The sequence below is a fragment of the Raphanus sativus genome, chromosome 2 (assembly GCF_000801105.2).
Source record: "Raphanus sativus cultivar WK10039 chromosome 2, ASM80110v3, whole genome shotgun sequence".
Classification (NCBI taxonomy): Eukaryota; Viridiplantae; Streptophyta; class Magnoliopsida; order Brassicales; family Brassicaceae; genus Raphanus; species Raphanus sativus.
In genome coordinates this window covers 1,339,308-1,408,595 of record NC_079512.1, presented here as the reverse complement: position 1 = coordinate 1,408,595, position 69,288 = coordinate 1,339,308, and the positions used below count along the sequence as shown (strand labels likewise).

The 69,288-nt window shown below is 32.0% G+C and overlaps 12 protein-coding genes and 1 long non-coding RNA gene across 13 annotated transcripts in view; 10 read left to right on the top strand and 3 right to left on the bottom strand.

Annotated features, from left to right (window-relative positions):
- LOC108841886 (pentatricopeptide repeat-containing protein At1g77360, mitochondrial) overlaps positions 1 to 1,439 on the bottom strand; it is a 1,950-nt gene extending 511 nt beyond the window's left edge. Inside the window, exons 1-2 of the mRNA XM_018614668.2 lie at positions 1,353 to 1,439; positions 1 to 1,199 (exon numbers count right to left, since the gene is read on the bottom strand). The exon at positions 1 to 1,199 is cut by the window's left edge and continues 511 nt beyond it. Coding sequence (XP_018470170.2) covers positions 1 to 1,168 — 1,168 coding nt within the window. The 5' untranslated portion in view covers positions 1,169 to 1,199; positions 1,353 to 1,439. The remainder of the gene's footprint in view (positions 1,200 to 1,352) is intronic.
- Positions 1,440 to 2,273: 834 nt separating this feature from the next.
- On the top strand, positions 2,274 to 3,298 carry LOC108840826 (uncharacterized). Its single transcript, XM_056992437.1, has one exon. The coding sequence runs from the start codon at positions 2,361 to 2,363 to the stop codon at positions 3,042 to 3,044; it is 684 nt and encodes a 227-aa protein (XP_056848417.1). The 5' UTR covers positions 2,274 to 2,360; the 3' UTR covers positions 3,045 to 3,298.
- A 5,063-nt stretch (positions 3,299 to 8,361) lies between these two features.
- On the top strand, positions 8,362 to 9,875 carry LOC108829195 (pentatricopeptide repeat-containing protein At1g77405). The gene has a single exon (XM_018602863.2). It carries the CDS (start codon positions 8,416 to 8,418, stop codon positions 9,757 to 9,759), a length of 1,344 nt encoding a protein of 447 aa, XP_018458365.1. The 5' UTR covers positions 8,362 to 8,415; the 3' UTR covers positions 9,760 to 9,875.
- LOC108829184 (beta-galactosidase 16) lies at positions 9,805 to 14,304 on the bottom strand. The gene is made up of 19 exons (XM_018602854.2): positions 14,015 to 14,304; positions 13,562 to 13,657; positions 13,367 to 13,479; positions 13,213 to 13,279; positions 13,036 to 13,128; positions 12,806 to 12,949; positions 12,616 to 12,710; positions 12,421 to 12,526; positions 12,255 to 12,339; positions 12,070 to 12,188; positions 11,824 to 11,985; positions 11,565 to 11,746; positions 11,369 to 11,457; positions 11,158 to 11,267; positions 10,918 to 11,022; positions 10,731 to 10,838; positions 10,507 to 10,652; positions 10,070 to 10,433; positions 9,805 to 9,983 (listed from the first exon to the last, which is right to left on the bottom strand). The coding sequence occupies exons 1-19, from the start codon at positions 14,174 to 14,176 to the stop codon at positions 9,873 to 9,875; spliced, it is 2,457 nt and encodes an 818-aa protein (XP_018458356.1). The 5' UTR covers positions 14,177 to 14,304; the 3' UTR covers positions 9,805 to 9,872.
- Positions 14,305 to 14,733: 429 nt separating this feature from the next.
- On the top strand, positions 14,734 to 17,052 carry LOC108819347 (caffeoylshikimate esterase). The gene is made up of 6 exons (XM_018592364.2): positions 14,734 to 14,996; positions 15,075 to 15,104; positions 15,221 to 15,350; positions 15,923 to 16,069; positions 16,150 to 16,418; positions 16,498 to 17,052. The coding sequence occupies exons 1-6, from the start codon at positions 14,781 to 14,783 to the stop codon at positions 16,813 to 16,815; spliced, it is 1,110 nt and encodes a 369-aa protein (XP_018447866.1). The 5' UTR covers positions 14,734 to 14,780; the 3' UTR covers positions 16,816 to 17,052.
- A 7,459-nt stretch (positions 17,053 to 24,511) lies between these two features.
- Positions 24,512 to 25,816, top strand: LOC108825809 (NAC transcription factor 32). Its single transcript, XM_018599164.2, has 3 exons — positions 24,512 to 24,793; positions 24,874 to 25,148; positions 25,233 to 25,816. The coding sequence occupies exons 1-3, from the start codon at positions 24,625 to 24,627 to the stop codon at positions 25,572 to 25,574; spliced, it is 786 nt and encodes a 261-aa protein (XP_018454666.1). The 5' UTR covers positions 24,512 to 24,624; the 3' UTR covers positions 25,575 to 25,816.
- A 916-nt stretch (positions 25,817 to 26,732) lies between these two features.
- LOC108839949 (replication factor C subunit 5) lies at positions 26,733 to 28,989 on the bottom strand. The gene is made up of 8 exons (XM_057004396.1): positions 28,683 to 28,989; positions 28,212 to 28,425; positions 27,954 to 28,033; positions 27,704 to 27,863; positions 27,408 to 27,619; positions 27,255 to 27,318; positions 27,114 to 27,182; positions 26,733 to 26,995 (listed from the first exon to the last, which is right to left on the bottom strand). The coding sequence occupies exons 1-8, from the start codon at positions 28,885 to 28,887 to the stop codon at positions 26,896 to 26,898; spliced, it is 1,104 nt and encodes a 367-aa protein (XP_056860376.1). The 5' UTR covers positions 28,888 to 28,989; the 3' UTR covers positions 26,733 to 26,895.
- A 7,195-nt stretch (positions 28,990 to 36,184) lies between these two features.
- LOC130503793 (iso-A82775C biosynthesis cluster protein B-like) lies at positions 36,185 to 36,940 on the top strand. The gene has a single exon (XM_056998357.1). It carries the CDS (start codon positions 36,185 to 36,187, stop codon positions 36,938 to 36,940), a length of 756 nt encoding a protein of 251 aa, XP_056854337.1.
- A 3,304-nt stretch (positions 36,941 to 40,244) lies between these two features.
- On the top strand, positions 40,245 to 43,262 carry LOC108840381 (protein disulfide isomerase-like 1-2). The gene is made up of 10 exons (XM_018613215.2): positions 40,245 to 40,471; positions 40,564 to 40,594; positions 40,962 to 41,249; positions 41,530 to 41,718; positions 41,826 to 41,951; positions 42,065 to 42,202; positions 42,292 to 42,411; positions 42,511 to 42,628; positions 42,714 to 42,826; positions 42,914 to 43,262. The coding sequence occupies exons 1-10, from the start codon at positions 40,299 to 40,301 to the stop codon at positions 43,151 to 43,153; spliced, it is 1,536 nt and encodes a 511-aa protein (XP_018468717.1). The 5' UTR covers positions 40,245 to 40,298; the 3' UTR covers positions 43,154 to 43,262.
- Positions 43,263 to 44,980: 1,718 nt separating this feature from the next.
- LOC108840553 (indole glucosinolate O-methyltransferase 1) lies at positions 44,981 to 46,686 on the top strand. Its single transcript, XM_018613394.2, has 4 exons — positions 44,981 to 45,516; positions 45,650 to 45,960; positions 46,026 to 46,090; positions 46,178 to 46,686. The coding sequence occupies exons 1-4, from the start codon at positions 45,047 to 45,049 to the stop codon at positions 46,475 to 46,477; spliced, it is 1,146 nt and encodes a 381-aa protein (XP_018468896.1). The 5' UTR covers positions 44,981 to 45,046; the 3' UTR covers positions 46,478 to 46,686.
- A 7,616-nt stretch (positions 46,687 to 54,302) lies between these two features.
- On the top strand, positions 54,303 to 54,995 carry LOC130499779 (uncharacterized). Its single transcript, XR_008938639.1, has 2 exons — positions 54,303 to 54,538; positions 54,689 to 54,995. It is a non-coding gene; the product is annotated as an uncharacterized LOC130499779 (long non-coding RNA).
- A 4,716-nt stretch (positions 54,996 to 59,711) lies between these two features.
- LOC108840552 (indole glucosinolate O-methyltransferase 1) lies at positions 59,712 to 61,485 on the top strand. Its single transcript, XM_018613393.2, has 4 exons — positions 59,712 to 60,243; positions 60,428 to 60,738; positions 60,821 to 60,885; positions 60,966 to 61,485. The coding sequence occupies exons 1-4, from the start codon at positions 59,774 to 59,776 to the stop codon at positions 61,263 to 61,265; spliced, it is 1,146 nt and encodes a 381-aa protein (XP_018468895.1). The 5' UTR covers positions 59,712 to 59,773; the 3' UTR covers positions 61,266 to 61,485.
- Positions 61,486 to 64,234: 2,749 nt separating this feature from the next.
- LOC108840551 (indole glucosinolate O-methyltransferase 4-like) lies at positions 64,235 to 66,536 on the top strand. The gene is made up of 4 exons (XM_018613392.2): positions 64,235 to 64,923; positions 65,216 to 65,526; positions 65,633 to 65,697; positions 65,788 to 66,536. Exons 1-4 carry the CDS (start codon positions 64,364 to 64,366, stop codon positions 66,085 to 66,087), a joined length of 1,236 nt encoding a protein of 411 aa, XP_018468894.1. The 5' UTR covers positions 64,235 to 64,363; the 3' UTR covers positions 66,088 to 66,536.
- The last annotated feature ends 2,752 nt before the right edge of the window (positions 66,537 to 69,288 follow it).

The following is a 69,288-nucleotide window of genomic DNA, read 5'->3' as shown; positions in this document are numbered from 1 at the left end:
CAGCAGTCTCCATCTCTCTCTTCTCACAGAACATCTTTATCATCATCGTGTACGTGTCCGCATCAGGCTCACACACTCTGATCATCTTCCTAAACACATCAAACGCTTCGTCTCTCTCACCGCACTCTATCAAGTGTCGTAGGATGATGTTACACGACTTAGAGTTTGGCGTCACGTCTTTACTCTTCATCTCTCTCAAAACCCTATACACATTCTTCATCTTACCCTCCTTGCAGAACGCGCCAATCAGCGAGTTGAAAACCGCCACGTCTGGTTTTATCCCATTTCTCTCCATCTCTAGAAACGTATCAACCGCCTCTTCAAGCCTATTCTCTGTTCCATAAGTATGCACAAGCACGCTATAGATGAAACTCGTCGGCTTGCAGATACTTTGATCCATGCTCCTCACAACTCCAAGAGCTTCATCGACTCTTCCAGCTTTACACAGTATATCAACCATTGTACTGTAAGTAACCACATCAGGCTCGCAACCCGCGTCGACCATCTCTCTAAAAACCTCTCTCGCCTTCGGCAAGTTAGGCTCCTTCCCCCACCCACCAAGCAATATACTATAAGTTTTCGAGTCAGGGGTAAACCTCTCCCTCGTCTTCTGAAAGATCTCCTCAGCTTTCCTCACGTTCTTGGACTTGCACAAGGCGCTCAACAGACCGTTGAGTGCCGCTAGGTTCTGCGGCAAGTCATACTTCTCCATCACGTTAAACGCGTAGACGGCCTCGTCCACCTTCCCCGCCCTCGCGTACTTCCTCATCACGATGCAGAACGTCTCCACGTTCAGCGTCTTCTTCTTCCTCATCGAGTTGACGAGGTCCCACATGAGCTTGTACTGCTTGATCTTGGCCGTGGACTCGATCATCATGTGGTAGGCGCGGACGCTGTGCTCGTAGTGGCGCTGCTTCTCGGACCACTGGAAGAATCTGTACGCTAGCAGACCGGCGTTCCTGAACCGGTTCAGGACGTCTTCTGCTGCTTCTGGTGAAACCCTTAAGCCGGTTTGGTCTAGTGCTGATTCGAGAACCTGTTGGGGAGAAGACATCATTACTTTGGATATCTTCTTTGTTACTTCTGCAACATCAGTGACTTGTCCGCTTGAGCTATATAGCTTTGCAGATATGAATCTTGATCGATGGTTGAGAACTCTGATCTTCATTTTGAGTAGAATCCAGAACACAGAAGCAGATCTGTAAGCCCATAGAAAGAAAAAAAGTTCACTCAGGCATTTCGTCGAACAGTTGATGAGCGTGAATGAAAAAAAGAAGTCAATTTACACACAACATAGACACATACATATATAATCACATGTCAGCATTACGATAAAATCTTAGGTTTCTCACCTGTACGGGTGAAGTGGAGCTTGTCTTCACGAACAGTGGTTTTGCTCACCGGAGGACAATAATAAACCTGTCGGACACAGTGTCGAATGAAGGAAGACTTAAGACATTATACGCAGCGTTTCGAAGTGTTAGATAAATTGGGCCACATGTAAAAGCCCATCCGGAACGAAAAAGAAAGCCCATTAAAATCAAATAAGAGGATTCATGGCGCCAAATATGTATATGCTGCTTGTACTCTGCTTTCAAGTACAGAGTCATGTTTCATGATCATAAGAATCAGTTAATCTTTGCTCAAAAAAAAAAGAATCAGTTAATCTACTCTTGCAGACAAGACAAAAGTTTCAAGTGGTTATCTCATTTGCGTTTTGTGTAAGGAAAAAAGGTATTGATCATTTCAAAGTTTGAATTTTTATCACCCCCAACCAACAAGTTTTCATCTTTGTAGCCTTTTAATTCTGTTGATCTATTAATATCGTACATAAAAATAAAATAAGCACTTTTCAGATGTGTAACCAAGTCGTTTTGGCCTAATGGTAAAAGTGTTCCTGCTGGAGTTTTCGTATTGGGTTCGAGTAGCATTGACCATCTATGGACATCTTAAATGGCAATAAAATCCGGTTTTATGTGAACCTCGTAGAATTAGTTTTTGTGGCTATAAAGTTTTTGGATCCTGCGGTTATAAAAAAAATGTTTAATAGTCGGAAAACTCTTCATAATAGCCCTTACAAGATGCAAAAATTTCAAGATAGACTCTAGTAAACCGAGTTTGAATGTTAGATATGGTGACTATTGTATTATTGAAAAGTTGTATTATATGGTGGGGACACAACTGAAACAAGTCAAATTACGCAGATGAACTCCTCTAATCTTTCCCGCCACCTACCTCTATCTTCCACTAATCTCGCCACTTTCTCTCTCATATATCTCATGTTTTGTCATAATATAAACTCATTCCTAATCCAAAACTAAACTCATCTCTCGCTTCTTGTGAGCATTAACAAAAGCAACATGGCCATTATTGTCGTTGATGATTCTTTCAAGAGACCAGGAACTGTACCTTTCAGCTGGGAGATCCGACCCGGTGTACCCAAAACCCGACCCGAAAACACACCTCTACTCCAACCTCATAATAAACTCTCTCCTCTCCGTTTAAAACCTTTGTCGTCTCACTCTCAGCCGTTTCTCCCGCCGGCGCTTTCTCCTCCGTCTTCTTCTTTCATCTCCAAGTCCAAGAGCCGTTCTTCGTCTCCCCTCACTCCTTCCTTCTCTGCTCCATCGAAGCTCAAACCACTGCCACCGTCGCGTTCTGGATTCAACTCTCTGTCTCCGGGACCTTCTTTCCGCTCTTCCCCGCGTGCTTTCTCGGAGCGGTGGCAGCTAAACCGTCCTAATCGGGTCAGACCCGGATCCGAGTCGGAGCCCAGACCCGACTTTGCTTTTGCCGGACTCGGGTGTTTCCCGAAGCCTAAGTTCAGGTTGAGAAAGGACAAGAGCGGTGGTGGTCGGAGAAAAACCGGGTCGAGGTTGGAGCGTGGTTACTGCTCCGATATGGATACGATGTCTCGGTGGACTGTTTCTAGCCGGAGATCAGTTTCTCCGAGATGGGACTCGCCGAAGTCGTCGTTCTCTTCGCTCCAGTTCTCGCCGCGACTCGAAAACGAAGCTGAATGGGCCGGGTTTGGGCTATTTTGAAGACATTTCAATTAAGTGGGACGAGATTGGTTCTTTAGCCATCCGATTCCGAACCAACAGAAGGATAATCAAATTTGGGCTAAAATGTAATATTCTAAAATGTAGGGTCCTAAATCTTATATGTCAATAGAGTTTTCACACCTCAGTAGTTCCAATTTATATTAGAGTGAACGTTCGCATACTCGTTCAGGTTCGGATCGAGTATTTTAGATTTTCGTGTATTTTGGTATAAAGATATAGAAACCGTTCGGTTATTTCTAAACTTCGGGTCGGATTTGGATATTTTTAATTCGGGTGCGGTTATTTCTAGTCAGGTTTTTAGATATTGCTGACTGGACTGCCACTTGGATGATCAAAACGGCTGCGTTTTGATAAGTCGAAATTGTTTCTTCGAAAAATATGGTTTGATCGAAAATGATGATATCCAAGTGGTAGTCCAGTCAGCACGCCGTTAGGGGTGAATAGACCAAATTTGCGACCACATTTACATAATTCCCATAAAGTATAATTAATGTTTGAAATATTCAAAAGATCCCGAAATTAAGTGGAGGAAGATGATTTAATTATTGTTTTCTTCTAATTTTAGATAATTTTCTAAAGTTCCAAATTAGAATCTAAATAATTTGAATATTTTCTTAACTGAATACTGTTAATCGGCAAAACAATTATTAATCGTATTTGTTATTACTAATTAAATTAAAATTATCAGTCTAATAGAAAATGAATTTGGCAACTAAAAGATATTTTCAAACATGAATCTCAGCAATTAAAATAAATGGTAATAGTTAATGGAAATTAGGATCCTTAATTATCTCTTAATAAAAAAGCGAATGTTGCAGAAAATGATTACGGATTAACCAGCACATGATGGATCATGAACTGTTTAATTGTGAGGTAAAAGTTATATTAGATTAACGGTTAAACCCAACTCGGATGAGTTTTAAGGGCTTTGGTGGAAACCATATAAAACTCTTTTTCTTCGCCACATCTTAACTTGTCTCATGTCTCTCTTCAATGCTCAGCAAGAGCTAATTCTTCTATTTTCTCTCATTCCTATTGGCAGAGATCTCAAGTTTTTTCGTCTTCTTTGATACACCTTACATTTCTCACTTCTCTCTCTCCTCCATACGTTTTTTTTTTCATTTCAACTAGATCTCATGTTTTTCTTGGGTATTCAAGCTTTTGAGATTTCAAGTTCGGTTCTGAGTTTTCAGTATTCTATTTTCTTGGTTTTTCAATATTGGATTTTTCAAGCTTTTGAGTTTTCAATCTCAAATTTTTTTTTTTTGAGTTTTCAATCTCAAGATCCAATGGCGTTATTGGTACTTTTTAAAAACATTATTGCTTACGGATCGTTTAGTCCACAACTCAGTCCAAAAATACATACGCCAACTATTAATCAATTCGCATATTGTTTTCCAATCCGAGTAAGTTTTGTTCAAATGGTTTCTATTGGCTTAATTTTTGCATAAATCCAGATCGTTGATCCGAGTTGTAAGTAAAACAGACAGTAGAAAGCCACTATTTTCACCACTCGAATCAACGATCTGAATTTATGCAAAATTAAACCAATAAAAACCAATTGAACAAAACTTACCTCGGATTGAAAAATAATCGACGAATTCAGTAATAGTCGGCATATGGATTATTGGACTGGAATGTGGACTAAACTATCCATAAGCAATAATGTTTTTAAGTAACAACAATGAAAATAAAAAGCCATTGGATGTTGAGGTTGAAAACTCAAAAAAAAATTGAAAACTCAAAATCTTGAATGTTGGATTGTAGGATCCTAAAGTCTTATCAATAGAGTTTCCGCATCTCTGTAATTCCATATTTATATGTTGGATTGTGGTCTAAATAACAAATCCAAAACTCTGAAGGTCTGACTGAGGGAAGAAATAATGTAAGGAGTAAAACAGTAAAAGTAAAAAAAAAAAATATATAAAAAGCTTCTTCAGTTCCACAAAATAATAGTTTTGAGACTTTTTTCCTTTCTTCAGTTCCACAAAAATAATAGTTTTGAGATTGTTTTTCTTTGTCAGCCAGTTTTGAGTCTTATATTTGTTCATAAAATAATAGTTTTGTATTTTCAATATAAATTTTGAGTTTTTTGTCAGCTTTTTAAAACTAATTTGTCCATGTTAATTAAGATAATAATTATATAATAATTTTTATTTTGTAATTTATGTATTAAATATAATTATTTTGGGAAATGTAACTTTATTTTTAAATGATGTGAAAACACTAAACAATAATTTAAGTGCTGGAAACTAAGGATGGGCCTAAGGTGATTACTTTCTCTTTTAGGTATACTTGATATTGGGCTTGCATTGAATGGCTAATAAATTTTAGGACTTGTACTTGACTTGTCAAAAACAAATACTTGTTATTTCGATTACTTATCCAAAAATATGTTACATGCCTTATTCGAATACTTATAAATTATTTGGATATATTTCTAAATTTTTAAGAATTATTTGATAGATAATATTATATCAGAAAAGGTTATGAAAATTTGTTTTGTTTACTCGCCTTGACAAAAACAGTAAATTTACTTCAAAGAAAATATTTGCACTTAATATAGAAAAGGAACAAAATACATATATTTTGATATAAAAGTATTGTTTGCTTCTTACAACAAAGAAATATATGTTTAAGGCTTTGTTCTTATGGTTTAGTTATCTTTTTCAGTCCTAAAACAAGTAATGAGTAATATCAAGATGAGTTGTTATTTTTTTTTGATATTTGTTACTTGTCTTTTACTTGCAAGTAGTAAAACTTAATGACTTGATATTTGTTTTGACAACAATCCCCTAGACTATATTTGCGAAGTGATTTTGCCACATGTCTTCTTTACAATCAATTTCACAAAACAAATTTGACGTGGCTATTAAAATTGATGACATGGCTTCCGGAAAAATATGATATGGATAGTTTCATTTAATATTGATTTATATTTTTGGTAAACTTATTAGAATATGGTAATAATTCATATGTTACATTTAATATTGATATTTCTTTTTGGTAAACTTTTTTAAATTATGGTAATGGCTCATACATCGTCTATAAAATAAATATGTTCATAATAACATTTCAAATTTTGAAATATTATTATTTTTTATAATTAAATAATTTGCAGTTACTAAAACTTTCAAAAATTTCTACAATTTAAAATATATATATATATAAATAATCGTAAGATTATTAGTTTCTTATATATCAACAAATTTTATAAATATTGTTTAGGCTAAATATTTTTTATAATTATACAATTTTATATCATTTTTTAGTTTTATACCAATTGATTTAATATATATCAAATATATATTAAATTAGGTGTTTTACCCGCACTTGCGGACTTGATAATCTTATAAAATTTTGTAAATAGATATATTATAAATTCAAATACTAATATTTTACATATAATATATTTTTTATTTTAATAAAATATCTTTTATACATAAACTAAACTTGAAAACATCCATATATATACATAAAATTGTATACCTGGATTTATATTCATTTTTAAAATATTAAGAAGTAAAATATTTTGGATAACATAATATAGTATCTTTAAATAATTATGATTATAAAATTTATGTAATTTATTTTAAATTTATAAGGGATTATATGTTCTGTGATATATATATATATATATTAAAAATCTATTCAGTTTAATATTACCAAAATAAAATATAATATAAACATATACATAATATTTTAATATTACTAAACTAAATATAAGATAAATTTAACTATGATATTATCATTAGATTTTTTAATTATTCTTAAGATAACAATAAATTGTCAGCTAAATACATTGATTTATATTTATTTTTAAAATATTATGTTGTAAAATATTTTTGGATAACATAATAGAGAATATTTTAAGATAATGATGATTCTAAAATTAATAAAGTTATTTTTAAATTTATGGATAATTATATTATGTGATATATGTATATATATTAAAATATAACTACTTTATGATTACTAAACAAAATATAATATTAACATATATATATATAATATTCGAACATTACTAAAATAAATATAATATAAATTTAACTATGATAATATCATTAATTTTTTAATTATTCTCAAAATAATAATAAATTATTAGCTAAACCACTAAAATTACTTATTAAGATTAATAATTGATTACAAAATATGACTAAACCAAAAATTACAACCTAAAATTATGTAAAATATAATTAATATATAACATTACCAATTAAAATTATTAAGAATATGACCAATAAATAAATAACCTAAAATATGGAAAATATGATAAATAATCAAAATTAAAATTATTAAAAACATAACAAATAAGAAAATTACCTAAATTTTTGAAAATATGATAAATAAACAATAATCAATGACAAATAAGTCAAATCAATTCATAAATAATAATATAGATATTAGTAAAAAATAGTAAAATCTATTATATTTAATAAAATTTATTTTTAAATATAAGTTACATTTGAAAAATTCCTTACTGCACATTAGGGGTGGGCAAAAAACCCAAACCAAATCGAACCGAACCAACTAAACCGAAGTTAAACCGAACCAAACCAAACCGTGCTCTTTATGTAATCCAATTGATTCATGTTTTACTCAACCCGAACGGTTTGGTTTGGTTTGGGTTTAAACTGAACCAAACCGAACCAAACCGATAATCAATATATATATAGTAAAAATATATATGATATATATACATATGTATTAACATATTGTAAATTTTAGTTAATGTATCGTTTTTCATTTTTTCATAACTTTCATATCTTTAAAAAAAAATTATAAATACGATTCAAATAATACTATTATATATAAAATCATGTAGCATAAGTTTTTATATTCTCATTCTATCGTTTATGAGTTTATTACTTTTAATAAAAGTATAAAACTGGTGCTTTCATATTTTATAACCAACCCGAACTACACCGAACCAAACTAGACCATAATAATGTAAACCGAACTAAATCTAAACCAAACCAAACTGAACCGAACCGAATTAAACCCAAACCGAACCCAAACCAAAACTACTTTGGTTTTAATTGGTTTGAGTTTTATAAAAACCAAATTATCCAAACCAAACCGAACCCAAACCAAATCCAAAACTAAACCGAAATTTCCACCTTTACTGCACATGGTGCAGGAAAACACCTAGTGAATATTTGAAAAATCGAGAGGCGAATACGGGTCAAATAACAAGGCGAATACTTGTGCCCAGGTAGGACCGACTGATCGATCATAAGTGAAGGGCCGAATCTATCAATTCAAAACGTATATAGGGCCTAATTGTAATTCATAAAAAGTTAAGGCGTATTTGTACTGGTAACGGTATTCGAAGTTAGGACAGAACACCATGAAACTGTCCAAACCGTTAAGCAACTGCATTATCGATCAGCTCGCCGCCGCCATGATCCAAAACCGCCCATTCGACGGCGTCCTCGCCTCTTCAACAGTCTCGAACCCATGGAACCATCAGCTCGTCTCCGACATCCTCCGTTCTATCCCCAAATTCTTCTTCACCTCCCCACGTTCCATCGGTCGCCAAAAAGGTTTCCGTCACCGTTCACCGTTAAAACAGAGAAACCTCCGGGACGAATCAGTACGACGCCGTCTCGAATTCCTAGTTCTGGGTCCCGGCGCGTATATGGATCCCAAGAAAGCATCTCTCGGTTTGCATAAAGCGACGGAGTTCTTCTTTTGGGTCGAGACGCACTTCGGTTTCGAACACAGCGAGACCACTTGCAGAGACATGGCGTGTCTGTTCGCCAAAGGAAACGACTTCAAAGGTCTCTGGGATTTTCTCCGGCGAGTCTCGAGGCGTGATAACGGAGGAAGAAGTGTGGTGGTGACCACAGCGTCTATAACGTGTTTGATGAAATGCCTAGGAGAAGAAGGTTTTGTGAAAGAGGCGTTAGCTATGTTCTATAGGATGAAAGAGTATCATTGCAAACCCGATGTATACGCTTACAATACAATCATCAACGCTCTTTGCAGAGTGGGGAACTTCAAAAAGGCTCGGTTTCTGTTGGATCAGATGCAGTTGCCGGGGTTTCGATACCCGCCGGATGCGTATACTTACACTATTTTGATAAGCGCGTACTGTAGATACGGGATGCAGACGGGATGCAGGAAGGCGATAAGGAGGAGGATGTGGGAGGCTAACCGAATGTTTAGGGAGATGCTGTTCAGAGGGTTTGCACCTGATGTGGTTACTTATAATTGCTTGATCGATGGATGCTGCAAAACGAACAGGATTGGTCGGGCGTTGGAGCTGTTTGAAGATATGAAGAAGAGAGAGTGTGTTCCGAACCAGGTGACGTATAATTCTTTCATAAGGTATTACAGTGTGACCAATGAGATAGAACGTGCGGTTGAGATGATGAGGGTGATGGAGAAGATGGGTCATGGTGTAGCTGGTTCGAGCACGTACACGCCGCTGATTCACGCTCTTGTTGAGACTAGGAGGGTGGCTGAGGCTCGGGATTTGGTGGTGGAGATGGTGGAGGCGGGCTTGGTTCCGAGAGAGTATACGTATAAGTTGGTGCTGGATGCTTTGAGCTCAGAAGGAATGGTGGATACACTTGATGAAGAGGTGCATAAGAGAATGAGAGAAGGAATAGACCAGAGATGTAGAAGAGTCATGGAGATCAAACCGGTCATGGCCCGGAAAGAGGTGGTCCGAATCCATGACAAATGAAATTTTCCTGCTCAAACCTTGTATTGTACTATTGTAATACTTTCATGAATACTTTTATTACTTGTTCATGATAAGAAAGGAAAGAGAGACCAATATACTAGCGAGTTGCAATCTCATGAGCATTGAGCATGAACAAGCAGGGATTTAACAGTGTGAGGACATGAATCACCACCAAAGGTTTTGCTCCATACCGCTACAGAACACCTACTCTTTCTCAGACAAGCCTGCACAAATTCACTAGCAAATGTTATTTTGGGTCTTTACGATTTAAGCAACAAGGAGTAATTTTACGGGACCAATAGTAACTTACCTTCTGTACAACAGCTAAAGAGTTTGGTGAGTGACAGCTTCCAATAGAATGCCTCCAACAGTTTCCTTTTGGAGAACCAAAGCTTGCAAACAACACCTTTGAGATTTTCTTGCCGTAAGGACACTGGAGCTGAACCTTAGGCCTCCTGTCATACCGGTACTTTAGATGTGGGTGTTCAGTTTGGTTGTGGCTTCTTCTTTTCGAAGAGACCACTGGAGGAGGATGTGAACTGGAGACGTGACCACAGACTTCGGTGACTGACACTGTGTCTATGGTTATACCAAGAGGGTTCCCTTCTTTTTCTTCTTCCAAGATGACTAGTAGGTTACTATTGGGATTAAGAAAAGATCTCGGTACGTGGTACCTGAAAATAAGAGAACATAGCTTCAGAATATTACCGAGATTATTAAAAATAGACGAGTCACCAAATACCATACCATATCTGAGAAGGGCTACCCTTGGTAGTATGAAATGAGACCCAGTACCGACCAATACTCTGGCCATTCACCCAAGCTTCCCCTTTTCCCATTGATCCCAAGTTCAAAGCCACAGGATCATTCCCCTTTGGTGTGTCAAATGAAGCCTATAGAGATAAAATAATACCTTAGAGATTGAAGTTTGAGTAATATATTGAGCTGGTACTGTTTTCTTTTTCCAATACCTTGTACCAAGTTAGAGGCTGACTTTTGGAGCCTGTGTATTGCTTCCACTGAACTGTGGCAGCCCCATCATCAGTGTAAACATGCACATTCTCCCCATGCAGCCCAACCTCCGCAACGGTTTTGAGGCAATGTCAGTTAACATGAAGGAAATAAGTTCTAATGAAGAATCAAAGTCAGAAGTTTTACCTGATATCCCCAAGCATATTTGTGGAAGTACAGTGATTGTTTACCATTCCAGATCTTTACGCTCCGCGATCCACCAACTCTCCTTTCTAGATGTGCTCCTGAATTCTGTGTTTCCAAGAGAGACGACTTCAGAAAATAATGAACTCAAGATGTTTTTTTGATACTTGCTAAATATATGCATGAGAAGTACTCTGTTTGGACAAATACTCAATAAGTTAATGAGAAAAGATTGAGACTCACCGGTAATCCTACCATTACGCTGAGTAATGCGATGCTATTTGTGCCATTAACCAGTGACATATTTTTCTCTAGCAAAAATCTCTGCGCTTTGAAAGCTCCGTGCATAGAACCTAAAATGAACTCAAATATAAAAGTATTAAAATAAAATGTCAATGTGATTAATATTAAAAAAAAACTTTACCCTTGAGTAGTAATCCTATACAAAGCATACCTATGAGCTTCCCATTGACAAATGCATGTAGAACATGTCCAATGTGGTTGACTTTAAGAATTGATTCAGCTAGTTCAGGTTGTTGAAACCTGTATTGCAAAAGAAACATAATAACTTTGGAATCTCCAAGCCGAACCAGCCTAGCATATACTATTTAACTAATGGTGTATAACGTAATGAGATAAGATAGCTTTACCTAAATACTTGCCAAAGATAGTCAGAAGTATCTTGTGTTGTGTTCATGTGTTCAAGCAAATATTCTGATCTTATTGTCGTCTCACTGAAGCTCGGGATAGTTTCTGTGTATTCCTCCCACATGTGAGGAGAAGACAGTTTTTGTCTTGGTTCCCTTGTTCTCGTGGTGTATTGCGCATTAACCTATCCACATCAGAAAATATGAATGAATGCGTCACAAGAAAGCTGCATGAAACTATAGTCTTGATGTATGAGCTTACCTTGGCAGTATTGAAATCGACATTCTTGCAGTCTGGCAGGATACTAATAGAATTTGGAGACAGAGTGTATGAAGAATTGAGAAAATGCACAGTGGAATAGATCTTGTCTTGGTTCATAAGAAAGGCAGCGCATAGCTCCGCATTCTTCCCAAACACAAAAGCCTGTTATATTAAATAAGACATCAACACTGCTACAACATTCTTCATGATATCAAACCGATGAAGATGCTGTTGGAATTTTTTTACAGTTTGTAGCTTCCCCAATGATGTTGTAGAACGCAGTCCAGAAAGTAGAGGCTTTTCACACAGCTTAACTACAGCATGTAGTTCCTTAAGGTGTCCCCACTTTGGTTGCCGAAGTAACCCTGTAGCACCAACCCTCTATGTTATTTGTCAGATCAAGTCTAATATTGGGGGGTGAGAAATATTACCATATTCATCAAGTGGAGCCTGATCGTAATAACTGGTAATTACGAATTGCGAGGCATTTCTTCCGAAGTTTGTTCCTCCATGATACTAGAATAAGACACGGTATCAGTTTTTAACATTCATTTCCGCGTATATTCAGAAAAAAAAAGAAACAGAGAGTGAGACTACCATGTAGTAGTTTACGAAACTTCCATTCTTAGCGATGAATAGAGCAACCTGAAATGCTATATCCTCAGCAGACCTTTTCAGTGGTTCCTCACCAAATGTTTGGTAACTATACAAAGGAAGCAGCTCAAAGTCAATATTTATCTGAGAACTATAGGAAGTAGACAGCAATGTAGTTAATTTGAGTTGGGGACATACAAACTCGTCCAGTTCTCAGTCCATACTGGAGGTTTGCTTGGTGAATTAGGTCCTCTAAATGTTTCTCCGCATTGCCTCCCATTGCAAGCATTAATCTGACGCATCACAGAGACGATAAGATAACATAAATAAGGAACTAAAAAGCAGAAAAAAATATCACACTGAGGGAAAAAAACACAAATAAACCAACCAAAGGATCAGGGGCATCATCTTGCTTGCACATGACCCATGGAACTCCTGTATCAAGCTCCACAGCCAATTTTGCTGCCCATTTGACATATGATTTCCCTTCTTGTTTAAAAGCTCTAGCTACCATTCCATACTCGTTCTCAATCTGTTTTTCCGCCATAACTTTGATATCAGTAGTAAATACTTACTTCAAAGGAAACATACATGAAACCACAAAAAAAAGAAGTAAACCTGTGAGAGTATGATAGGCCCTCCTTGAGAAGCATACAAGTTCTCCGACTTCATCAACTTAACAATCATTTGCGCATATCTCTTCATGTGATACTGCAAATACAAAAAAAAAAACGTATCTTCTCCAAAAACCATATATAGAAGTATAAAAGCTATTTGAATCCACTCAAGTATTACCTTGAATGGCTCATTATCAGTTCTAAAGACAATCCCTGGAACATTATGCAACCAGAAAGGCAAACCCCTGCAGCCACAAGATTTGACATTTTTTACCACATTGAAAAAAAATCTCTAACGACCTAAAACCTAATGGCGGGGAAAAAAGCTTTACCCGTATGACCATTCACCTTGGATGAATGGACCAATCCGAAGACAGACATATAAGCCATGCGCTTGTATTACCTTGATGAACCTCACGATATCACGGCGTCCGCTGAAATCAAACTGTAGAATCGAGAATCACATCAATCGGTTACACTCATATACATTTGATCTGGATAATTAGAGACGGAGGGGACTCACTCACCTTGCCTTGTTGCGGCTCGTGAATGTTCCAGAACACGTAGGTGTCGATTACATCTATTCCTCCAGATTTCGCCTTCCCTATCAAATGCGGCCACATCTACGAGTTCGATTCCATTTAATAAGATGATGAGATCCCGCCAAATCGTAGAGGTGTTTATACTCTTATCAAAACGTTTGGGGTTAATTAAGTATATATCTAAAAATAAGAGGACTTGATATCGCAAATTCAATAAGTTCAAAACGGCCAAGTCGAGATAAATTAGCGAAAAGACGATTATATCCTCTTCTTCATCTCTAACGGCCTTCATCATCATGTATTTCGTTTCCGCAACCTGCCTCACGTGACTGATCGGCGCTATCTCGCCGGAGTATTACATAGATAAAAGCTTCGATGACGTCACTAAATTTCCGTTTACGTAGTGAATACGAGGAAGACGGAGAGAGAGAATGTAACCTGAGGAGTGCTGCGAGGATAATGGATTGAGCCGGAGAAGAGGATCTTATGCTGGCCGTCGATGATCAGCGATCTCCCGTCGAAAGTAACGTTTCCGGCGTCTCCGGCACCGATGATCGCCACGAGAATGAACAGAGCTAGTGAAGACGTAAACGAAGCCATTTTTATTATCTTCTAAAAACAGTAGTATTCGACTCGAGTATCGTCGTCGTCACTGAGATCTGAGAGGGTTTTAAGAGTGGTTTTTATAGTTGAGTGGCGAAACTTGTGCAGTGTGTATCTCACTCACTTTCGTCGATTCGAATTTTGTTTTTCTAATTTTGTCCAAAATAGGCGGTTTTATACGAACATTGCAGTTAGTTAACCCGGTTTTCTTTATTAAATTAGTAACCGATTCGAATAATAAACCGGATTTCTTTATTAAAGCCCATTGTTGGAGAGGCCCATAAATAGGCTCTAAAATAATATAATGGAGGCCAAACCGGTTTATAGTACTAACCCAGACCGGGAAATCATTTGGGTAGCAGACGAACCGGATGGACGGCGATCTTCATTCTGAACTCCGAGACCTGGGTTCGAATCTCTACAATGGAGACTTTTTATTGGGTCGTCGGACGCGTTTATATAAGGAAAAAAAAGTCAACGTGCAGTGTGAAACCACGTGTTGCACGTGCGAATTTTCCCGCACTAATACTCTTTTGTCTTCTTCTCCATCCATCTGATTTAACGATCTCGGATCCGCGAATTGAAATCTCCGGCATCATCCATGGATCGCGCTCTTACTTCCCGTTTCAACATTCCGTCTACTCTCTCTCCGAGAACTTCTCTGGCCACCGCTCGACGATTCGCCCCGGCGATCGTCTCCGCGAAACGATCTCGGATCGAGGGAGTGAGCGAGGAGTTAGATCAAGCTCCCGCGAGACGACGCGTACGCTCCGCTTTCGCTGATTTGCAGCTCCAGATCGATCACTGCTTGTTCAAGGTTTGCATCGAGTCTTCAGTACTTTATAGCAAAATCTTAATGAACTCGTTTCTAATTATATGAATGTGGTGTGGGCAGAAAGCTCCGATTGGGATCAGAACAGAGGAGGTAAGCTGTGATGATTTGAACATTGTTCTTCTGTGAAAAAGAAGACTCTAAAGTAGTTGTTTGAATCTTACTCTTGTGTGTGTGTGTGTGTGTGTGTGTGTGTGTGTGTGTGATAGTGGTATGAGAGAAACTCGAAAGGGGAGGAGATTTTCTGCAAGTGTTGGTTGCCGGAGGTCGGGGTGAAAATCAAAGCGGCGGTGTGTTTCTGTCATGGCTATGGCAGTACTTGCACTTTCTTCTTTGATGGTTAGTTAGTTGTAGTTTTTGTTCTGAGTTAGTATCAGTTTTTATTTTATTTTGGATTTTAGTACTAAGCTCTCAAAAATCTATTTAATATTTTAAATTTAGGTTTGGATTCCATTTGAGGTTTCTATGTTTTATTTATATTGAGTTTTATTTTTTTTTATTTTGCTAAAAATTTTATGTATTATCTCGCAATTATTTACAAAACCAGTTGTTTTATAAACGATCAAAAAAATATTTAAAACTATCTGAATTATTCAAAAAATCTAAAAGTTACTCAAACTATCTAAAATATCAAAGCTCTGAATAAAAACCCTCCAAAAATATTTTTAATTGTCTAAATTTGGATATAGTGTTACTGATTTCCAAAATACCTAGTCTTTAAGTCCCATCTGGATATTTCTTTAAAACCGGTTCCGATCGGATTTAAGTTTTTTTAGTCAGGTTAGGATTTCGGTTCAGTTAGAAAGGTTAATGCTATTGCCTAGTTGCATGTTTATACTTGTAACATAACTTGAAAGCTCCTCTTCTGTTGTATTGTATGTGTGAAAACTCTTGTTTTTCTTTCGTTACAGGTATAGCAAAGCAAATAGCAGCTTCTGGTTATGGAGTTTATGCTATAGACCATCCTGGTTTTGGCCTATCTGATGGTTTACATGGTCACATCCCAAGTTTTGATGACTTAGCTGATAATGCTATTGAACAGTTCACCAAAATGAAAGGTAAACTAAACTTTCATATGTGTATTGAATCTGCTTTTGGTGTGTTTGTTTTCTTAAGTGGGTAGTATTATGATTCTTAGGGAGACCTGAACTCAGAAATGTGCCCCGGTTCCTGTTCGGACAGTCAATGGGAGGAGCTATTGCATTAAAAGTTCATCTGAAAGAACCTCAAGCTTGGGATGGTCTTATCCTTGTGGCTCCAATGTGTAAGATCTCAGAAGATGTAAAACCTCCTAAGCTAGTCTTGAACGCGTTGATCCTGATGTCAACACTGTTTCCCAAAGCAAAACTCTTTCCAAAGAAAGACATGAGCGAGCTCTTCTTCAGAGACCCGAGTAAAAGAAAACTTGTAAGTCTTCTCAACAGAGTAGTTTCTGCATTAGCAATTTTAGCTGACGTCCTCTTTGATGTTTTTTTTTCTGTTCAAGTCTGACTATGATGTGATATGTTACGATGACCAAACGCGTCTGAAAACTGCTGTTGAGCTACTAAATGCGACAAGAGACATTGAGATGCAAGTTGATAAAGTCTCATTGCCATTGTTGATACTACACGGAGCTGCAGATAGAGTCACGGATCCTAATGTGAGCAAGTTCCTTCACGAGCAAGCAATCAGCGAAGACAAAACTCTGAAACTCTATCCCGGTGGCTACCATTGTATTCTGGAAGGTGATACAGACGAAAATATTTTCACAGTTCTCAACGACATTGTTGCTTGGCTTGACGCTCGTACAACTCCCAAGTAAAGTGAGAGCACATCCCAAAATTCTATATTTATTATTGTCTTATGAAACTCTCTGTGGTTAAAAAAAAAAAAAAAAAAAAAAAAAAATATCAATGGCCTACAATGAATACACAAACACATCGCTCTCTAAGATCCTCATGAGTTCGTTTTCTATGAGAGATGTTTTTAATTTGTCATTGAACAGGTCTGGTCCCTAGAACCGGCAAATAAAGCTATAATACATACTAAAATGCACATTTTTTAACTTTGCCAAGGATCTCCAAAAGTGGTTCGACCTATAAATACTGAGTAAATTCTAATGAAATATTTGTATCCAAATTCTAAAGAGCTAATATACAATAAGATTATATGGTTTTCAAACTTAAAAGAAAGAAGTACAATGAAGTTCTTTTTTCTAAAATGTTAATGGCCCTCTAATTCTCGGCCAGATCAAGTATACATAATTTGGGATTAACAATGCAATAAAATTGACTCAACTAACTTGGCATCCAATGTTTTTGATGGGCGTAGTAAACAGTTCATCTGGTGCTTGTAGGAAGAACTTTGGACCATGTCGGCTCGTAGTTCACGCATTGACCAAGAGATAATGTTTAGAGGATATATCTGAACTTCTATGCACTGTGTTGTGTGAATTAAATTCAAAACCTTTGCAGCATATATACAGCTAGAACTAGAAGCCCATAATGTATTCACTTGCATCACTTTTAAATGATTGAAGGTGTCTCCGTTGCTACTTACTACTCTTTGGCTCTTTGCTCAGGTTTCTTCTCCCTCAGAAAAGCTCCCCAAGTTCCACTCTATAAACCGTAATCTACGATGTCGGTAAGTGTACCCCTCGCGATTTCAAAGCTTTCGTATCTTTTTTGAGCATTCATTGATGGTGGTACAGATCTTCGAGTACAGCTGAAGTGCCGTGATGTTCAATACGTTATCTCTACTTATAATTCATACTAGGTGTTTTCCTGCACCATGTGCAGTAAAATTGTTTTCAAAATTTCATTTATATTTAAAATAAAGTTTATTAAATATTATAGATTTTATTATTTTTACCGATATTTAAATATAGATTTTATTTATTTAAATATTAAATTAAAATAAAATGATTTTTTATTTAAAAATATATTGTATAATTATCAAAAATTTGAACTAACAATGTTTATAGAATCTGTAGATATATATGAATCTAATGATTTTACGATTAGAAATCAAATTTTTAAAAAAATTGTAGCAATTTTTTAAAGATTTAGTAATACAAATTGTATAATTATAGAAAATAAAATAAAATATAATTTCGAAATTTTAATGTTATATATGAATATATTTATTTTAGAGATGATTTATGCGATATTACCATATTTAAAGAAGTTTACTAAAAATAAATATCAATATTAAATGTAAGGTATGAGTTATTACTTATTACCATATTCTAAAAAGTTTATCAAAAATATAAATCAACATTAAATGAAATAATCCATGTCATATTTTTTGGAAGCCATGCCATCAATTTTAGTAGCCATGACATATTTTTTTTTGTGAAACTGATTGTAAAGAGGACATGTGGCAATACAAATTTTATAATTATAGAAAATAAAATATAATATAATTTCGAAATTTTAATGTTATATATGAATATATTTATTTTAGAGATGATGTATGCGATATTACCATATTTAAAGAAGTTTACCAAAAATAAATATCAATATTAAATGTAAGGTATAAAGTTTACCAAAAATATAAATCAACATTAATCCATGTCATATTTTTCGGAAGCCATGTCATCAATTTTAGTAGACATGTCATATTTTCTTTTGTGAAACTGATTGTAGAGAGGACATGTGGCAATACAAATTGTATAATTATAGAAAATAAAATAAAATATAATTTCGAAATTTTAATGTTATATATGAATATATTTATTTTAGAGATGATGTATGCGATATTACCATATTTAAAGAAGTTTACCAAAAATAAATATCAATATTAAATGTAAGGTATGAGTTATTACCATATTCTAAAAAGTTTACCAAAAATATAAATCACATTAAATGAAATAATCCATGTCATATTTTTCGAAAGCCATGTCATCAATTGTAGTAGCCATGTCATATTTTTTTTGTGAAGTTGATTGTAAAGATGACATGTGGCAAAATCACTTCTCAAATATAGTCTAGGGGATGTTATGTCCGTGTCGTTACTCGTTGTTAGTCAGTAAGTATAGTCCTGAATCGTGTTAGGTGAATGGGTTTAGTATTAATTGTTATAGTTTTTTTTCTCATCCAAAGCAGCGTATATTATATACTCCCTCCGTTTTAATATAATTGATGTTTTAAAAAGATAATTTTGTTTCAAATTAGATGAAATTTTGAGATTTTAAGATTAATTTTAATTTTATTGGAAACTGTTCAACCAATTAGATTTCACTGTCTTTTTTATTATTGGTTAATTGATTCTAAAATAATATTTTTAAAATATTTTTTTTAGAAAAATCTAGTTTTCTTAATCTTTGTGCAAGAAGGTAAAACATCAAGTATTATGAAACAGAAGGAGTATTATCTTGCTTTTGCTCTCATCCTTTCTTTGCTGAGTCTCCCTATTATTCGAAACGTTATATATCTTGTTAGTTTTAATATGTAATGTCATTTGCTGTCGATAGTCAGTGAGTATAGGTACTGAATTTTGCTAGTTCTAAAATTCATATACTGTAAGTAAATTTCAAAAAAAAAAATCATATAAGTTGACTATGCTTTTGACCAAAAAAAAAGTTGACTGTGCTTATGTGTTTAATGTAGTATCTTTGCTTTTGCTATTTTCAATATGAGTTCTTAATTAATAGAGTTGAGATTTTATTGAATTGTTGATGTGATGATGGAATGGTGGACTTGCTTTGACACTCGTTCTCTCTTTTATCACTGAATACCTAAATGTTTGTTGCTAGATTTGCCGGGACTGGTTTTGGGCAGATATATAATATTCCTTTCTTGTCAATATAGATGATGTTTTAGAATGATTATTTTATTTCAATTTACATAAAATTTTGAGATTTTAAGATTAATTTTAATTTTATAGAAACTGTTTAACTTATTAATTTTGAAATTTACCTTTTCAACCATCTCATTGATTTGCAATCGAGACTAGTTGGTTGACGCTCCTGTAAAATCGCTGTCATCAGAGAGAGGCTGAGACTGAGATGCTATTTTAGTTTCCACCATTTCAACGACACCTTTGATGACAACGTCTTGGATTTGACCCGTCTTCTTGTTAGTGTGAGCCACCTTGATGAGTTGGAGATTATCAACGGGATTACCCTCATTTTCTTCGATCAAAAAATCGCCATTATTAGACATGATTTATACATATATATGTATTAAAAATTATAAAATATTAAAAATTTATATATATATGTATAAGAATTATAAAATATTAAAATTTTATATATATATATGTATAAAATTATAAAAAATTCTTAAATTTTTTATTATACATGATTTATACATATATATGTATAAAACTTTATAAAATATTAAAAAATTATATATATATATGTGTGTGTATAAAAATTATAAAGAATTCTATATATACTGTAAACTTGAAATACGTTTTGAAAAAATCATAAAAACGTTTTTAAAAATCATATACACGTTTTTAAAAATAAAAATATATTAAAAAAATCAAAAAACGTTTGAAAAAATCAAAAACGTTTGAAAAAATCATAAAAACGTTTTAAAACTTGAAACACGTTTTGAATTTTAACCAAAACACCAAAAAAATCCGAAAAAAATAAACAACAAACCAAACAACAATCCAAACATATATATCCTAAACTATCCATTCAATCCTAGAATTTACAATCAAACAACCTAAAATTCAGGTTTACAATCAAACAACCTAAAATCTAAAAACCAAAACCCTAAAAACTTGAGATTAGATGAGGAGGGGATGATTCTTACATGATTAGGGGTTTGGAGAAGAGATATGAGAATGAGGAGGTGATTCGCCGGTGAAGGGAGCTCGAGTTTGGCCGGAATCGCCGTCAGAAGGAGAGGAATCGCGGAGAGGTTTGAGAGAGAGGCGGTGATAACGAAGAAGAAGAAGAAGAAGAAGGGTTTTTTTATATTTAATGATTCTGACGGACGAAGTTCGTCAGTATTCCGTCAGAATCATTAAATATATACGAAAAGGCGGTTCGCGAAAATTTTCACGCGGTTTGGTTTTCCCGGAGAAGAATACCGACGGGTATATTGTCCGTCAGTATTTTTCGACGGAATACTGACGACCCATTCTGACGGAATTTCGACGACTTAGTGTTTAAGGGTTTGTTTCAAGTTTTTAAATGTAAAATCCAAATCTCTGATAAGAAATATAGTATTTGCATAAAGATTTAACAATAAATATATTTTTATAACATGATTTAACACAACAACATTTTTTTGTAGTGTAAGATTATAAATATGATTGTATAAGTATATGAATGTTAAGATGAGATGTTGTGAAAACAATGATATGCATACATAAATATTTAAATGAGTTGTTATATTTGAACGGTTGCGATCTAATACTATACTAAAGACTTATTATGTGTTATTTTCATACTTTTGGCATATAAATTTGTAGATTTTTATGTTTAAAATTTTGTAGAAACACATGTCCTCGGTAATCCGTCAGAAAATACCGACGATATTCTGACGGACTGGACATGTCCGTCGGAATGTCGTCGGTATTTTCTGACGGATTACCGAGGACATATCGAAAATTCAATGAAACCATATGTCCTCGGTAATCCGTCAGAAAATTCTGACGGAATTCCGACGATTTAGTGTTTAGGGGTTGGTTTCAAGTTTCTAAATGCAAAATCCAAATCTTTGATAAGAAATATAGTATTTGCATAAAGATTTAACAATAAATATATGTTTATAACATGATTTAACACAACAACATTTTTTGTAGTGTAAGATTATAAATATGATTGTATAAGCATATGAATGTTAAGATGAGATGTTGTGAAAACAATGATATGCATACATAAATATTTAAATTAGTTGTTATATTTGAACGGTTGCGATCTAATACTATACTAAAGACTTATCATGTGTTATTTTCATACTTTTGACATATAAATTTGTAGATTTTCATGTTTGAAATTTTGTAGAAACACATGTCCTCGGTAATCCGTCAGAAAATACCGACGACATTCCGACGGACTGGAATCTGACGGATTACCGAGGACATATCGAAAATTCAATGAAACCATATGTCCTCGGTAATCCGTCAGAAAATACTAACGACATTCCGACAGACATGTCCAGTCCGTCAGAATGTCGTCAGTATTTTCTGACGGATTACCGAGGACATATCGAAACTTTTATGAAATCTTATGTCGTTGGTATTCCGTCAGAATACACCGACGAATTTCCGACGACCCCAACGGTTATATATGTTGATCGAAATATCGTCTATATTTCGTCAGTATATTCTGACGAAATACCGACGAACCATGTTTTATCAGAATGTCGTCGTAATATCGCCGGAATATACCGACATACCTCTTTTCCTCGGTATTCCGTCAGAATATATTGACGGAATACCGACGACTTCATATTTTTCGTTTTCGTCGGAAATCGGTCTGAAAGTCGTCAAAAAAATCCGACGACTTTTGTGTCCGTCGGAACCGCCGTCGGAATTCCGGGTGTTTTCTTGTAGTGAAGGATGGATTGATCTAAAATCACGTATAGCCGGTTTAATCTGGTTAAGTAAAAGAAACCTCATCGGTCACATAGTATCTGTTACTCCTCTGAAACTGAATATTGTTTGTTTGGTTGACCCACTTCAACATGAAAATGTAGCACTTGTTTGTCTTGTTTCCAATACATACTCGACCGTCTTAAACTTCTACATACAACCCTATCTTGATATTCTACGTACCAATTGTTATTTTTAATTTCGTCGGTGGTGACAATGATGATGATCGTGATGGTGATGATATGTCCACATTGTGGAGATTTTGCGTGTCCTGTTCTTTTCGTATATGCTGGTTCGGTCCATAGCATTAAAGCGAGCTAAAACCCGCACCAAAAACATAAAATACATGCGTTTGAAATAGCCTCTGGTAGAAGCACGTGGCATGTCACATGTGCAAATAGTTCTCGTCGTTACACGAATATTTGATCAGATCCTGCCGACCTTATTTTATATCGGTGGATGCCTTCTCATATGTGTACTTGTATGTTCTACTTGGGCCATCACTAGCTATGCTTTGTAAGTTCATGCATCGGATCATCTTGATTACAAAATTGATGAACCATCCACATCTCGTCACGTGTCCTAACACTTTTCTGTCACTTTTTGAGCTTTTTATCTCAAATTCAACCCACCAAGATAAAAGGCGGCCGAACTTACCTTGCCGCTCCACGTGGGAAATATCTGAGCGTATATCTAGTAGGTGGTACATGCGGCTGAAGATGACGTTCTTCTGTGGACTACGTTAAAGAAGATGACAAAGAGTTAAAAAGTGACACTGACATAAGTTGATAACTATGGGGTTTTCAAAAAAAATCGTAGGCCTGTGCGCATCTAACTTTATAGGTTATGAAAGTAATACATATGATTGAAATTTCTCGAATTTTGAATTAGACATTTCCTCCTTGGAAATTAAAAATACAGATTTTGTTAGATTATATAGTTGAAAGTATATAATACCATATAGCAGCCAGCGTTCTTAAACAAAAAAAAAAGTTCAAATATATATAAACTAGCTAGACCAATTTTGATCGGACGAAAAATTATCAAAATAACGCTTCCATGTAATCATGTCTGATCCACGTAAAACATAACATGCCTACGAATATATGTAAACTGAATATATGCATTTTTCTTGTAAACTGAATATATGCATTTTTTTTACTCATATGCTCTTGGAAATATGAGACAAATTCACATTTTTGAATTATTTCTTCAAATTTCGAAATGAGTCAATTTGTGAAGACTGACTAGTCCACTGAATTCGTAAATTTAAACAGTCAATCTCAAATCGGATCAAGAACACCTGCATTCTCTATATACGTAGTATAAATATTTTTAAAAAGAGTTTCCTAGATTAGTCTAATATTTTATGAAATTGATGTAAAAACTCTCAATAATCTTTTTTTTGTTAAAGGGTTTAAAAACTCTCAATAATCACGTTTTTAGATTCTACGAAGAGGAAAATGTATATTATTTACACAAGAACTAGACCAGATAAATATGAAAGTAACTCAAATGAATGCCAGAAAATAACACATTAAATTAGACCACAAAAAACCAGAAAGATTTCCCTAAGGAGTCGTCTGATATACGCTCGTGTCATAGTTAGAAATTTAATTTTTTCATACTTCTATAAGATCGAAACGAAAAGAACAGCTTTGAAATCACGAAATCAATGAGTGAAAAATGATTAGATACTGTCAACTATCCGTCTCCTTTTCAGAGAAAGTACACGCGTGAGATCGTACGTGTCGATTCTCATCGCTCTTTCCCAAAATCCACATGCTTCGGACCGCTATAGTCCAAATAGTCTGACGTAAGCAATGACAAAACTTACCACTATTAACATCTGCCACGTCACTCCCCCATCTACTTCAATGAATCCTCCACTACAATTTAACCTCGCTAAAACATTTTTACTTGTTGAGATTCCATTCCACCAGCACGAAATGTCCTATCTGTTCGCCACGTGTCGACTCCATTCGTCTTTATATATTCATCTCTCTTCTTTGCTTTCAGAAGTTTCAAAGCATCTTCATGAACAAGAAACGATAAGAGGATAAAAAAGTGAATCATGATGAAACCAGGGGCTGATTTGCAATTTCCACCGGGATTTAGGTTTCATCCGACGGATGAGGAGCTCGTCCTCATGTATCTCTGCCGTAAATGCGCGTCGCAGCCGATCGCTGCCCCTATCATCACCGAACTCGATTTGTACAGATATGATCCTTGGGACCTTCCCAGTACGTTTTGTTTAATTTTCTCTTTTTAAATCACAGAAGAAAAATAGTCGGTTTAGTTAAACCGGTTTAAAAAATTTCAGATATGGCTTCGTACGGAGAAAAGGAGTGGTATTTTTTCTCACCGCGAGACCGAAAGTACCCAAACGGTTCAAGACCGAACCGGGCAGCTGGTACTGGCTATTGGAAAGCTACTGGTGCTGATAAACCGATTGGTCGTCCTAAACCAGTCGGTATAAAGAAGGCTCTAGTTTTTTACTCAGGAAAACCTCCCAGAGGAGAGAAAACCAATTGGATTATGCACGAATACCGGCTCGCTGACGTTGACCGGTCGGTTCGGAAGGGAAACAGTTTAAGGGTGAGTTGTTAACCGAATTGAACCGGATTCTTTTAATATGGTTTTGTAACCGGTTTGTTTAACGGAGGTGTTGGTCTGAAACAGCTGGACGATTGGGTGTTGTGTCGTATATACAACAAGAAAGGTGTCATCGAGAAGAAGCGACGGAGCGAGGTAGAGAACGGTCATGTGACGGCTCCGGTTATGATAAACTTCGACAAACCGGAAATGATGAGAGGCGGCTCGAGCTGCTCGGACCAGCAAGTTGTGTCTCCGGAGTTCACGTGCGAGGCTAAGACCGAACCGAGTAGATGGAGCAACGCCCTCGAAGTTCCGTTTAATTACATAGATGCCATTGCTGACAACGAGATTGTCTCGCGGTTATTCGGTGGGAATCAGATGTGGTCGACGCTGGATCCACTTGTGGTTCGGCAGAGAACTTTCTGAAGCTGTCACGTGCGACTTGGTGGAAGCTACTACCACGGCCGTCGCACGTGCCGGTGAATCGGTTTAAATCTGCTATGCTGAACCAGAAGCGAATAGATTGGGCCTTTTTGGCAAAAGTTGGGCCTTTGTTTTGCTCTTGCTTTTTACGAAATACACAGCCTACACACTATGTATGACCCAACATAGCAAATAATGGTTCTCTACAATATTTGATTTTGGAATAAATTCATTTTAAAATCTGATATATAGTCTTGAAATATCTTTCATAGTGAAATGGATAAAATTCCATCATGAAGCTTTTTATATAAGTTGAGAATAGTAAATCTTAGCAGAGAAATATGGGTGAACATTTCATTTGGGTATGGTTTAGTTTGTTTGGGTCTAACAAACTTTTAATCGAAGACAACAAAAATTATGGTCGAATTTTACTTGGTTTGTGTTCAGTTTTATTTATTTCAGTTTATTTTAGTTTTATTTGTATTTATTTGGTTTAACCTAATTGTTTTAGTTCTGTTCTAGTTCGGTAATAAAAATATAATTTATAAAATATAAATTAAATCATTATTTGACACTAAATTATTAACTTTTTATATTTAAACGTAAATTTAAACATCACAAAAATGTAGAAGAGGTAATCTAATAGTTTTATATAATATCTTTGAACCTAATAGAATACATAGATAGGTTTTCGGCTTTTACGAAAGTGTATAAGATTCATGTTCATTTATTTTATTGTTAGGTATTTTTTATTCATTTAAAACATAATTGTATAAAATTATGTCTAGTTATTTATGTTAAATGATTATATCTTAAATCTTAATATTATTAATATATTCAATTAATCTAGTTAAATATACGTTTCGGTTTAAAAATTGAACCAAACTAGTTGAATTGATAAAAAAAAATTACCAAATGGTCATGGCATATACTTTGGTTTGGTTTGTTTTGGCTAGTTCAGTTCATTTTTTTGCCCATATGAATTTTTATTAAACAAAATATCAAAATACAGGAAGACAGTGCTTAGGACATAGGAGGAGGAGAACAGCACTGATAAGGCTTAGGACATAGTTTGGATCATGTTTCAATATTTTTGGTAGACAGAACAGTTAACTCTTTTCTCTACTACTGGTTTTGTTAATTAATATAGTAGACAGCGTATTCTGATCAAAGTAATTGAAATAGTGTCTTTAACAACCTGCAACTTCTGCAGGGTTTCCATCACCGAGGTAAAACATTCTGTTCTTGTTGAGTTAAAAACCAAATCATACAAAAGCTACATCTGCAGGGTTTCCATCATATTAAAGCTAGAAGAACACAGGTTTTACTTCGCAGCAGCAACCAAGGCAGACCTGGCGTGAGTGAAAGTAGAAATGATAGCTCCAAGCTGCAGTTTGTCATTGCATCCAAAACTCAATCTGTACCTATATACACCCATAAAAACAGACTCAAAATTAGAAACGAAAAAGCTAAACTCTCTACTTCAGGTATTCACAATCAAACAATCCACACAAGTTTGACAAAACAAAAAAATATACTAACTCGATGTCTGCCAAATCGTTTATCAGTTGAACTCTGACATGTGAAGGCATCTTGATCTTAAAAACAAACCTGTTGACGAAACAAAAAAAAAGTTAGTTAGTTTATAGACACATGGTTAACACAACCAAGTGTGTCACTCACATGGTAACCTCTCTGACGATATCAACAATGGCAAGTCCTTTTCTCATCTTCATCTCTGATATTTCTGCATGGAGTAACAATCAGGAGTAAGTAGGTACCATGGATTCAATAACTTAGTAAAGTGAATAAAAATATCAGTTGATGGTTCAATACTTTGGTAGCTTTCAGCAAATGATTCATTTAGAAGCCAATGAGATATCTGCTCAATGTCCTTTGGCAATGGGTTTCCTGTGCAGAGGTAAACCTCTTCCTCCGTGATTTTCACCGATGCCATATGCGTTGACTGCAAAATGTTCATTGCTTTTCTCATGTCTCCATTGCTCAGCCGTACGAGAGCCGCCAAACCACTCTCACTTACATCAAGCCTAGTCCATTTTATGAACAATTAGCAAAGATGGAAACAAGAATAAATAACTTTATAAAGATTGAAGTAACTTTTATTTTCTCACCCTTCAGCTTCTATGACATGTTTAAGACGTTGACTCACATGAACAGGATCAAGTGGGGCAAATCTAAACCGGGTACATCTGGACTGTAAAGCTGGGATGATCTTATTGACATGGTTTCCAATAAGCGCAAACCTAGTACTCTTTGTGTATTTCTCAATCACTGACCAAAAATTAAAGAAAAGAAGCATGCTAGTTAGTACCATAGTTAAACATAACAAAAGACAACCGAGACAGCTATATGAAGCCTTACCTCTACGCAAAGCAAACTGAGCATCTTTTGTCATGGCATCTGCTTCATCTAGCAGAACCAACTTCACCGAAGATTTTCCTCTGCAATCATGAATTCAATTATTATTTTTATCATCCACAACAAACTTCCAACACGAAATGATATCTTCCTCTTCTACTCAACATGATGCTACAGAGTCAACACAATGCATTCATATCAAAATGTTCATCAATATAATAAATAAACCACAAAAAAAGCAAAATAAAAATGGAAACTCACAGAGAGAAGCTCTGAGTGCTGGCGAAATCTTGAATCTGCTGTCTCACAACATCAATGCCTCTATCATCAGAGGCGTTGAGTTCAAGAATCATATTACGGTACTTGGGCCCATAGAGTTTCCTGGCAACTGCTAGAATGGTGGACGTTTTGCCTGTACCGGGAGGACCATAGAGCAGAAGATGAGGCAACTTGTTCTCACTAGTCAACCTATCAACTGTTTCACAAAAAAAAAAAAAAAAAAAAAAAAAAAGCTTCAGTGAGCATTAGAAGCTAACATTCACTTTTCAATTCACAAGCACAAAGCCACAGGGCATAATCAGAGGCAAACCCAATTCAAAAGACCCAACTTTTAAACCACTACCGTCTGGGGTTTCAACAAATCTCGTGGATTCTATACTAAAACCCTAAAAATTGGGGGAAGAATTGAAAGCCTAGGTGATGCAATTGGAGAGAGTGTAAAGTTCAATTTACTCGTATCGACAATGTCACGATGCGCTGCGACGTCGTCTAGCGATTGAGGACGGTACTTCTCGACCCAAGGCGTCGCCTTGCTCTGCGGCGGAGCACCGAAGCCGCCGGCGACGTCTTTGCCCTTGTTGTTGTTGTTACTCGGCGGCTTGCGAGGATGATTCTCGTCTACGTCAATGTCCATCGCCGATGTTGTTATCTCAGTCATCTTCACCGGAGATTGCTTTCGGAAACTCTCGGATCAGCGCCTCCTTTACACTCTTTTCGATTTCGCTGATGGCGCCAAGCTCTAGACTTTGAGGTTTCTTCTCTCCGTCACTGTCTTCGTTGTATAGTTACATTTTTACCCTCGGGAAATGAAGGTCGGCTATTTTGGTAAAGTTACAACTCACTTAAAAGCTTCCGTATACAAAAATATAATAATACTAAGGTCGACCCGTGTGGGATATATTTCACTTGTGATCTAATTATTATATATTCATATTATATTTCACTTGTGACCTACATTTTTACCCTCGGGAAATAAATGTCGTGTTAGGGCTATTTTGGTAAAGTTACAACTCACTTAAAAGCTTCCGTCTATTTTTTTCTCCTTTAATGCATGTTCAACTCGCAAACGTTCACCGAGGCCTGTAAGATCAGGGGCGATCGCGAACCATGGCCGATTTAAAGGCCGAGTGTTTGTACAAACACTCTTCTTTACAAAACAATTGATTGCTTGGTCCTAAAAATCTATACTATTATTTGTGAAGTGATTTTCGCAACAGAGCTCCCATGTTAAAAGTTAGACTGGTTAAATACGATGCTACCCTTAATGATTTTATATATAATTATTATAAAACTAAAAAACGAAATTTATGTTAATAATATTATATTTATATGTTATATTAGAATATAAATTAATATTGTCAAAATTATAAAGCTAATTCTTATATATATTGTGTTGTTATCTAAAAATAATTTTTTTAAAAAAATTAAATTCAGAAAACGAATTTTAAGTTAATTTTATGTTAGTAATATTATATTTATATTTTATATTAAATTATCTATCTATACTATTATTTGCGAAGTGATTTTTCGCAACGGAGTTCCCACGTTAAAAGTTAGAGCGGTTAATATCAATATTACCCTTAATGATTATATAAATTTACTTGCATATAATTTAAAAATTAATGAGTCATCTTTAGAAGAAAAAAGTGCTACCATCTCTTGATAAATAAATTTACATATATATTATCGTACAGTATATATACTATGTAGTTATCTTTCTAACTAATATTTTAATTGTGAATGAAAATATAAAATACTAAACCTACCGTATGTATATACAAATAGAGAATACATCAATACTATTAAATCAGAAACCTTTTATGGATTTGCCCTTGGGTTTTCTTGGAATATTACTTTTTGTGCCATCAGTTTTACCTTAAAAACTAAAATTCATTAATGATAGTTTAGAAAATGAAAAGTAGACCATCTAAACTATAATTAAGGATAATCTCAAAACTATATTTCCTATTAATACTTTAATCGCCTAATATTGTTCATTTATTATTATGATACCTAAGATACTAATCTCCTTCTATTCGAATTGATCTTCAACACCGTATACTTGTGATACATTAATATAAACGGTACATTAAATTATCAAGTCTCTATTATTTTCAATGACTCCTAACAGTTATTGACAATGTCTCTATCGACAATTACAAAACACGCAGAAATGATATTTAGTTTTGTTGATGTTAATAAACTTTGCAGAGGAACATTAATATATTATTTACTATGTCTAAACAAATGAATATTTTTGAAACTACATCAGACATGATGATCTATCAGCCAGAAAATTAGAAAAGTTTACCATATAAAATTTATTCTTGAGTTTGTGAATATTCATTATTTCATTTGGTGTTGGTTGACAAATATATAATATGTCTTATGTGGACTACAGAGAAAAATCGAACTAATATTCGTAAATGATATATTTAAAATAATTCAGCTTTGGTTTAAATTCAAGTTTTACCAACAGACTATCTATTCATCCAAAAAGCAAAAAGCCATACTGTTAGGAGATATTCTCTAACTAAACAAACTCAAGATATCAATGTAGAAGATCCCTCGGTTGACTCAAAACCAGTATTGCGACCGAATTTTTAGCTTCATATATAAAACACGATGGGCCACGAGATTTGCAATCTCTATTCAGACTTTAATACTGTAACTGAATTATCCTCAAAACTGAAACTACAACCAGCTTTGTAACAGAATATATAGAAAAGTTAGATGATCGGCTAAAATATGTTACAGACTAAAAACATTAACCGAATACAACATTCATTAACTCATTTTGTTACATTCAATTTATCTTAATTAGAATAAACAAAATTTTTATGTATTGGATTCTTATTTACACAAAATGCTTAAATTATGTAAGAAAAAGGAAAACAAACACAATAGTAAATAGTCATGCGAAAGACTTGCAAAAAAATATATTTTGAAACACATTTTTAGATCACTTGCTTCATCTACATATTTCACTGTTAACTGTTAATGCAGCCTGATATCTATACTATTAAAGTAGATGACTGTTTATGAATCTGTCTCTGAAATTTTAAAGTAATTACAAAAATTACATGTACCTTTTTCTCAGTATTATTTGCAACAAATCAAAAGTCATTATTTTACAATTACATTGAAGAATATTTAATATAATGCAGCTTTTTGAATTTTTTTTCCTAAATGTTTGCACCATATCTTTCCAAAAAATCTTTTGCATTATTAATAATTTGAAAGTATTTATTAAATGAAACCTCAAAATAAAATCAAGTTTAAATAAAAAACGATTAAATCAACAAGATCATAATACGGGTCCGAATTATCTCAACTCCTTATAAAATAGTTTTATTTAAAATAAAAACTAAATCACATAAACTAAATCACATAAACTAATTTAATAAAATTATAGAAAATATTTTAAAACGCACAAATGAATTTTTCAATACAAGAGTGTTGAAAATATAAAATATTTTATTTAAATTAAAAAAATCAGTGTAAAATAAGTTTAACTTTAGTTTAAATAAATAAAATCATATTACGGGTTAGAATTATTTAGAGTCTTCTAAAATTTAGTCAGATTGAAAATAACAAAAATAAGTCATATAAGTAAATTTAAGATAAACTTCATAAAAATTAAAATATATAATTTATCAAAAATCATAAATTTTATTACGTAAATATTGAAGAAAATGATTGAAATCATTAACTCGCCACGAAAGTCATCCGGTACAAAGTGGTATAGTCAGACATGAATTTTCATAAAACACGTAAAATTGTTGATTATAATATTGTATATATAATATTTTTCATAATTTGTAATATTATAATTGAAAAAAAAAATATTGAATAGTTTTTTTTCACCTAAACTGATAGTACTCATTCAAAATAAAGCTGGACAAAAAATCTGAATCTGAAAAATTGATCTAAGTTCAATCCAAAATGTAGTATCAGATTTTTATTGAAATTGATTAGATCTCTGAACAGGTTCAAAATTTTGGTACTGGAACCAAATCCTACCTAATCAAAATATTTTGAGTATCTAAATATGTCCGAATCAAATTTATATTCTTAAATATATTAATTAATTTTAGGTTTAATATCCAAAAAAATATCCAAAACATATAAGATATTTTGAAACTGTCTAAAACTATTAAAAATATATACAAATAGCCAAAATTAAATGTCTAAAATAGCTAAACAAAATTCAAAATACCATAACTATTTGAAATATCTATTGATTTCTTATCTAAATATTTAAGACAAACCAATTCTATGTTAAGATTAGGTATTTTGACTTACATTATTCAATTTTATACATTATTTTATTTTAGATGTTGAGAATTTAAAGTTTATATAGATTAAAATAGTATAAATGGGTTATATGAATCTGAACAACCGTTAAAGAATTTCGGGTACTACAAATTAACAAGTTTATGCATAAAGGAGAAAAATGCATATATGTTTTCTTGATGTAATTGAGAGTTTATTTTGACTATTATTTTTCCCGTAGTATATATTTATATAATAAAGATTTACAAAATTATAGTGTTTTTATTTAAATATGGGTAATTATGTCCAAAATTTTGGACAGCTCCCTGTGAGCATAGTGTTTATCAAAGAATCAATTTAGGATAAACCAAATGTTAGATACCCAAATTTCTAAAGGTCATTTTATATATAATCACCTTTTCTTTGAAATCAGATCTACACTATTATTTACGAAGTGATTTTTTGTAACTGAGTTCTCACGTTAAAAGTTAGAGTGGTTAATATCAATACTATCCTTAATGAATAAAATATATAAATTATCCATAAAATAAAAACGAATTTTGCTTTATGATTAGGTAAGATTAAAATTAATAATGATAAGAAGTATCCAAAATTTAAAAATATATTTTGAAATAAAAAATTAAAGTGATTAATATCGTTTATATTTTTAATGGATAAATGTATAAATTACCTGCAAAACTAAAGTTTATTTTTTATTACATAAGTAAATAAAATTAATAATGATAAGAATTATCCAAACTCTACATATTAAAAATATTTTTGATTTTGAAATTTTATACTTTTGTTATCACTTTTTGTACATTTATTTTTACTTATATTTTGCTCATGTTTTCCATTTCTTTTCTATTATTTATATTTTTCATTACATATATATATATTGCTCATATATACTATTAAAACATAAACAATAAAAAAATTACTTACAAAAAGTAATAGCGGGAGCCAAAATAGCCGGTTTAAGATAGAGAAAGCCGGAGAAGGAGAAAACACATACAAGTTTACCAGCTTAGACGGGATCGTTGGAAACATCACGGGGATTTTTATGGCACCACAACTAGTACCCTTAACATCGATAGTATGCTTAATGGATTTGTTTAAAAATAAATTTATATTAATCAGATTAATTAAAAAAGGAAATTATTATGTATTGTGTTGTTATCTTAATATAATTATTTCTGTTATAATTTTTTTTTAAAATAAGATATACAACAATTTATCTATATATGTATACTATTATTTACCTTTAATGAATAAAATATATAAATCAACCAAAAAGTAAAAACGAATTTTATTCTTTTAATTAGATGAGTGATTAAATTAATAATAAATAAGAATTATCTGAAATAAAAAAAATATTTTATTAAAAAGTTAAAATTAAAAAAAACAGAGAACAAATAACTAAACATTTATCAAGTAAAATTATTAATTTGATATAATTGAAAGGATAGTATTGAATGATTTTTAAGATTTATATATAGATAATGAATATAGTGTACAAATAAATTTTGTAAAAATTTATAGGTAAGAGTTCTCAAATGAAAACATAAACAATAACTGGTTGAAAAGAGAAAACATAAATAATAATTTAATATTATAGTATTTTAATTAGTAATCATTTTATTAATAAATAACTATAAAACAGTTATTCCCGCATGAATAATTAGATGTATTTAATATCATTAGTCATTAAACATGAATTTATAATAATAAACAAAAAGAAAAAAGAAAAAAATTGATAAAAAATCATGTTTATTGTATGATTATTCAAATTAATGTTATTCTTTCAGTAAGATAATTTATGAAAATATATATTTATCAGGAAAAAAGGAAATTTAATAATAAATTAATAAAGTCTAATTAAGTTGCTGACAAAAAAATTATAAATTAAAAGAATCATTTAGTGGTTTTGATAATTAGAAACTATGTTTTGACAAGTATAACTGAAGATCTTGATAATTGATAAAAAAGTAAAATTAAAAATACAACAAAATAGTATATAAAGAGATTTCTATAATTTTTACATATTTCTATTTTTCATACAATAAAAATATATATGATTTAGTGAATGATTGCATTATATATAAATAATTGATGTTAAATTTAATATTGAGTTTATAAATGTACGATAATATTTAATTTTCTGGTTTATAAACTAATAATACATTTATTAATAAAAAAGTAGTTAGATAGTTATGCCTTCATCACAGAGCCGTGCTTATGGTGTTATCGAAAAGGCATTTGTCTTAGTTTCCCCCAAAATAAATAAAATTTAGGACCCCAAAATACAACAAATCGTTTATGGTATAGTGGTTACAATGTTTTTCTACAGTGAAACCTCTATAAGTTAATAATGTTGGGACTACACCAAACCTATAATTTTTTATTAATTTATAGAAATTATTAATTTATCGAAATATTAATTGAACCAAAAAATCAATTTAAGACTATGAAATTATATTAATTTATAGAAATATTAATTTATAGATTATTAATTTATAGAGTTTATACAATAGTTAGTTTCATGTACTTTCTTTAAACTTCGCCTTAGACCTCCCAAAGTGCTGGCTTCATGGGGGGCCAAACACCTAGTTAGTTACACATGCGCAGTTCAATCGTTGCTTTCGTCTAGAAAAAAAATAAAATTAATCTTTTTATTTCTTATATACATATTTATCAATAGGCATTTATGACCTTTTTATTTCTAATATACATATTTAGCAAGTCAATTATACTATTAAAATCCAGTTTCAAGAAAAATAAAAAATTATACTATTAAAATATGTAGAATATTTCCTTCGAGGCGTCTTCGTGGAATATTCCATCCTTGAAAAGACAGAGCAACGTAAATGACGTGCTTAGGTTATAAAATTCCAGCTGGTGTCACGTGCTTACCTTATTTTATTTATATTCCTTTCGCGAAAAGATGGAGAAATGCCATGTACGCCGATTAATCGGCTATAATATTTAGGCTTTCTCCGTATATCCGTGAATATATATAATATTTGCATTTACTAGTCCAATCAAATATCCTGTCACAGTTGGAATAGGAGTGGGCAAATCGTGCTATGTGCCAGGGTTCGAAACTGTGGTCATTGGAACATATTTAATTATTTTTTTGTCTTTAATGAAGGATAGGAACATATTTAGCCATTTGACCAAAAAAAAAAAAAAAAAGGAACATATTTAGCCATCGTCTTCTTCATCTCTCTTCTCTGACCTAATATTTTTCTGAGCATCATATAGCCATCCTTTTTACTCTAATTTCATTCGTTTTCATCACTTTCTTCTTATTTTATCGATAAATTCATCAAATAAAACTTGTGAAATTACATAAAAGTGAAAGAAAAGATGATTTTTCCGAAAGATCCGAAGTTTTTCCGAACATGGAAATGTAACAATATGCTTCTACGCCACGGAATCTGCCGACCGCTTCTACGCAACATGGGATCAGAAATGTAATGTGCTTCCTTGCAAAAGCCTTCACTAGCCATCATGTCCGACCGCTTCTTTTGGAAAAGCCTTGCAAAAGCCTTCACCAGAACATGGGAGAAATGTAACATGTACGTACTCATCGAGTCATCACCTTCTTGCCCTTTAAAAGGATATCCCCATACGTAGAAATTTTCACACATCATCCATTTACACAGATATAAGCCATCATGTCTGAGTGGTTCACCGATCTCGAAGAGGCCGCGTACTCCGTAGTCGAATTTATCCCACTAGTCGGCACCGTGTACTCTCTAAAACGAGCCAGTATCGCATATAGCAAGGAGGATTGGGTGCGACATTGGCAGTCCGTCGGCAACTTCCTCGAGAGCTCCGTCCGCGATGTCATTCTCTTTAACGAGATCGTCGAATTCCCCGAAGTCGCCCTTATACACACCATGGCCGAGTCGTTCACCGACAAAATGATTGAGATCTACCATCGTGAGCCCAAAAAGCCTGAGATCCAAATCACCAAAAATCTGGATGAAGAAAGCGGACATGTACTCATCGCCGAGTCCTCAGAGGGCAAGTTCGCGAGTCAAGTCTTCGGAGACAAAGCCAAGGGTGTGCACCACTTTCACGGCGCTGTGTTCACTGGTACACTCTATGACACCAACTATGCTCCAAACGGCGAGAAGATCAGGCTTGATATTCCGCAAGGATTGTACGACGGGGCACCAGTCACCTTCTCGTGGAAATGGACTTCAAACTACCTTGGAGAAGAGAATGTACCTGAAGCCACGTATGGTCGTATTAAATTGATTGCCGGCACACCCACAGGGTTCAAATTGTCCGACCGCAAGGGTGCTGCCGGATGGGAAGGTTATAACTTTTGGGGTCAGGTATACTCCAAGGACCAAATCAATGTTAACACCAGCATCGATGGTGGAGAAACTCAGATTGTCTTCAACAGGTTGGCCGAAACTTGATTTCGGCATTTTAAGCATACAAGCCCCTGAACCTGGCCCTTTCAACACCTGAAGACCCTCTACTAAATAATCTATCCTTGTTTTTTCATATTCTGTACTTGAAAAATGCTAATAGATAGACAACGGATTTTTCCATTGTTTATTTGGATTTAACTTATTGTCTTTAATATTTCTAATATCATTATATTAATAAGTCTGGTCGGTCTAGATCCTCTTGTGGAGGTCTGATCTTACCCAACCAAAACTCTATCCCTATGTAATTCACTTCACTTTTCTTTGGTTTATATCATATAATATATGTATGTGTTTTTTACAATTTATATATTTTAAAAATATTTATTAGACTAAATTTATTTTATTAATGAATTTAAATGCATATATATTATATATTAAAAATATTTGTTATTCGAGATAATTCTTTAGATATGCTTGACACAAAGTTAATCTATAAAATGATTAAGTTCAAAATACCTATGGGAATTGAGTTATCCTATCTCAAAAATAGAATGTCTTAGACTTACTTGGCGAGACTCATCTTGTGCTTGATTAAACATGTCATGATTAATGTACACTAATGTCTATTGTAGCCTAATGACGAAAAACCGAACTGAATCCGATCCAAATATATAATACCGATTCTAAATCGAAATTGATTAGATTTCCAATGAAATACATAAAAATCAATAAGTTAACATCATAATCGATAAACCATAAACCTATTGTTCTCATAAAACGGTAAATATTTAATGTATTAAATATAATAATCAAAACATAAAACCCAAACAAACCACCGGCTAACTGTCATAAGAAATGTCACACTGATAAATCGATCCAATGAACGAGTTCTGTGTTGATGGAATCGTTCATCCTTTCCTTATATCCCATTTTGGAAAGAATTGTCCGAATCAATTTCACAACACTTTCTACTCCGAGTTTCCAATGGTCAAGAGGATTAGTGTCAAAATCAAGATTAATACATTTGATTTGAATGAACCCTTAAAAGGATCTTATCCAACCTCTCATAAGCATCATAAAACTCTCTTTCAATCTCTTTTGTCCTGAATCGAATTATCAAATTAGTCCAACGGATTACGACCATGTAACGATACACCTAATAACACAAAAACACAAGTGAAATTAAAACAGAATGAAGCATATACATAATTTAAATACACAAGCAAAACAAACTTATATTAATCATATATTGCATGACAGAAGTAAAACCATGGTACGGAAGCAGAATGGTCTTGAAATCTTGACTTCGGTTATTGACATGGTCATTACACGTTTTAATGAACTTTTTGTATTTCTAAGGATAAAGAGAGATATTGACATGCATCAGTGATATCAATCTAGATTAGTTCAAAATGACACTATACCCTCTTTGAGTTTAGTTGAAACGTTCAATTCTTGTACATAAGTTGGTGTGTGAGAATCTTGTTTTATCCAACTCAGTGTTTTGGGGTGAATGCATAGAGAGTCAAACAAATGAATTGTTTTGTTGATTTATCGAAATTAAAAACTTAACTACAAAATGATTTAATACTTGCCATTTTACAAATGTTGTTTGCCTTAGTCTGAGAAAGAGCCCATATATAACCATACAAATCTAATATTTTATGTTGAATTCCTCTAGCTTCTTCAATCGAGATCAATCATGAGTAATCTAGTGCATTCTCACGTCTAAATTATATTTCAAGGTTATTATCAAAGATTTATAGTGATTAAATTAAACAAAAGCAGATAACAAAAATTATGGAAAAGAAAAAAAAATACCTTGATGAATCTTTTATTCCTTCAGAAATGACAAGAGTAGTGTCAGCTAAAAATAGCTCGACACAGGGAGAAAATAAAAAGTTTTTCTTTTTAACTACTACAAAAGCTTCTATATAATAGTTTTTTTTTTTTTTTTGATATCTCTGGTGTCTGGGCAGCCACTTTCCCAAATATCCCCCGAAGGGGTCCAGCGCCCCAGCAGTAAGGATGTTAAATCGCTGTGGCCGGGTTTCTATATAATAGTTTTTAGCTTCTTTTAACTTTCCAGGATTAACAAATAAAGGATGCTTTAACCTTTTCTTAAACGTGGAAGATTCCATGCTGACTGAAAACACATCCACAATACATTTAATTGCAGAACCAAGTTACAATACAATTCTTAGCAATCTAATGACAAAAGAAAATTCATGAAAATGAGAATAGAAGCAAAATCGATGTCATGAACTATAATAACAGGTTCTTAGTAGTCAAATGACTTGCTAAAAAAACAGTTAAATGACATACATCGGATTATAAGAAATTAATTGAGAATGTGAAATGAAGAAACATCGATTCTTAAACTATATTATCTACATAAATATTCGTAAATAAATCAAAGAATTTTCATTCACAATGAACTTGTACAAGGTTGTCCTTAGTACTCACATACAAAAATTATGTAGCTTATTGTTTAATTATTAATATACACATTTCTGTGATTTTTTTTTTACAAGAAAAGAGTATGAATCAACCGGATGAAATCCATTAAGATTAGATGTTATTTGGTTCATTACAAGTTAGATCTATATGTTATAAACTGTCACTCACTTTTGTCTTAGAACACAATGACAACAATTTAAACATAAAACTAAGTGTAATAGTATTATTAAGTATAGAGATCATTTTGCCATTATGAAACATACAATATTGAAAACATGAAAATAAACTATGTAGATGTGTTAGACATGATTTACTGATCTGTTGTCATAATTATGATATATTGACATTTTTTTTGGTAGGAGACATTTTAACTAAACATTCCAAAACTTAAAATAATTTAATAAAAAATTGTAGTATAAAATTTAACTTCAAAACCTTCAGTAATAATGCCATTTAAAAATTATCAAAATCAAACCTCCATCTACATTTTCTACATATTTAGTCAGTCATTTACAAACTTCAATTGATTTTGAATGTTGACCCATTCTTACCAAAATGGACAATGAAGTTATTAATCAGAAACGGCCATATCTTCTTACAAGATTTTGTCAAATCCTCATTTATATGATTTTCACTGCTGTTTAAAGAAGTAAATAACGAAATATTAAATAGTCTTTCGTTCTGTGGTCAAGAGTCAATTAAAACAAAATCCTTCTAAAGTAATTAAAATCCTCTTTTACAAAAATAAGAAAAGAGTAACTAAAATCCAATGACTAAGTGTACCCAATCAAAACTTGACGCGTGTATTTGTGACCATTTAGAATCCAGTATTTTCGTGTAATTTCGTTAATGACTAGAGCTATATATACATGTTCTCGTTCAGACACAAGCATAACATTCATACAAACGTTGGTACAGTAGAGAGGCAGAAAAGAAAACGATAATGGCGTTTAAGGGTTTCGCGTTGTTTTCGATCCTGGTCTTATCTCTGTTCGCTTCGTCTATAAGAAGCGAAGAGACGGAGACGAAGGAGTTCGTCTTGACTCTAGACCACTCTAACTTCACCGAAACCGTCAACAAGCACGATTTCATCGTCGTTGAGTTCTACGCCCCATGGTAAGATCTGTACCTATTTGAACTGTTGACATAGATCGTGTATCGAAACCCTATGTTTCATTTTGTAACCATATGTTTCACTATTCTTTTAGGTGCGGCCACTGCAAGAGTCTTGCTCCTGAGGTAATAATATATTGGCTTTTAAATATTGAAAAAACCCAGTCTATATTAAAACTATTGTTAGTATTTATATGTAATTAAATTTTATATATTTTTTATAATCTTAATATCTGTAAGATCTTTTTTTTTGACAATAGATCTTTTAACATTATTTATAATATACTATTTACTAACAAATATACTGATTAAATATATTATTAGATAATAGTTATTTTTAAATTATTAAATCTCGTATTCACAAATCATTTCAGTAAAAATTATGATCTGACTATATTCAAATTTATGAATATATTGACTAACATTTTCGATCACCAATCATTAATGGTATATGGCTAGATTGATGACTAACGTTCGTGATATTTGATAACAGTACGAGAAGGCTGCATCGGAGTTGAGCAGCCATAGCCCTCCCCTTATTCTAGCCAAGATTGATGCTAGTGAGGAGTCAAACAAAGGCATTGCAAACGAGTACAAGATTCAGGGCTTCCCCACTATCAAGATTCTGAGAAATGGAGGAAAGTCAATTCAAGATTACAACGGACCTCGCGAAGCTGATGGTATTGTCTCTTATGTGAAGAAGCAAAGTGGTCCTGCTTCAGCTGAGATTAAGGCAGTAGCTGATGCTGCTGAGGTTGTCGGTGAAAAGAATGTCGTTGCTGTAAGTGCCTCTTATTTTATTCCATTTTTAAGGATGTTTTATGAAGTATTTTTTACGGATGCTGTTGTTTTATCATGTTTTATCAAGTACTGCATGAGATATAGGGATTGAAACAATTACTAAATAATCAATTCAAATATGTTTTTGATTAACTTGGAACCGAATAATATGTAATTATTAAGCACTAATATTTTGGGAGTTATAAATGTATTTTTCATCTTGATATGTCCAAAACCGGCTCTGTTTGCAGCCAACTAATTGTCTATTTATGTTGTCTTAGGTTGGCGTGTTCCCTAAGTTATCCGGTGAGGAGTATGATTCTTTCATGGCCCTTGCTGAGAAACTGCGCGGTGACTATGATTTTGCACACACTTTGGATGCCAAGCTTCTTCCTCGTGGAGACTCATCTGTGGCAGGACCTCTCGTGAGGCTATTCAAGCCTTTTGATGAACTGTTTGTTGATTCCAAGGTACAAAGAGAAACTTATGTTGTAAGTTACATCAATGAGTAACGTTACAGGTTGCTTAATTTTATCAACTTGCTCACAAATTTATCTATATTGAATCTTCAATATAGGATTTCAATGGGGAAGCTTTAGAGAAGTTTATCAAAGAGTCAAGCATTCCACTTGTCACCGTCTTTGACAGTGATCCAAGCAACCGCCCATATGTTGCCTCATTCTTTGACAGCTCTGCCACTAAGGTACTTGTTACATGCATGTGTGTTTGGTTCTAGCTTTCGACATTACTCTTAAATGTTTAGTATTGTATGATCTTTTTGGTTTTGATGGGTTGTAGTAATAATTTGAAATTCAGGTAATGATGTTTATTAACTTCACTGGAGAATCAGCTGAATCTCTAAAATCAAAGTACCGAGAAGTTGCTACCTCTTACAAAGGACAAGGTCTTTCCTTCCTAGTTGGTGATGCTGAGGGCGGCAAAGACGCCTTGGAGGTTACTATTATATTATTTTTCTCTCTCAACTATTTTCTTGTGCTATAAGTTATGCATTACTAAGCATAGTTTGTTCTTTGGTTTAACAGTACTTTGGACTGGAAGAGAGCCAAGTTCCCCTTGTCATTATCCAGACTCCTGATAGCATGAAGTACTTGAAAGCTAACGTTGTGGTTGACGAGATTGAATCATGGATGAAGGACTTCAAGGTTTGTTTCATTCTCTTTACACACATTCTTATGAGTTTTATGCATAATAGCTAAAAAGAATCAATATACTAACGTAAATATATAACGCGTTTTCTTCAGGACGGGAAGGTTGCTGTCTTCAAAAAATCTCAACCTATTCCAGCTGAGAACAACGAACCAGTGAAGGTTGTTGTAGCTGAGACCCTTGACGACATAGTGCTCAAGTCTGGAAAGAATGGTGAGCACATTTATAACTCTACTAGACTTTTTTTGTAGTTCTTGCAAAACAAAAACTGATACAAAGATTCATTTTTATATCTTAGTCTTGATTGAGTTCTATGCACCATGGTGTGGACATTGCAAAAAAATTGCCCCAATCTTGGACGAAGTTGCTTTGGCCTTCCAGAACGACCCAAGTGTGATCATAGCAAAACTAGTAAGCTTGATTTATGCTTCTTCTTGTTGTTCTACATGTTATCTCCACTTTGACTTGTCCTAAACACAAATACATGTTGGTTTGCAGGACGCAACCGCAAATGATATCCCAAGCGAACCCTTCGATGTGAAAGGCTTCCCAACCATTTACTTCAGATCAGTGAGTGGAAACGTTGTAGCGTATGAAGGAGACAGGACAAAGGAAGACTTCATAAGCTTCATTGAGAAGAACAAGTCAACAACTTCTCATGGTGAAGAGACTACTACTAGTACTAAAATTGAGGAACCTAAGAAGACTGATGCATCGGCCACAAAGGACGAGCTGTAAAAGACTTGTTCGTTTTTGAAATTTGAGTAGGAACTTTATTCTTATTCTCCCTATATATCCATCAAAGTTTTTTCTTATAAAATAAAAAACAATTATAGTTTTTTCTGCTTTCTCTTTCTGTCATTGGAACTAAGTACTAACTAGTAACAAAAGTTTCGATCAAAAAACCTACTATGAATATTTAATCAGTAGTTTTGAAGTCTCTCACAATTAAAATTGATGATATAAATATAAATATAGAAAGATGAAGAGAAATTAGAGAAGTTTCTCTCTTAAAGAGTGGTTTAGAAACTTGTATGAGATTTGTTTTATTTAAAATAATTTTTATATTACTATATTAATATAACTTATGAGATGCTTTGATGAGAAATTTATCAGTTACAGTTAGCAAAAAAAGAAAAAACGAAATGAACAGAAAAGATGAAGAAGTCTGCTGCGTAGTGCATAGAAATAATAATTGTATTTTTATACAACACGGGGACCTATTATATAGCATTTTCAACCCAGCATTATTTTTAACTTTATAATAACATTTAGAGATAAAATTGCTGAGTGTTAATAAAAAAGATAAAATTACTCAATCCACTAATAGGAATTGATATTTTTTTCCCTTAATTTATAGAAGAAAAATAACATTATTCTATTCTTTACTTTATATATAGAGACTACTAATTTAAAAGAATACATTGTAACATATTGCATTTTTACTACAGAGACCTACTTTAAAGTAAACGTAAAAAATCATTGGAAATGATCTTAGCTAATAATACTAGTAGCATTAGCAGTTTAGCACAATCATAAAAAAAAAGTGGAAGATCGATCATTAATACCTACGGAAAACATTTTACATCCTTTTCTTATATTTTTACTTTGTAGAAAACTATTTTTTCAGCTTATTTCCACTTAACTAAAAGACAACTAATCCCACAAGATTTTGTATGACACTGCTGAGATGCAATGTACTGACGACTGTCAACTGACAAGACTCTATAATTATATAGTTCACACCAAATCTTCTAAAATCAATGTTTCAGTAATTCAAAATAATTATAATTATTTTTTTTTTTTTCAAAAAAAAAAGTTCCTTTATAGCTTAAAGTGGTATCGTGATTCACGTGTTTGTCGTGGAACAGCTAGTACGTGAATGATTAGAAAAATATTGTATGATCACGATTCACCACCCATTTTACATATACTCTTGTGTGTCGTCATCATTTTTTCGTTTCTTTAAATGATTTAAAAATATATATATTAGAAGTTTCAAATGGGACTTATAAATATATATAGTCATTCCATTATATTCTCCATTATTAGCCCTCCGGTTGGAATTTGGAGATCATCTTTGGTTGAATTCTATAATGTATATAAATTACGTAACTTTAAAAGTAATTTAAAATAAAAATAAAAATGGATTTATTTTCTGTAACAAAAATGGATTAGTTCTCAAAATTTATAGAATTTTAAGATTTTAATTTCCTGTTATTTGTTTCAATAAACTTTCGGTACAAAAATAAATTAGGTAAAGTTATGGAATTAGCTAAGAAAATTCCCTTCTCCTCTTTGGCGATGGTCAAGACTCCACTCTATGGTTCCATTAACATCAAAGCTTGTCATTTCATTCTTAAACAAATGAGTATGTAATGTTCTAAAATAAAACCAAAAAACAAATGAGTATGCATAGATATGTTATCGTCTCGAGAATCTCCAACAAAAAAAAAAATATTGGCCATACCTCGTCGTCGGGTGGAGCCAGTTGGTCATCAAATCAAAACTTAAAACAGTTGGCTTTGGCTTCTGTTCCTTTTCCCTATAAATAGCAATAAGTATGAACGTTACAACCACACTCACAAACAAACACAAACTCTTCTTTCAATCTTATAACCACTAACAATAATGCCAAACCATCTTCAAGACCCCTTACTCACTTACTCTAAGCCGGTTTTAACCAAAGAAGAGCAAGAAGTCGACGACAAAATGGTGAGTTTGCAAGCGGAGAGTATCGTCAATACAGTGGCTTTCCCCATGGTTCTCAAAGCCGCCTTGGAGCTTGGTGTCATCGACACGATCGCTGCAGCAGGCAACGACGTGTGGCTCTCACCGTATGAGATAGCCCGTAGTCTCCCAACCAAACCCACCAACCCGGAGGCGCCAGTGTTGCTTGACAGGATGCTGCGGTTACTCGTCAGCCAATCTATTTTGAAGTGCCGTATGCTAGAAGGCAAAGAAAACGGTCGAACCGGAAAGATGGAGATGGTATATGCAACGGAACCGGTTTGCAAGTATTTCTTGAAAGATAGTGACGGTTCTGGTTCTCTTGTTTCTCTGTTTACGTTGCTCCACACCGAAGTGTTTTTCAAGAGTTGGTACGTACTTTATTATTCTGTAAATGAGTTAATACGAGTTGGTTCGGTCCTCACCATTACTTACAACGAATGTTCTTTATAAACCAATCATAAATGAACAGATGTATATTATTATCTTTTCCTTTATTCACAGGACAAATCTTAAAGATGTGATATTAGAAGGAAGAGATGCATTTAGCTCTGCCCACGGCATGCAAATTTTTGAATACATTAATTCGGATAGACAATTTGCTGAAATGTTTGATCGTGCCATGTCAGAACCTTCAACCATGATTTTAAAGAAGGTTCTAGAAGTTTACAAAGGATTTAAAGATGTTAACACTTTGGTGGATGTTGGAGGAGGAAATGGGACTACATTAGGTCTAGTCACTTCCAAGTATCCTCATATTAAGGGAATTAATTTTGACTTACCTCCGGTTTTAGCTAATGCACCATCTTATCCAGGTACAAAAACTACATAAGTGCCTCTCGAAAATGTATTTGTTTTTGTTTAATTTTTCTAATTATAGGAGTGGAGCATGTCTCTGGAGACATGTTTATAGAAGTTCCAAAAGGAGATGCAGTATTTATGAAAGTAAGTATGTATATGAATATAAAACTTGATATCTTTGAGTTTTGCTAGTCTAATATCTCTAATATAATGTGGTTAATTTGTTGATAGTGGATACTACATGATTGGACGGACGAACTTTGTATGAAGCTTCTAAAAAATTGTTGGAAGAGCCTACCGGAAAATGGAAAAGTGATCATTGTAGATTTGATTACACCATCAGAACCAAAGAGTGGTGACTTTTCCTCTAACTACATGTTTGGTATGGACATGTTGATGCTAACACAATGCTCAGGTGGTAAAGAGAGATCATTTTTGCAGTTGGAGAATTTAGCATTTGGTTCAGGTTTTCTTCGGTGTGAAGTTGTTTGTGGTGTCCATTCATATTCTGTTATCGAATTCCAGAAATAGATTTGGAATCTACGAAAACAAATGACGGGAAAACTGAATACATGATGAGGATTGGTGCTTATTTTAATGATTTTGTTGCATGTAATACAGTTTTATGGTGTTGGCTTGCTCAATTTCCTTTTCAGTTTGTGTTTGTAGTTGAGAGATTGTTTCCTTTTAGAAATGTTTTTAGACAAGGAACACAGAAATAATCTTATTTTAGTTTCTTTTTCGAAGGTTTTTACAATGATGTCACTTAAAAATCGATTACACATATAATACTAAATAGAACATGCATACCTGTGTTAATACAACCATTTACTGTCTTAACTTCTCTGGTGAAAGAAGGAAGTGGAGAGGTCGACGTATGCAGTCTTCGTTAGCTTTGACTTTGAGTTCTATTTGACTACACCTACACGCGTCTTAATGCATGTCACTAAGTGTCAACTGAGAACCTTGACAACATGTGTTTACTGATGTGTGATCTACTTCACGTTTCCTACCAATGACAAGAACTAATGGCACACCATCTACCTGAGTTAGGCCTGGCCTTGAACAAAAGCGCAACAAGCTGTTGCTTGTCTTCCCAGTGCCACTTGGCGCTACCTTGGTCGCTTGAACTATTGTAGTAGTCATTGCCTATTTCTTTTGCTTCTGGGTTTGGTCTCGACATTAGCTCAGGAAACTAATCACTCGGCCTGTTTTTAAGTTCTAGTTCTAACTTCTAGGTAGTGCCAGGTTGTCGTAACTCGACCGCTTTTGGATCTTTGCGTAAATAAATTATATCCAAATTATAAGAGATTTTTGAACCGAATTAACTAATTTCGACCGTATTACGGTTCGGTTCAGATTATAAATAAAACTTCTGAGGCTTAGACTGCTTAGTGTAGTGTTCCGAACACTTTTTGGATCTTTGCTTAGAAATTCATAGGTTTTCGATAAGTCGTGCCATAGAGCATCGTTGGCTTTGCTGGATTCGTGCCAGTGGCCATTCTAGAAATGATTTTTATCTGGGGCAAAAATCAAAACTATTAACAGAAGCATAATATATAAACAGGGGGCAGGGGAAGGCATCACTCAAATTTTATAAGAATTACACTACATCTGAAAATGTTATGGTGCGCAACTGTCACACCCTTAGTCCATGTAGCTTCTGCCCTGGTTCGTGCTAAGGATAAGCATCGTCAACTCTTGTTGGGTTTGTGCTAAGAGTGTCGTTGATTTTATGACTAGAGTTCATATTCAGAAACGTCGTCGGGGGAACTGGGAACATGGTTTGTGTTTTGAAACGTCGTCATGAGACATGTTTTATGGTGTCGTAGGATTTGGTAGCTGTTTATGCGGATGTAGATCAAATCATTAGTGGTATCCAATTTTAATGTTAATACTATATTTAAATATTTACGTAACTATTTCAAATTAATATATGCATGAAGTAACATATTTTAAAATTATTTTGTATGAAATTTATGCTCATTTCTAACATGCCGTCCTTCAAAGCTGTCCTTCAAAGCTGAATTTGGTTTTACCAATATTTTTTTACGTTTATTTATTTAGATAATATATTATTATATGTATAAAAGTGAAAGATATGTCAATTAATACATGCATTATATAATTTTAGAATGTCAAGTACTTGTTATGTCGTCATATTATATTTTTAGCATACATATTTTATATTTATGAAAATAATTTATAAATTTATCATATTTAGATCAATACAATAATTTTATTTTAACATAAATGATTATTATTATAAAATATATAAAAATAAGATAGAATTTTATTTTCATTTCATAAACGATAACTGAATATATATTAATGCATAATATTAGTTCATTGCTAATTATGAAATTAGTTAAACTATTTACATAACATTTTTGAAAATTAAGATATTGTTAAATTATTTCTCAACAGATTTGTAAGAATTTTAATATATATATATATATACATTTATATTTATATTTATATTTATTTTAAAATTAAAAGATATCACGATTGAAGTAATTAAAAATATTGTATATTATTAGCTTTAATGAAATACATATTAACTTTTTATACATGTAATATATAGTTTGATAATGTTAATCCGTGTTACCAACATATTATATTTTTAATATAAATAATTATGAAAATAAAATATAAATATTTAATATAATTTTTATTAGCTCAATATAATAATTTTATCTTAATATGATTGATTATTATTATATAATAGATAAATGGGCCCTAGATAAAAATAGGATATAATTTATATTTTCATTTTATAAAATAAATAGATGTACAATAATATTTCAAAACTAATTACGAAATCATTGAAAATATTACATAAATTTTTGAAAATTAAGATTTTGTTAAAATCCTTTAAACATATTTAAATTTAAAATGAAAGATATCAAAATAAATTATGATTAAAATATTTCGAAGATTATATATATATACATATATATATATATATATTTTTTTTAGTTTTGAAAAATGTATTTTGTCAAATTTTTAAAGGATTGTCCAAATTAAAAAAAAAATCATATATGAAAATGTCATGACTTATATTTTAACGGATAAAGTTGATAAGACAAGATGGAATAGTAGACTGCATAATGCATAGTAATAATTGTAATATAGTAATATCCAAAGCTTTATACAAGAACGAGAGCGTGTTGGCATTATCACAGATTTGGAAAAATAGTGGAAGATCAATAAACATATAAAAAACGTTTTATAAATGATTTCTTTTACTGTTTCTATCCGTCAGTTGCAACTTCTTTTCAAACCCAAATCACATAATTAATGATTAACTAGATTTTTGATCCGCGTTGGAACACGGTTATGTTTCTTTTTCATATTTATTTGTAAAACAGATAAAATTATTGTGATTTTTAAAATATTTGATTATATATTTGGCTTTTGGATTTGTGTTACTATTATTGGGATCGATTTTATCGATTTCATATCACCATCCTATATGTTGATAATTAAAATTTAGTGAATGAGTATATAATTTATTCTGTTAGTTTAGGCTTTATAACCCTTTGTTAATATACTTGATATAAATTAATAGTGATTTAAACTATTTTAGTTCCTAAAAAAGTGTGATAAATTAGTTTTGTAGCCAATTACTAAGGTGATTCAGTCGGATTGCTACCAAAACTGTTGAACTGAATAGTTAGATTGTTTGGATAATCGAGATTATATTAAATATAAAAAGTATATTATATTATTTGAGAATGAGAATACCTATCTATTTATATCTATATTATTATTTGCAAAGTTATTTTTAGTCTCTTAGTTCTCATGTAAAATGTTCAAATGGTTAAAGTTGATTTTACCCTTAATGGATTTTTTTAGAAATTTTAAAGTGACTTTACCATATTTTGTGATTAAAGTGATAAAAGTATACGTTCGTATACAAACTTATACTTTTTATCACTTCAATCTAAATTAATAGATTTAGATATTGTTGTCATTTTAAAGTGATTTTACCAAATTTTTTTCAGAAATTTTAAATCTAATTTTTTTGTAAATTTTAAAGTAATTTTTAAATTAATAGATTTAGATATAAGCTGTGGAAATTGAAAAATGATATTTTGTTATATATGTTCTGTATGATTATTTCATATTATAAATTTATTTTATGAAACTTGAAAAATATATTAGTAATAAGATTCATAACAAAGTAACATCTAAAAATTAATAATGTCCAATAAAAACACAATATAGAACAATAAAATATAAATTTAAAATTTAAAATATTACTGTAATATCAAGATTACATTTATGAAAATAAAAATTGTCCGCACGAACATATACTTTTTTATTTTAAAGTGATTTTACCCTAAATTTCGAAAAATTCTCACATTTTATACTTTTAGTTTTCTCATGAATATGCAAGATATATTTTTTTCTAAATATGAGAATATCACATTTTTATAATTATTATAAACTGATTTTAACTAATATTTATATACAGTTTTATTTATGGACAGAATTTTCGGTAGGGTTGGGCAAAAATCTGAATCCAAAGAATGAACCGAATCCAATTGGAAAAAATAGTATTGAATCTGAACCAAAAATGGTTAAATATACGAACGAATTCAAAATTTTGGTATATAAATAAACAGGACCAAACCCAATCCGAACCAAAATATTTTAGATATCTGAATATACCCGAATTAGATTTATATACTTGAATGTTTTATCTATTTCTATATTTCATATTCAAAAAATATAGAAAATGTATAAAATTTTGAAGTTATCTAAAATATTTTAAAATATATACGAATAGTCAAAAGTAAATATCCAAATAGCTAAACAATACTCAAAACATCCAAAATACTTAATATATATTGATTCTCCATTCAAATATTCAAGTCAAATTTTATGTTAAGTTTAGATATTTTGGCATAAATTATTCAAATTTATATGTTATATATTATTTTGTTTTTAGATTTTGCGAAATTTAAATTATATCTGAATTTTAAAAAATTTAAGATAATTTAAATGAGTTATCCACGTCTGAACCAAACCCAAACTTAAAATTTTAAATACCCGAACAGAGATAAAATCTTTAACACCGAAAACTCTAATCCCAAATAGACCGAACCAAATTCGAATGAGTACCCGAACGCCTATTCTTATCGGTGAATGTGGTTTATAAAACCTAACTATGCTATAGAAAATAAATTTGACTCTATTTTAATAGATTAGATGTCAATAGCTAGCTAGGACCGGCCAAAATACTCGGATCCTAAGAACCAAACCGGACTTAGTTCCAAAATATAATACTATATCAGAATCAAAACTAGTGAGATATCTGAACAAATCCAAAATTTTGGTTTCTAAAGGATAGGATCGGAATCCCATCCAAATCGACATATTCTGCATACTTAAAATATATTAAGCATAATTATATACTTAAATATATTAATTATTTTTAAATTTATATCTAATAAATATCCAAAATATTTTAAAATATTATGATTTATGCAAAATATTTAGAAACATCTAAAATCAAACTCCATCGAAACTCAGAAAATCAAAAATACCCTCTAAATAACTACTAGTTATCTATCCAAGTCGAATCAATTTTATGTTAATTTTAGATATTTAGCATCCATTATTAAAATTCATATGTTTATATAATGTTTTTTGAAAATTTAAGGTATATTAAGATTTTTGAATTTACAAAATAATTAAAATAGATTTCTGAATCCGAACTAAACCTGCAAAAGTTTCTAAAAAACTCGAACCCAAAATAATTCTGCACGAAACCCAAACAAGTATCCAAGTACCAAATGTCCATTCATATCAATAGATATACATTTCACACCACATGTCAATTAACATAGTATAGAAATACAATTGTACAATCTCGCTCTCCTCCTAAATCTTTTTACTAGGGAAATTCAATCATATGGGTTTAGTCCAATTGAAAAAACCCAACTGAAGTACCAAACTGATCGAGAGAGAAGTTACGAAGGAGATGGGAAGCGAAAGAGTCGGCCGATTGAGAGGAAGTGCAGAGACGATGAGATCCCGATGATCAGATCAGCGAATTTAACGAGCTCTCCCCGTTCCGAAGACGATTGATTCTGCATCTATTCAGTTTGAATAACTTTCTCAATAAAAAAAGATTAGTTATTTCTGATTTTTGTCTCTTTGTGTCACTGGAACTAACCAGTAACAAAAGTTTCGATCAAATAAAACCTATTAATCATTTAGAGGCGAAAAGTTTAACCGATAAGGGTAAAAGTAAATCTTCGAGATGGAATTTACCAGTTTACTATTAACTATAAAGTATTAACAAAAGAATTATATATAATACAAGATGGAGTAGTTGACTGCATAATGCATAGTGATACTGTAATACAGTATTATCCAAAGCTTTATACAAGGTCACGAGAGCGTGTTGGCATTATCACAGATTTGAAAAGTAGTGGAAGATCACCTAAACATATAAAAAACGTTTTATAAATGATTTATTTTACTTTTTCTACACGTCAGTTGCAACTTCAAACCCATATCTTACGTTTTCAATTTTTAATTCAAATAGATTTCGAATGAGACTTAACTTTGTGTAGAGACTGTATATGATAATTTTCGAAGAAAAAATAAGTCTTCGTCGCGTTAACGATAAATAAAGTATACCAATTCTTCCTAAACTCAGATAAGTACGTGATTCAATCAGTCTAGTTACTATTGTTAACAGTAAACCATTGTTTATTGGTGAAAATTATTAACATCAAATCTTGATGTTATTTTCTTAGGCTTCGATCCACTTTCTATTTCTCCATTCAAAAATCTGTGCAAGTTATAAATTGATCTGCTTAATATAATAGTATAATATTAATGAACCACAAACATTCCAAATTTGTGTACAAAATCAAAGAACCACTATATACAGTAACCACATATCATTTATAGTGTTTTAGCTTTAATTTTTCTTTTGCTTTAATTTTTTTTTGTATAATGTAATAATTTACTTTTATGTTTCTAGAATACTAACTATTTGGAAACTTTGTTTTAAACTAACTACTTCAATTGATTTTTAACTGCTATATTATAATTAGTAGTATATTTCAATTAAGTTTTTGTGAAAATAATTGAATAAATTTTTAAAATTAATAAAAAAGCTAGATATTTCTAGTTACCTCTGAATATGTATTATTTATTTTGCATAATGAACACCACAATAAGTATTGCTGAAATAATTCTATTTAATTAAAAAGTAACTAGATCTCTATCCGCACAACCGTGCGGGTGATTATTTTCATTTTTATACATGTAACTATCTAATTTACATTAGTGATATATAATTTTAATATTTACCAAATTATTAATAGTTTTATAGCATTTTTAAATATAACAATTTTATAGTTTGCATGCAGTAATTTTTTTAAAATTATTAGTGATATCTCTCTTATTAAAACATGAACACTAATTAAAATATTACATCTTTTGATATTTACGATAAAATCCATTCAAATTAATATTAACTTAGATATTAGTTTCCTTAAAAGTATATTTGTATTTTCGGTTTTGATCATACATATATGTTAATCGAATCATTTGTATGATTTAAATATTTGACTGAATAAATGTAATTTATGCTAATGACAAAAATTGGTATAATATCTATTGCATTTTCAAAATTGCACAAGATAAAAGATACAAAACAATCACATTAATGAAAACTATATGAATATGGTTTATATAAAAATGAACTTGATTATATTTTTGTAAACGAAACAGTCATATACTTCTATTATCGAAATATGAAATAAAACCATCTATTATATTTAATATCATTTAAAATCTATACTATTAAAACACAAGGCTCTTTTTTGAGATGACCTTGGAGTTTCAATCTATTTACAACCTTATGCCACTGAATAAATTTTAAGCTATGATTTCAATTAAATTCTTTTATTTTTATTTTTTAATTTCTGCCAACAACCTAACCATTTCCACTTATTTAGTTAGTTTCCCATATTTATCTATGCTCTCCCATTGAAAAAAAAAAGAAGAAAATTTCGAAATTCAACATTTTTGAATTTAATCAAGTCTACGATTTTTGTTGAATTTCAAAAAAAGAAAATTTTGGCAAACTATTAAACAAATCTCCAACAATATATTTAGTTTTGCAAAAATAATTCAGAATATCCCATAATCAAATCAGTATATACCAATATTGAAAGATTATATCGATTAAACTTGACCATCAATATACTTTTTAATTTTCTTTTTATCAAACCTAACCAACCTAGCTTGCCGACTATTTACTCTATAAATAGTCATTGAACCATTTGGTTGACTCGACTATCTTTGCATTCTAATTTTCTTTAGTTCTTAATTTTCATTCTTTTTTTTGCATCTTTTATTGTCATTGTATTATACATAGTTTGTTTAGTTCGTAATTTTCTTTTGTTTTGTTCCTTCAGATTCTAATTATTTGTTTATCGTCAACAAGCTAATAATATGTGTTTGTTTGTGTACGGACTAAGCTAATGTAACTAATGGATGCGTAGCATAACAAAAAGAAGAAGAAGAGAAGTCTAATATTGGTATTTCAAAGAAAACGTTGTGAGTTGGGTTTAAAATATAAACCGTAATTATGCTTCTTCTTCACATTTTTCCATGTTTCATCGTATTTTTTATATATATTTTGTTTATTATTTATATTTTAAATATATAATAATAAACATAGTGTTTATGAAATCATATTTTTCGAAGATGAAAGGTTGGTTACTAAAGAAGAGTCCCAAATACAAAAAAGACCGAACGGAAGAAACAAAGATGATGAAGAACCCGAGAGGGAGAGAAATCGGAGGAAGAGGTGCAAGAGGCAGCCAGTGTTTTTCGAGATTGACAGTAGTAAGACAAACTTTACGGCGAAGGAGGCTTGACAATGGTGAAGAGGCAAGCTAAACTGATTTAGATTTTGTTTTTAGGTTATTTGGTTAATTTATTTCCTTACAAAAAAAAATTTATTAACCAAAATTGTATTTATATATAGGCGTCAAAATAAATTGTTTATATATATATATATATATATATATATTCATCAAACTTTTAGAATGGAAGATATACACAACCAACAAAAATCATTTTCTTGATTTCCAATTCATATGATTTTTAAATTGGATATAAATTAAAAATATATTCCATTTCGAATATTTTATTATATATAAGTAAAATCTTATTATGTTGCAGACTGGAGAAAATATTGAGATATCCATAATCTCGGGATATCAATAATTAGAAAAAGATTTGATACTTTAGCGACAATTAACTGAAGTACTTATTTAAAATTCTTATAAAACTAAACGACATGTTGAATATTCATCTACAAACTGAGCCACGTATTGTTTCAATTTAAAACTGCTTTTCATATCAACAGAAAGTTAAACAACAAACAAGATATTATTTATTTAAAAAAAATCTCATGATATATATTGGATCAAATAATTTCAGCTTGAAATATTTAATATTCTTCAACAATTAATTACGCGAAGTTTTGGCACAATTTGGATCTCTTCTGTTTTAATAATATTTACGGATCTCTCCCACTTGAGTATTTCAAACCTATGATTTATATTAAATTCTGTATTTCCTAATTTCTTTTTATTTAACCAACAGAAATTCTTCTTATTTAAACAAAAACACCTACATTTAATTAATTATGTTTTCCTATCGCTATGTACAAGGATTATCCTCCATCACCCCCCCCTCCAAAAAAGACGTGACAGGTTACAATCATTTTTTTCTTTGAACCTACACCAAAACGTCTCTCGAGTTGCCAATTTTTTTAGGCTTTGAAATCATTCTTTTCTGTATCACATTTTTTTACAGGTAAGTAGATTTTTTCAGTAAAAAAAAGATAGTTTTTTACTTTTGCCATGATCACCATTTCTGATGGATTCTAAAAAAACGCAGTCCTTAGGTGGAGAGGAGTAGAGTAGAAGATGTAAATGAGGGTAAGACCAAGGTGGATCATACCTGACACGTTTTTTTTAAACTGAAAACGGATCATGACTGTTACAGGTATGATTTGCATAGATAGTCTGTTTTAATTTTTAAATGTCGTAGTTTGTAAACCTTCTTCTAACAGACTTATTTTTTATTTTAGTTGTTTAAATATGTATTAACATTTCTAATAACATTTTTACAATTGAAATATGAGACTTTTTTTGAGGTCATCTTAGTTTGTTTTAATATTTACAAATGTGCCACTGGAATATATTAAACACCAGAAATTTAAATTGCTTACAATATCTTTACAAGACTTTTAGAATACTTGAACAAAAAAATCAATACTATTAAAACTGGATCATGACCAGTTAATAAAGGGTTATGTCCACATTAAAATATAACTACATCTAAAATATAACCGAATGACATAACTAAATACAACTGCATCTAGAAAACGTAAATAACCACCTTCTGTTTAAAAAAACGAAACCACTTTCTACAGCCACTTATAAACTCCTATTTTATGGGCTATGTATAAGACAACAAACAACAAATATCGAACTCATATTTGGTACATAAATATACCAAATTTAAATTTATGATCTACAAAGTATATTTTTGGAAGTAAGTTTAAAATTACTATAACTATTTAAGCTGATATTATTATGGAATTATTATTTATAAAAATATATACTTATGAAGAGACCAGTTATAGTCAATATGTGACTTCACCACCCATCCATACATAGTGTTCTTCGCTTAATTGTTACCCTAGACGGTGAAAATGATGGATTTTAGTTTAACGGGGTTTAAGTAGGTTATTCGAAAAAAATATTTACTAAATGTGATTTTACTTAAAGTTAGTGAAGAATATATCAACCCATTTGTAAATATATTTAACAAAATATATTAAAAATTATTTTCTTAAGACATTTTCAAAAAAAAAATCGGTTTTCGGTGCGGGTTAGATTTGATATTGGTTTCTGGATATAACATTTTAAGAACCGTTCGAGTATATAGATCAAGTCTAACAGAGCACGAGACTTTGATTTTCGAGTCGATTCCGAATCGAATTCTTTGGGTATGAAACATTCTTGACTAATTATGTTAAGAAACTACCAAAAAATATAATATTTTGCAAACTTTAAGAATAAAGTTTAAAAATAATCTCTTATATGCATATGGCACAAATATATAGCTATACAACTTGACATATTTAATATATTTACCAAAAATTTACTAAATTAAATTAATATTAAATACAAATATTATTAAAAAATAACACAAATATAAAATTAAATTTCTCAAAAAGGTAAAATGAAAAATATATCCGCCTTCTCAAAGGGCGGGTCAGAATCTAGTACCACTTAAAATAGAAGCTGAATGCAATTTTAAAATAGCATTTGTAGACCTATTGTTCATATTGATGACATATTTTCCAATCATGTGATACAAATATTAACAAATCTTAATTGTTAGAAATCAAAGATTTAATTGAAAAATATTATATAAATTTATATCACAAACTAATACAAAATTGTACATGGGTTTAATATGATTACAAAATTAATTAGATACTTAAAATGTTTATTTTAATAAAAATAAAATATAAATCTAGTCTATTATTAATTACGAAATTAATTAAATATTTAAAAGATTTCTAAAGTGAAAAACGAATTATAACATTAATATTTTAAATAAATACGAATATATATTTATATAGTAAATAAATAGATTTGAAAAAAAATTAGTTGGATGTAATTAAGAGAAAATCTAGGAATATCTTTTTATAATTTATTAAGGAAACAAATATGTCTATGTATATCATTAATGAATGAATGAGTTGTGATTTTTAGTAAGAATCCATTTTATTAAATATCACACATGGATGAGAAGTCATGACTTCTCTTTTAATATAACAGATATAGACTTGATTAATAAAGTAGTAATATAAAATTTATACAAATAATTTAAATTTGTACAATACTTTAGACAATTTTATCCACTTTCACCATTCAACATATTTTTTTATACTAGTATAATACGTTTGATCCACATTTGTACCACTAGATGTTCCATACGATTAACTTGATTTGCTAGATTTAAAACTTTGAAACCTTAGACAAACGAGATCTATATTATTATTTGCGAAGTGATTTTTTGCAACGGAGCTCTCACATTAAAAGTTAAAGCGGTTAATATAGATACTCCCCTTAATGAATACTAAATATTTAAATTTAAAACTAAATCAAACTGGAAATAATGTATATTTTTTGATTAACTAAATAAATTAAAGACATTAATGTAGTAATTAAGTTATATATTCACGTGTTTGATAACTTATATGTTATACTATTATATAGAGTATAATTTACTATTATTATAATAATAGTATAGATTAAGTTACATATGATATTATCTTATAGTATGTAATTATCGTTTTAACATATTTCTATCGTGAATGGAAATACAATGTATTATTAAACCTATACATATGTTAATTTTTTTTTTGAGTCAGCTGCTCTAGTATAGATAAGAGGTTTCATTATTGGAAAATATGTTTCTTCCTATGAAATCAGCTGCTGTAGTTAATATCAATGATAATAAGCCAGGAAAAAACTTATACAAATCACAGGTTTGTGTTAACAGATTGTGGAAGAGTGGTGAGCAAAAAATTTCTTATACAATCTAACAAAAATATTTCTTATACAATCTTTATATATATATATATATATATATGAGTTTATTGATTTGTCATGCTCCCCATAATTTTAGATTTAATCCCCATAATTTTAAATTTAAGTCGTACTTTATGCTCAATTATTATTCTTAATAAATAATTTTCGTGATATAGACGATAATTTATTATAATATTGAGAGTAATTAAAAAGTTGTAAAATTTATATTATATTTAATTTGTAATATTAAAATATTCTGTTTTGTTTATTAATATTAAACTGACTCTATTTTAATATTATATATTTATATCACATAAGATATAATGATTCATCTATCTTTTAAGATATATTTCTTAGGACAATCAACTATCTTAATATTATATATTTATATCACAAAAGATAAAATGATTCATCTATCTTTTAAGATATATTTCTTAGGACAATCAAAGTCACTATGTGATTCTGAAAAAATGGGCAAAGAATTCAAAAATATTTTTATACTATTATATGCGAATTTATTTTTTCGTTCTCACCTTAAAAGTTAAAGAGTTTAAATTTTTATTACGCCTAATAAATAATTAGATTAGATTTATTAATATATAATTACCCATATTTGTTTTAAAAAAAACTATTAATTTCATAACCATCATTATCTAAAAAGATTTTATTATGTTATCCAAAAATATCTTACATCATAATATTTTAAAAATACATATAAATCTATATCTATAGTTTTGTGTTATGAATGTTTTTATTTTATTTAACAAAATAAAAGATAATTTATTAAAAGTAAAATCTTTATCGTATATAAAATATTTAATATTTAATTAACTATTAAATATTTCAAAAGCATGAAAATAATTTGTTCTAGCAATTTTTAAATTGATAATATATCTATTTACAAATTTTTGTAAAATTATTAAACCCGCATGTGCGGACAAAACACCTAGTCATAGATATTATCGGCACGATTCACGAGAATTCCAACAAAAATAAAATATTGGCCATACCTCGTAGTCAGGTGGAGCCAGTTGGTCATCAAATCAAAAGTCGAAACACTTGGCTTTGGCTCTGATTTTTTCTCTCTATAAAATGACAGTAAGCATGCACGTTAGAAGCACACACTCTCAAACAAACTCTTCTTTCAATCTTATTACCAACAACAACAATGTCACACCATCTTCAAGAGCCCTTACCCACTTACCCTAAGCCGGTTTTAACCAAAGAAGAGCAAGAAATCGACGACAAAATGGTGAGTTTGCAAGCGGAGAGTATCATCAACACCGTGGCTTTCCCCATGGTTCTCAAAGCCGCCTTGGAGCTTGGTGTCATCGACTCAGTCGCTGCAGCAGGCGACGGTGCGTGGCTCTCACCGTATGAGATAGCCCGTAGTCTCCCAATCAAACCCACCAACCCAGAGGCGCCAGTGTTGCTTGATCGGATGCTGCGGTTACTCGTCAGCCACTCGATCTTGAAGTGTCGTATGATTGAATGTAAAGAAAACGGTCTAACCGGAAAGATGGAGATGGTATATGCAAACGAACCGGTTTGCAAATATTTCTTGAAAGATAAGGATGGTTCTGGTTCTCTCGTTTCTCTATTTATGTTGCTCCAGAGTGAAGTGTTTTTCAAGACTTGGTACGTACTTCATTATTCTGCAAATGATTTTGGCTGATTTGGTCATTATTTATATTAAGTATATGTTGCAAAGATCGCTCTGCTGTAATTAAAGAATCGTATAAACCAATTTTTAGAAAATTGTATTATACCAATTAATTAATAATCATTGAATGTTCACTCATAAATGAAACTTTTTTTACAGGACAAATCTTAAAGATGTGATACTAGACGGAAGAGATGCATTCGGCTCTGCCCATGGCATGGGACTTTTTGAATACATTAACTCGGATGGGAAATTTGCTAAAGTGTTTGATCGTGCCATGTCAGAACCTTCCACCATGATTTTGAAGAAGGTTTTAGAAGTCTACAGAGGATTTGAAGATGCTACCACTTTGGTGGATGTTGGTGGAGGAAGTGGCACTACATTAGGTCTAGTCACATCCAAGTATCCTCATATCAAGGGTGTTAATTTTGACTTACCTCAGGTTTTAGCCAATGCTCCTTTATATCCAGGTACATAATAACTACTTAAATTTTTTTTTGATACTTTATATGATGAAGTGCCATTCAATTTGTTTAATTTTGCTAATTTTAGGAGTGGAACATGTCTCCGGAGACATGTTTATAGAAGTTCCCAAAGGAGATGCCCTGTTTATGAAAGTAAGTATAATTTGATATATATCTTTGAGTTTTGTTAGAGTTCATTTTTTTCTAAAACAATGTGGTTAATTTGTTGGTAGTGGATACTACATGATTGGACGGACGAACTCTGTATAAAGCTTCTAAAGAACTGTCGGAAGAGTCTACCGGAAAATGGAAAAGTGATCGTTGTAGATTTGATTACACCAACAGAACCAAAGAGTGGTGACTTTTCCTCTAACTATATGTTTGCTATGGACATGTTGATGCTAACACAATGCTCGGGCGGTAAAGAGAGATCGTTTTCGCAGTTTGAGAATTTGGCATTTAGTTCAGGTTTTCGTCGATGTGAAGCTATATGTCGTGCCTATTCATATTCTGTAATCGAATTCCACAAATAAATTTGGAATTACGAAAATTATAATGAAAATATATGTAATGAATAAATTGTGACTTGTTAGTATCGGAGCTTATTTATATGATTTGTATTGCATGTAATATAGTTTTATTGTATCAGCTTGCTCTATTTTCTTTTCAGTTTGTGGTGTTTGCGAAGTATTTATAACGGAATGTAATGACTCTCTGATTAGTATGAACTTTGAAGCTATATGTTTTGCATTATGTTTGTGGTTGACATAGTGCCTTATGCTTAAATTTTTGTTGGGAAATAATGTTTCTTGTATAAATACATTTTATATTGTTTTAGTAAAAGGAATACGAAATGGACTTATTTTAATATCTTTTCTTGACGTAAAGTTTTTAAAGGGACAGTTAGCATGCGTACTTATTTAAATGATTTTTTTTTGGGTCAAAATGTTAAAAAACTTATTTAAATGATCATAACTCCATACCATACTAACGCATAGTATTTGACTCAGACACGAATATTATCAATTTTTTTTTTTTGAAACGAATATTATCAAATTTGAAACCATATTATGACACGGAAACACGATTTAATACAACTCAATTACTCTCTGAACTTCTGCGGTGAAAGAAGGGAAGAAAAAAAATGGTCGAGACGTAAAACAATAGACCATATATATCATGGATTCATGCATGGTTTCATGTGGACAGTTAACTCGTCAAATCATGGTTAGAGGACACAAAATCATGGTAGAAAACAATAGAGATCATGGAATTTTCAACTAGTAAAGTTTGTATAAAATTTCAGTATTAAAAAAAAATCTAGTAAAGTTTCTAGACGCTCTTTTTAGAAGTTCTTTTTTGAAACTTTTTGTTCAGAAGTTTCTCGACACTTTAGCGTTCTAAATCTAGATTAACTCTTGCTTATCTCTATTGCTTCTCACAAACTGTATGATTTAAAAAAAAACTGTTTGAATTAAACGTCATAGCGTAAGTAGTTAATTGCATTTTAGTATAAAAAAATTTAAGAAAGTAATTGTTTTGGCAGGTTTTGGTAGCTTTTGTCTTTCAATTATATATCTACAAAAATCATTACTAATCCCTCCAGATTTTGGAGCGGCGGAATCAAATTGTCTCCAGATAAAAGAAAGAACGATGTGTTCTGTTTTCCAGTTTGAAATTTAGGTTTCTCTGGTTAAATTGGTATGTTTATTTACTATGGTAGGTTTCAAGTTCTTCATCAAAGATTCGTTTGGAGTGTTGGTGTTTATCACTTTGGAGCTTTCTTTCTCTGCGTATTTGTTGGTTTTTAATTTTTATTCAGCTTTGACCTCTTAATCGCCATGTATATTATCTTAAATTGGTTTTTAAATCAAGGATTATATTTCCGGAGAACTCGTTTCTACCGGCTTAATTTCCGGAAAATTCCTTTTTTCGCCCGGCTTTGTTTATTTTGGTCCATGTTTCTCCTTTGTAAATATCTAGATCAATATAATCTTGTTTAGTGTTAATTAAAAAATCCCTCCAGATTTTATATGAAGCTGCAGAGATACGATATATGTATCTATGTAACTATACTAGGTCGGTCGGGAGACAACCTCATTTAAAAATACAACAATGATTTCAAAGCCTCAAAGGCCATGGTCATATCCAACAAACGGCAATATATGTTTTACAACAAATAACGATTGGTTGGTCCTTAAAGTGATTTCTTGAATGGAATTTTGTAGAAAGTGATATCCTGATTCACGTGGTTGCACCGACGGATCCTGTTAGTTCACCTAAAAGATTTGATAAATGACATGATCATATACCATATAGTATATCATATTCCCTACTCTTGTTTTAAAACTGAATAAAAGGGCACATATCATTTCCTTTTGGGTTAAATATGAACTAGACTTAACATCTATCATTCCATTCCATTCTTTTCCTACTATAGCATTCTTCTGTTTGGTCATTGACTATCCGATGAATTATCTAATTATTTTCCAATTCTTCTCAGTATTATTTTAAAACTAGGTGTTTTCCTGCACCATGTGCAGTAAAAAAAATTCAAAATATTTTTTAACAGATAAATATAAATTATATTTAATTTTTTATTAATATTATAAATTTTCTTTTTCTTATCAATATTTTAATATAAATTTGATTTAACTGAACATTAAATTAAGATAAAAACAAATTTGTTTATTTTGAATTATATTTAAGAATGTGCATGTATATATTTAAAATTATAATCTTAGGTAGATTTTTCTATCTATTTATTTTAATTAAATATATTAAATAAATATGTAAAATTGCATAATTGTCAAAAATTAAAATTAAACAATATTTATAAAATCTGTGGATATACATAAGAAACTATTGATTTTACGATTTAATTTGATTTTATGATTTAATTTTTATAATTTTCTAAAATACATATTTTTGAAATATTTTTAATTTAAATTATATTTCGAAATTTGAGATGTCATAATTGAATATATTTATTTTAATGATGATCTATGAGTTATTACCATATTTTAAAAAAGTCCAAAAATATAAATCGACAATAAATGTAATATATGAGTTATTACCATATTTTAAAAAGTTTACCAAAAATATAAATTAACATTAAATATAATTGTTCATGTCATATTAATCTATAAGACATGTCATCAATTTTAGTAGCCACGTCATATTATTTTTTGTGAAAATGATTGTAGAAAAGACATGTGGCAAAATCACTTCTCAAATATAGTCTAGGGATCTGCATATAAATTAAAATTTAAGGTATTTTAGTTTGATCAACATTGGAATTTATTATAAAAATACCATAAATTCGTAACACTTCTTAAAAAGCCAGAACTTTTTATAAGTATATTGTAAACTTTAAACATAAAATATATACTTATATTGTACTAATTCCCCCGTAAGAATTTTGAACCTTTAACAATCATCCAAAGATCTGATAAAATTTGTGGTTGTTACTAAAATTTTAGTTTGAACTGTTATCAGCTCACTGAAATACCTACGATATCATTCGCATGTATGCATATCTTGGGATCCCTAGTAAATAAACATAGTAAAGAATTCCCTAGACTCAGTACATTTAACTTGAGGTTTCTGAATTCTGATCCCTAGCTATAAAATGGCACCAAGTGTCGTGTCAGTGTTGAAACTACACTTTGCCAACCAACACTACCTTTGTAATCTTTATTTCTCAATCCTTCAACAAATAATGTCAAACCATCTTCAGTTGCCCTTAATCACTTGCGCTGAACCGATTTCGACCAAAGAAGACCAAGAAGTTGACGAGAAAATGGTTAGCTTGCAAGCTGAGAGTATCGTCAACACTATAGCTTTCCCCATGGTCCTCAAGGCTGCCCTGGAGCTTGGCGTCATCGATACCATCGCTTCTGCAGGCGATGGTGCATGGCTCTCACCGTCTGAGATAACGGCTAGTCTCCCAATCAAACCCAAGAACCAGGAGGCGCCGATTTTGCTGGACCGGATGCTGCGGTTACTGGTTAGCCACTCCATCTTGAAATGCCGGGTCATTGAAACCGTAGAGAAGGATCGAACCGGAAGCACCGAGAGGGTATATGCAGCCGAACCGGTTTGCAAATATTTCTTGAAGGATAATGACGGATCTGGTTCTCTCGTGTCTTTGTTCTTGTTGTTCCATACCCAAGTCCATTTTAATACTTGGTACGTACTTCAATTAATTATCATGATCTCCATAATTATAATTAATTTGTTAAGTCATATATATTAAGTGATCATTAGTTACATACAAGGCCACGACATAGATGACTTAACATAGTTCCTCAAATATTGTAAAAACAAAATTATTAAAGCTTTACTATATTGTTTAGAACCCTCAGAAAAAAAGAAAAAGAAAAGAACCCTCAAAATCTCATAACCAGTCATGGTTAGTGGTTACATACAAAATAAAGTATTCTATATAAAAGTAAATCGTTAAAAAATTTCTATCTCGCAGGGACAATCTCAAAGATGTAATATTAGATGGAAAGGATGCATTCATCTCTGCACAAGGCATGCCACTTTTCGAGTACATTAGTACGGACCAACAATTCTCTGAGGTGTTTCACCGGGCCATGTCAGATTCTGCCACAATGGTCATGAAGAAAGTTCTAGAGGTTTACAGAGGATTTGAAGATGTTAACACTTTGGTGGATGTAGGAGGAGCAACTGGCACCATATTAGGCTTAATCACTTCCAAGCATCCTCATATCAAGGGTATCAATTTTGACTTAGCTCAGGTTTTAACCAATGCTCCATCTTATCCAGGTAAAAGAACTACTTACTAAAATTGATAAGTTTTATATTGAAGCGTTACTTATATTAATTACCTTTTATAACTTACATTTTAATTAATTTTACTAATTAATTATAGGAGTTGAGCATGTCTCGGGAGACATGTTTATAGAGGTTCCAAAGGGAGATGCCGTCTTTATGAAAGTAAGTTTATTATATATAGAAACTAATTTGGTATTTGGGTGGCCAACTAATGTCATAATTTTCAAAATAAAATTGTTAAATGATTGGCAGTGGATACTACATGATTGGACGGACGAACATTGTATAAAGCTTCTAAAAAATTGCTGGAAGAGTCTTCCAGTGAAAGGAAAAGTGATCCTTGTAGAGATGATTACACCAGTAGAACCAAAGCCTGACGATTTTTACTCTAACATCGTGTTTGCCATGGACTTGTTGATGTTAACACAATGCTCAAATGGTAAAGAGAGATCTCTATCGCAGTTTGAGATACTAGCATTTGCTTCAGGTTTTCTCCGATGTGAAGTTATTTGCCATTCTTATTCCTATTCTGTTATCGAGTTCCATAAATAGATATGATTTGTTTGGTGTTTCTATGTTCTTGATGGTTTTTATTGCATGTAATATATAGTTTCATGATATTGGCTTTTTTTTTCTTTTTTTTTTTACTAAATGATATTGGCTTGTTGTATTGTTTCTTTCAACGTTGTGTGGTGATTGTAGTATTAACGAACTGTAGTTGTGCCAAGTATGCTTATGCTCAAACTATTGCTAACCTGCTTCATTTCCTCCGGAAAACAATAGAAATTAACATTTGCAACTTGCATGTGCCATCTTACATGAACCCTTTACCGCTTCTCATAAACCTAATGTCAATGGCGAGAGGCGAGAGGCGAGAGGCGAGAGGCGAGAGGCGAGAGGCGAGAGGCGAGAGCGATATACAACAAAGAGTACATAAACTGATGTTTACAAAAATATAAATTACAAGAGTGTATTCAAAAAAAGATATCCTGATTCACGTGGTTTAAGGATTCGAGGATTCTTTTTTTTTTAATACACCTGAAATATTTATTTAATTACAATGATCGTTTAAAACCTTTTAAAAAAGCAAAAGAAAACATTTTACGGGGTAACGGTTTCATTATCATTTCATGGGCCCTTAGTGCATTTTGATTATGTTTTGTGTTGCAATAAAATAAGAGAGGATGACTAATAATTCGGTTCCATTATGTTATGACCCTTCGGGTTGGAAATCGACTATTGGGTGAATTATATAATGTTACATTTACGCATCGCATCGAGATAAAATAAGAGAGGATGACTAATCATTCGGTTCCATTCTGTTATGACCCTTCTGGTTGAAAATCGACTATTGGGTGAATTATATAATGTTACATTTACGCATCGCATCGAGTTATTAGTTATATTTAATGTTTTCATATAATTTTAAAAGTTTTTCTTCACACCATATAAAATTTATCATATTATCTTATATACTTATGCAGATAAAATATATATAAAAAGCTGGAAATAATGTTAAAGCCCGTGGTTTGTGAATCCGGAGCAATATTATACATGCAAGTTGCAACGTACATATAGTATAAAATTAAAACTACAAAGATAAATTATGACAATCAGTTACAACGACGACACAAATTAGCGTAAGCATATACATATATACGATAATTGTTCTTAGACTAAATATAAACACTATACCTTTCATGATCACTTCTTCAATCCAAATCATTTTCCTTAACAATAAATACGGCTTTGTACGTACTAAGACTATTAAGGCGAAACCAGTCAATATTACGTCAAATCAATTTACAGTAATCCAGATGACATGTAAAATTGGACTCACTATGGAACGTCTGGACATGTCCATTTCATCTTATAAAAATGTTCGGGTGGTAGAGAAAGGACATTCTCTCCCAATTTGAGGCTTTGGCTTTTCGATTTATCTTCTCACCGCCGTTTTACCCCTTCGTTCGACACTTTATATGGTGGCTCCATCGCCATCATCATCATTGTCGCAGTGCTCATCATCATATGTACTTTCTTTTTTGTGGGCGGACTGAGAAGGGCCCGTGCCAAGCCGGTATATCTTAATGAAAGACTTGAGCCTCTTGCTTGGGCCACTGAAGAAGAAGAATATTGAGGAATTGGACTTAGATTGTTAATAAATGTGAAATTGAATGGAAGTATCTTTTATTATCTTGTCTTCCTATCTATATATATATAAAAGAAGGTTGGATCCCTCCTACTGACACATCAGCATCCATGTCACTAATTCCTCTTCTGTGGTCGCGACAGCTGTCCCCCTGTACTAAACGCTGCGATTCATTTAATTGGAAATCATATTGGGTTTTCGTCTGTTGTGTTTTTATCCAATAATTGTAGGCTTAATTTTTTTGTTTTGTTTACGGCCCTGAGTATCTCTTACTCGAGCTAATCCTACTTCCATCTTCGTTATTGTGAGTTTGACGGCGATGAAGACGAACGATCTTCTTCTTTTCTCATGTAACGGATCTTCTTCTTTTCTCATGTAACGGATTGATTTATGATCTCTACTAATGGATCTTCAATGCGTCGGTCAGTCATCGAAATCACCATTCCTCTGTTATAAATATAGGTTAGTATTTCTCTTATGGAGATAGTGATCTGTTCATCCATCTGCACCTTATCTCTCTTAATCTCCGAACTTCTACTAATCTCTCTCAATGGCCAACTCTATGGTGTTTTTTTCCGATTTGAAGTTTGGTAGGTGTTCATCGGTTGTGGAGGCTCGGCTGCGGAGGTACTGGGAAGCGAGGAATATCAAGCGTGCTGGGGAGCTTATATGGGTTGCTCATGGTCGATGTTAATGTGAGTGGGATCTGATTTTTTACTCTTCTATGTAATGATTGTTGTGAGTTTGTTCTGATTTTTTTACTGTTTTTTAATAAAAGAGATGGACATAGGAGGTGCAAGAGGAAGAACATGAAGAGACTGGGAGGCGGTGGTCTTCCTCTCCACATTTTTGGTAACTTGAAGTCAAATAACAGCCGCAAAAATGCTTTCATCAGTAAGAGACTCTTCTCCTTTACCCAATTCAAAAACACTGATAGAGTTAGCTGTTAGCTATTCTTTTCTGTTGCGAGGATTGGGAGGAACCCTTGGTTTAAGATGATGATATGATTGTTACAGTGTGTATGTAGTATGTACACTGTGTAATGATTTTGTTTGATTTTGTTGTGTGTGTGTGTTTAGTTTTATGACCATCATTGAAAGTATGGGGAGCAAAGGGAGACGAGCAAGTTGCAGCCAAGAAAGAATGCTTGAACATTTCAAGACACTTGAAACAGAGCTTGGAACCATACTACGGTGGGGAAGTGTTTGGGTTCCTAGACTTCGCGTTGATGGGTTATTACAGCTGGTTCAAAGCTATGGAGAAGTTTGATGAGTTCAGTATCGGAACAGAGTTCCCAAAGTTGACTGAGTGGACCAAAAGGGGCTGAACACACAAGGAAGCAAAATTGTTCGGTATCAAGACCGTTATGTTCTTATGCGAAATCTGTATTTTCTTTCTTCTGTATTTTCTTTGTTTGTGTGCTTTATATTATAGTAACAGACTATAAAGGATTATTAGTTTCTTAGTAACAGACTGTAAATGAATGATTGTTACTTCAATGTGGTATGACCTTGGCTTCATATGGTTTACTTGATAAAAGTTTGGATAATATGGTTTATCTTATAAAAGTTTTAGTAAGTTGTGTCTATACTTAAATAATCATT

Excerpts from the sequence above, each read along its gene's own strand:
- LOC108840826 (XM_056992437.1), top strand. The coding sequence starts at position 2,361 with ATGGCCATTATTGTCGTTGATGATTCTTTCAAGAGACCAGGAACTGTA.
- LOC108829195 (XM_018602863.2), top strand. The coding sequence starts at position 8,416 with ATGAAACTGTCCAAACCGTTAAGCAACTGCATTATCGATCAGCTCGCC.
- LOC108829184 (XM_018602854.2), bottom strand. The coding sequence starts at position 14,176 with ATGGCTTCGTTTACGTCTTCACTAGCTCTGTTCATTCTCGTGGCGATC. Across the intron at positions 12,711-12,805 it reads ATGATGCCCCTGATCCTTTG|ATTAATGCTTGCAATGGGAG; the intron begins GTTGGTTTATTT and ends GTGATGCGTCAG. Across the intron at positions 12,527-12,615 it reads ACTGAGAACTGGACGAGTTT|TTACCAAACATTTGGTGAGG; the intron begins GTATGTCCCCAA and ends TCCTTTGTATAG.
- LOC108819347 (XM_018592364.2), top strand. The coding sequence starts at position 14,781 with ATGGATCGCGCTCTTACTTCCCGTTTCAACATTCCGTCTACTCTCTCT. Across the intron at positions 14,997-15,074 it reads TCGATCACTGCTTGTTCAAG|AAAGCTCCGATTGGGATCAG; the intron begins GTTTGCATCGAG and ends TGGTGTGGGCAG. Across the intron at positions 16,419-16,497 it reads ACCCGAGTAAAAGAAAACTT|TCTGACTATGATGTGATATG; the intron begins GTAAGTCTTCTC and ends TTTCTGTTCAAG.
- LOC108825809 (XM_018599164.2), top strand. The coding sequence starts at position 24,625 with ATGATGAAACCAGGGGCTGATTTGCAATTTCCACCGGGATTTAGGTTT. Across the intron at positions 24,794-24,873 it reads TGATCCTTGGGACCTTCCCA|ATATGGCTTCGTACGGAGAA; the intron begins GTACGTTTTGTT and ends AAAAAATTTCAG. Across the intron at positions 25,149-25,232 it reads GGAAGGGAAACAGTTTAAGG|CTGGACGATTGGGTGTTGTG; the intron begins GTGAGTTGTTAA and ends GGTCTGAAACAG.
- LOC108839949 (XM_057004396.1), bottom strand. The coding sequence starts at position 28,887 with ATGACTGAGATAACAACATCGGCGATGGACATTGACGTAGACGAGAAT. Across the intron at positions 27,864-27,953 it reads TCAGTTTGCTTTGCGTAGAG|TGATTGAGAAATACACAAAG; the intron begins GTAAGGCTTCAT and ends ATTTTTGGTCAG. Across the intron at positions 27,620-27,703 it reads CATGTCATAGAAGCTGAAGG|GCTTGATGTAAGTGAGAGTG; the intron begins GTGAGAAAATAA and ends AAAATGGACTAG.
- LOC130503793 (XM_056998357.1), top strand. The coding sequence starts at position 36,185 with ATGTCTGAGTGGTTCACCGATCTCGAAGAGGCCGCGTACTCCGTAGTC.
- LOC108840381 (XM_018613215.2), top strand. The coding sequence starts at position 40,299 with ATGGCGTTTAAGGGTTTCGCGTTGTTTTCGATCCTGGTCTTATCTCTG. Across the intron at positions 41,952-42,064 it reads TTGACAGCTCTGCCACTAAG|GTAATGATGTTTATTAACTT; the intron begins GTACTTGTTACA and ends TTTGAAATTCAG. Across the intron at positions 42,203-42,291 it reads GCGGCAAAGACGCCTTGGAG|TACTTTGGACTGGAAGAGAG; the intron begins GTTACTATTATA and ends TTGGTTTAACAG.
- LOC108840553 (XM_018613394.2), top strand. The coding sequence starts at position 45,047 with ATGCCAAACCATCTTCAAGACCCCTTACTCACTTACTCTAAGCCGGTT. Across the intron at positions 45,517-45,649 it reads GAAGTGTTTTTCAAGAGTTG|GACAAATCTTAAAGATGTGA; the intron begins GTACGTACTTTA and ends CTTTATTCACAG. Across the intron at positions 45,961-46,025 it reads TAATGCACCATCTTATCCAG|GAGTGGAGCATGTCTCTGGA; the intron begins GTACAAAAACTA and ends TTCTAATTATAG.
- LOC108840552 (XM_018613393.2), top strand. The coding sequence starts at position 59,774 with ATGTCACACCATCTTCAAGAGCCCTTACCCACTTACCCTAAGCCGGTT. Across the intron at positions 60,739-60,820 it reads CAATGCTCCTTTATATCCAG|GAGTGGAACATGTCTCCGGA; the intron begins GTACATAATAAC and ends TGCTAATTTTAG. Across the intron at positions 60,886-60,965 it reads GAGATGCCCTGTTTATGAAA|TGGATACTACATGATTGGAC; the intron begins GTAAGTATAATT and ends ATTTGTTGGTAG.
- LOC108840551 (XM_018613392.2), top strand. The coding sequence starts at position 64,364 with ATGGCACCAAGTGTCGTGTCAGTGTTGAAACTACACTTTGCCAACCAA. Across the intron at positions 64,924-65,215 it reads CAAGTCCATTTTAATACTTG|GGACAATCTCAAAGATGTAA; the intron begins GTACGTACTTCA and ends TCTATCTCGCAG. Across the intron at positions 65,698-65,787 it reads GAGATGCCGTCTTTATGAAA|TGGATACTACATGATTGGAC; the intron begins GTAAGTTTATTA and ends AATGATTGGCAG.